Source organism: Haliotis rufescens, unplaced genomic scaffold (genome assembly GCF_023055435.1).
Source record: "Haliotis rufescens isolate VD_foot unplaced genomic scaffold, xgHalRufe1.0.p SCAF_16, whole genome shotgun sequence".
Lineage (NCBI taxonomy): Eukaryota > Metazoa > Mollusca > Gastropoda > Lepetellida > Haliotidae > Haliotis > Haliotis rufescens.
The window spans coordinates 19,908,716-19,980,804 of NW_025963846.1; the positions used below are offsets into that span (position 1 = coordinate 19,908,716).

A 72,089-nucleotide genomic window follows, 5' to 3' on the forward strand; every position below is an offset into this window, starting at 1 on the left:
CAGCGATCGTCCGATCCGTTAGTGAAGCAGTGGTCACCTAATCCATTAGTGGAGCAGTGGTCATGCGATCCATTAGTGAAGCAGTGATCACCCGATCCGTTAGTGAAGCAGTGATCACCCGATCCATTAGTGAAGCAGTGATCATGCGATCCGTTAGTGAAGCAGTGATCACCCGATCCGTTAGTGAAGCAGTGATCACCCGATCCATTAGTGAAGCAGTGATCACACGATCCATTACTGGAGCAGTGATCATGCGATCCGTTAGTGAAGCAGTGATCACCCGATCCATTAGTGAAGCAGTGATCACCCGATCAATTAGTGAAGCAGTGATCACCCGATCCATTAGTGAAGCAGCGATCACTAACGATTGACCTGTAATACCCACTGTTGGTGGGTGGGGTGGGGTGGGGGTGATGGGAAGGGGTGGGGTTTTGTGACGTGCTGTTCACTCCGGATATAGCAGATTCCAAGGAATTGGCAGAATCTGTTCGATAAACGGGGAATTCGGAAAACGTTAATATCTGCGTCTTGAGGAAAAGAATCGGTTTAGTAAAACCAACTGTTCGCTGTATCCGAATTCGTTATAACTGTATTCTACGCGCAGACACGTTCTTGACTTTATTCCGTCCGTTACTGTTACATGCATACCCAATTCGCCAATAACTAAATGTAGTTAACGGGAGTGAGAGATTAAGGAGTGATTCCTTTAATTTGATTTCAATTATAATCATTATTGGAATGGGGTGAAGTCCTGTTTTATCAAATATGTGCCATGTGTCTGTAAGAGACACTTCTAAGAGCCATATCCCGGTTCGCCCCTATTATGTTTCTAGGTTTGTCAGCACCATGTCCGTGCTCATGGGTTTCACCGAAGTGGTAAACGTCTGAGACCTGCATCACTTCGGGCTTTCCTCCCACATTAAGCTGACACGCCGCGATAAAACTGGAATACTGTTAAAAGCGGCGTTAAACTCAACTCACTCACTCACTCTGAGAGCCATATAATGGCATATAGGCACAATCTGGTGCATATTATGTCATTTTACCTTTCGGGTGGCGGGGTAACCTAGTGGTGAAGCAGATTCTCACACACAACCGTATGGTCTGTGCATGCATGTACACACACGCGCGCACGCACGCCCGCACCCCCGCACGCCCGCACACATATGAGTACAATGTGTGAAGCCCTGCTCCGGTGTTCCCCGCCGTGATATTGCAGGCATGCTGCTAAAAGCGGCGTAAAACCCAACTCACTAACTCATTCTACTTTTACGAATGGTTTGTTTGTTCGTTTGTTTATTTGTTGTTTAACGCCGCACTCATCAATATTCCAGCTATATGACGGCGGTTTGTAAATAATCGAGACTGGACCAGACAATCCCGTGATTAACATGGCCTGGTAGTTCAAGAGTATTCTACTTGAATTTAAACAAATATCAGCGCTCTATGTACAAGATTCCCCGATATGTCTTCACACAAAAATATGCAGTTTATTTATGGTTTTTCAATGGGCTATCGAGTTGTAAGAGTTTTTTTTATCGAGGGCGTTGAGAATGCGCGTTAGATTATTACAACGAAGGTGTGTTCATGAAATTATTTACTATCAATATCAATATTTTTTATGCTACTTTTGTATTTATGTAATAACTGAAACAACTTTATGTGTTGCTTTGGTGAACTGTAGAATTTCATCAATCAGCCTGTCTGATTTTTACGTCAAGAGTGAGCATGTGTTTTGTTGGATAATCGTGACCTGTTACTCCCTGGCCTTGACCTTTAATATGTTGTTTCATTTAATCCTTTGACAATTTCTAAGATTCAGAGATACACTTTGCTCTGCGTATCCCAGCTGAGTGCATGCACTTGTGTAACACTGAGTGATCTTTAAATTGTAATTGTTTGTGATATCGCCAGCTTAACCACTTTCCGCTGCATCAAATCTCGCTGACTAACGCCTGAGTTTATTTCATGATATGTCCGGAAGTATATCCCCTTCAATGTTCAGCAAGGCCGGGGTAGGTTGTATTGTCAGAGGAAACCTTGAGTATAAACCCAGCCACTTCACTTGGCGCCACTTGTACCAATCTGGAGGGGGGTAATCACGCGTTCGACGTTCAGGGGGAAACCTTGCCAATCACCCCCCGCGTCAAGTACTTGAACCACGTGCATAAAACGAGATGTGGTACTGCATGAGATTGGCACTTCTCGAGATTTCTCGGAGGACCTCGCCAGAGTGACACTTACCTCCTTCCTGTTACAATCTTCATTCACAACTGGCTCTCCGTGAGATTATGTAGTACTGGGTGGTTCAGCGTCTCACCCGCACTGTGCACGTGTACAATGGCAGTCACGCTTGCTGCCTAGCAACTAAATGAGTGAGTGAGGGAGTTGTGGAGTTATGTGTTGTGAGTTATGTCGTGATGTGTCAGGTTAATGTGGGAAAACAAGTTTATGTGATACAAGTGCTAATGGTTACTCTTTGGTGAAACCTTAGAGCACAGGTATATGCTCATAAACCAAAGACAAGGCGACTATGCTTGTCGTAAGAGGCGAGTATGCTTGCCGTAAGAGGCGACTAACGGGATCGAGTGGTCAGGCTCGCTGACTTGGTTCATGCATGTCATCGCATCCCAATTGCGTAGATCAATGCTCATGATGTCAATCACTGGATTTTCTGGTCCAGTCTCGATTATTTCCAGACCGCCGTCGTACAGCTGGAATATTGATGAGTGCAGCATTAAACAACAAACAAACAAACAAACATAAACCAAAGATGATACTCAGGATACACCTGGGATCTGAATCACCATCACCATCAGATCCCATGTATACCCCAGTGATTGTCTTTGTTTTCTGCCAGTACTTTAACCGATGGTTAACAAGTTATTTGGGGTTTTCCCCTACATGAAGCTGACACTCCGTATCAGAACTGAAAATTAATACTTTTAATCCCGTCTCATTAACCCAATCAGACTTGGGAGAGGAATGGAATATTGAATTTATAACATGAATTTAATCTAAGCCCTGAAAAAGTAGAATATTTATAATATATCATAGAACAAGAACCTATCTAGTTTTTTGTTTTTTGTTGTTGTCTTTTGCTGTGAAGATGTTTTATTGACCTTGCATTTAACATGCACAGTTTTAATCACACAGGATATATAGACGGACAATATTTCGGCAGCCATGTCTATTTAACAGACTTCTTGTGTTTCCAGGCAAAATTCAGGTTCTTCAAGAACTTGGGATCAACCCTTTCATTGATAGGTATCTGATCGATTTGGGTCGGTGGACACAAGTTCCTGTTCTGGTTGTGATTGGAGTGGTTCTTGGACTTTGTCACCATCTAGTTGACCATCTAGCCATCTAGTCTGCCACAGACAAATAGCAGGGACATTACCCTCCTGACACTGGACATTAGTTCCCACACCGACTTGTATTATCTGGATCATGTATCTGCTGTATTGGCAATGGTCAATACAGAATGGTCATATATCATTTCTATATCCTACCGGTACACTGTAACCATAAACACGCCCCGTGTCCCATAATATTTACATGTTTAGGTCTTAACATGTTTAGGTTTGTGTTTAACAAATAAATGTGTTTAGGGTCTAAATGTGTATAACATAAAATCTAAACATGTTTTAATGTCTTTAAATTCTTATCATGTTTAAATTAAGGGGATGATCTGTTTAGGTGGTGTTTGGGCTGTGAGACGATAGCTCATTGAGTGAGTGAGTGAGTATGGTTTTACGCCGCTTTTAGCAATATTCCAGCAATATCACGGCGGGGGACACCAGAAATGGGCTTCACACATTGTACCCATGTCGGGGATCGAACCCGGGTCTTCGGCGTGACGAGCGAACGCTTTAACCACTAGGCTACCCGACCGCCCCGATAGCTCATTGCATGCGTTTAGACCCAAACGCGTTTACATAGAACACACTAAATGTGTATTCCGTTTAGTATTTAAACACATTCCTAATCATGTTTAGATCTAGACATGCGTTGTCTCCGTTTACGTTCTAAACACATTTTACAGTTTAGGGCAAGACATGCTTACCCTTTCCGCGAACACCTAGCGTCATAACCTATTTTCGGGGCGGTCGGGTAGCCTAGTGGTTAAAGCGTTAGCTCGTCACGCCGAAGACCCGGGTTCGATTCCCGACATGGGTACAATGTGTGAAGCCCATATCCGGTGTCCCCCGCCGTGATATTGCTGGAATATTGCTAAGAGCGGCGTAAAACCTCACTCACTCACTCACTCATAACCTATTTTCAGTGATCCATTCACTCAATTTGTAACCGCTATTTTACCTTTTACGCGAATGGAACCTGTTCCGGCGGATAACCGCATCTGGTTATTCTCTGATGTCGTTTTATAGTAATATGTTATTCCGAACAGTTTCATTGTGAAATGTGTCGTTCAGTTTAGCGAGGTTCGCTCTGTACGACATTGAATGTATCTACGCAGCTATCTGACCAATCAACGCCTCCGTTGCCCCTTTGTCTACATCCAAGTGGAGGCCAGGATGTAATTGGCAACATTTCACCTCTGACGTAGGACCACAGGAAGAATTGCAAGGTCACTGTTTCCTGTAGCCGAGCGGGGTAGGGGACAGTTACTGTTGTCGATGTTGTTGAACGAGACATACAAATGCTATTATGGTGTAGTGTTTGTTTAGATGGTGTAGTGTTTGTTTAGATGGTGTAGTGTTTGTTTAGATGGTGTAGTGTTTGTTTAGAACTGAACTAACAGAAGGACAGATCACTCGCCAGCCGTAACATCTCATCAGTGTATGTGTAAAAAAGATGGAATAATAATCACGCATATGGTAATGATAGAATGTAACATTTTCCAACATGGTTAGAATATATTAAGGTTAAGATTTTAGTGAACCTTTAACAATACAAACGATGACTAAAACGCACTGTAATACCCCTTTTAAATTCCACACCAGACCTTACGGATTTTGACACACGCCCCGCCAATCCCCATGGATTTTGACACACTCCCCACCAATCTCCACGGATTTTGACACATTCGGGACCAATCTTCACAAGTTTTGATACACTCCCCACCAATCTTCACAAGTTTCGACACATTATCCCCCAATTTGCACGAACTCGGACGTTGAATTTGATGCATTCTCCACCATTTTAGGAATTAAATTCATTCCGCATCAATCCCGGCGGACTTTGATATATACTCCATCAGACGTCAAGCATTATGCCCTTCACTACCGCAACCTCCGGTCAATTTGGCTTTAAATACAATAATCACCGGTCAGTGTGTCCTTTAATACAGTACCCACTGCTAAATATGTCCGTACATACAACCACCACCGGTCATTGTGTCCTTCAATACAACAACCACCGGTCACTATGTCCTTTGGTGGCACGGTAGGCCCAGTCGTCTAAGGCGCCGCTATTCTCTGTGCAGAGTTGCGTCCATTGGGCGCGCCAGAAACCTATGATTGTGGGTTCGAATCCCCGTTCGCCCCGATTATGTTTCTAGGTTTGTCAGCACCATACCCGTGCTGTGGTAAACGTCTGAGACCTGAATCACTTCGGGCTTTTCTCCCACATTAAGCTGACACGTTGTGATATAACTGGAATACTGTTAAAAGCGGCGTTAAACTAAACTCACTCACTCACTATGTCCTTTAATACAAAACCAACCGGTCTTTGAGGCCTTTCACACACCAATCACCGGTTTCCACGGACAGATCTGCAGGGCAACAAACATTTTAAAAGGACAACCACTGACACATGAGCATGGCGTTGATAATAATTATCCTGATAATTCCTAAACGCGACAAACTACAAGGGAATTAACGGTTTGTATTATACATTTAATTTAGTCACTTTATATCAGTTGCGAAAGATATTTCAAAGTTTTAAAAAAAAAATATTGAACATCGGACTTTGATTTATTTTTATTAGATCATCCTTTCTAATCGTCGTTAAACTCACTACTCCAACGGGGGCACGTTTTTTTCGGGGTTTGTTTTCTTTATTTTATCTTTATTCTTTTCTTCATTTATTTATTTTATTTTATTTCTATTTATTTTTTTTTTTATATATTTGTGTGTGTATGCCGTATTTCGCTGTGCAGAATTGCGTCTCCTGGACACGCCAAACCCTATGATTGTGGGTTCGAATCCCGATTCGCCTCGGTTATGCTTTTATATGTATCAACACTACAACCATTCACCAACGTAGCAACTGCCTGAAACCTGCATCACTTCGGCCTTTCCTCCCACAGTAAGCTGACACGCCGTGATATTACTGGAATACTGTTAGAAGCGGCGTCAAACACAACCCACTCACTCCAGCGTTGTGGGTGAAACTATGCGCTTAGTTGACTCAAGGACGTTTTTTATATACATGTGGCATGCAGTTTGCCAGAAATACGGCACCTGACATGGTTCAACTTATGATTTTACGTTATTACATTACTATAAGAAAACGTCGCACTTCGAATAACGAGGAAAAGTGTGGCCCTCAACAATTAAAATATTTTATCAACAAAGAAACGTAGAAGTATTAAGTGTATATCACCGATGAGAGGGGGAGGGCAACTCATGTTCCTGCCTCTCAAGATCAACCTAGTGACACAGTTACTCTGCACTGGTGATCGACACGGAGCCGGTTGCACTGGTGGGCCGCACGTTACACTCAACCCGGTACTAGCTGCAGGCGCACACGGTCGCCCGTTTGGTAACTGTTTGATAGCTTAGATGTTATAGTACACAGGACAAAAACAGGACATAGCAAAAAAAGCCGGAGCACATGCATATGTTTGTAAGATCAAAAGGGTTAGACTTTAATGAAGTTTAGTCCTTATATTTACAATGCTCTAAAGTGTTTGTAGAAAGGTTAACAGCTTAATTAATTATTTCAGAAATACGTTTTCATATAATTCATAAAACATCAAAACCATGAGCCTGAACTGCGTTGTAAGGTTATTTATCTTGTTACGTAAAAGAAAGTTCGCTTTGAAAGTTAAAATAAAGGTGGGAAATGTGAATAATATTCTCAGATATTCTGATACTCATACATAAACAGCCGGGCCAAAGAAAGTACTATGCTCTTGAAAATTGGATTGGACCACCCAATAACAAACGTTATCAAAACCTTACTAGGCTGAAACATCCGAAAAAATTCAAATATAAGGTCCAAAACACAACTATGACACCCGTATCAAAGACATCACCACGAAAGAACAATTTCTTGTTTTTATCACTTTTTACCCACCATCGCATGTATACTTTCTTTTGCGCGGCGATTCATGTTTCCAATTGAAGCATATGGTTACACGACACAGCAAAGTGTCTTAGTTAGCACATTCGACAATTCCAAGAAGCAAAGGTTGGTCAAATGTAAGTCAAACGCGTAGAACTATATATATCATCGGAAGGTATACACTTAAGACCATATTGATTACATATTTCGCATATATAACTGATCAGGTGTGGCTCCGCTCCTGTGGTTGAACTTAAGACACTGTACCTATCAGATGTAAGGCTTTGTGACAAGGGATCTACATTGGTATTGTCTTTCTAGATGTTAGTAGTATAATGTAACATCAGAATGTCGCCGTGACGTAATGAGACATTTCGGAGGTGAAGTTAACGGATATTAATTTCAATATTCTGTCTTACATAAATTCACATTGCATTTGGTTACACAGACGCGTGTTTCTTGTGTCACGATGCACACCATCATGGGCATATACTCATAACCAAACGTTTAGCAATTGGCAGGTTTTCAATCATCACAAATATAATATAAATAATTATTAAACATTTGCATAATTATCACAAGTGCTACATGTGCAATCGCTGTTCATGATATTGAATGAAATACTGTTCCATCACCCCAGACGAAAATATGTCAGTTGGAAAGGGTATATTTGGTAGCGTTTCTAGATGCAGTAACGTATGGTTGTGCTAACGAATCTGATGTATTGTGGGGCTGATTCACAAGGACCATGAAGATGTTACAGAACTCATTAATGAAACACCATGTGTCCCCCAATTCATCCACAACCCCTAGTTTAGTTTAAACATATCCTATTCTCATGTAAGGGATTGGGCAGAAGTTATCACAACTGAGAACGCTCTCTCCTAGAGATTTACATGTATTCTTATTTACAGTTAATAAATTAAATGACAGAAAGGAAAGAAACGAAACAGAGAAACGTATGTACATTCACATTGCTCACTCAAACTTTTTTGTTTTCTCTCTCTCACTATATATATATATGCACATTCTTAAAATGTTTTTGTTCACATGATTAGGTAAAACTGCATTGCTAACTAGCATCAGGTAAATATTGACATCACAAGTCTCTTTCACAATTAACAATAGTGAGTGTATCAGTTCGTTTCTAGCTGATTTAAAGAATGGACATTCGATGAGAAAATATGAATTTTCACATGGGCTACCACATCGACATTTTGGATCCTCGTTTAAACCTTTTCTAAACAAGTCATTTTTTAATTCACTATCACCATGTCTTAATTTTGTATGTATTGTGTTAATGTTTCTTAGACCATATGTGAAATATGATGGACCTAATACGCCATGGCATGGTCCGGGCCAAACAGGTGATGGTGCAGCAACCGTTTCCATTCCATTATCAACACCTGTGCCAACACCTGTCTCAGACCGGCACCGCTGTTACCTGCATTTACACCTACATCATCACACACACCACGTGGGTAGTATACAGTGTGCAGTATAGGTCTGTCCACGGACCTATTATTATTTAGGTCTGTGATGTATCCCGTTATGGGAAGTGGAACCGAACCGTGACGTTTCTAATTCCGCACAAAGCGTCCGGATAAACGAGTTTCTAGTTTTGATTTACCACACGATCTTAATTTTGAAACTAAATGACGTGTCGACATTTGTTACATAGTCTATTATTTACTATATCTATTATTTATAATGCAGACACATACAAAAAAATGACGAGGACATCTCCTGTAAAAAATGATTTTTTTGTTCCTTTAGCTGTGCGGTCTCCAAGTTGCAGACAAAGGAGTTGGTGAGGTGGGTTTAATGTCGATATGAACAGTATTTCAGTTGTAAATAAAAGCGTCGAAAACATTCCATAATCTTATAAATTCCGAATATTGCATGAGCATGTGTTAATGAATCACTATCAAATTGTAATTCTACAGGATGTTCGCGAAAAGACCCACCAGAGGCACACGTCACAAACACATGCATGGGCAAGTCAATTGTTCCCCTGACGAAAACACGGGAACATATGGAATAAGTCAAAATAGGGACTTACATCGGACATCAAGTTGTCTTTTTTAAAGCATAACTGTGGCCTTCAATGTTGTAACCTTGATCAAACGAGTCTTATGATGATCTTTAAAATTTTCGTATGAAGATAATTTTTATATTATGATCAACCTATAACGGAATAATGATATGTTTAGAATTATCCGATCACTCCAAATTTCTGCCAAAGGACTGGAACATTTTACAGGGATTCCCTTGTTGAAATATTACTCATATCAATCCTTTTTTGAAAAACATCTTTTTGTATTACACGTGTCGGCGCAAGCTCTGCTCTCCGAAGGAGATATTTTTATTATTATCACAATATTATAAGGGAATAATAACATATTTTGTCTAATCGAGCACTTAAGCTTTTTTATTCCATGTGAATTTCATTGAAATGTTACCAACATCAGTCTATGTTTAATAGGTATCAAATTGTGAGTGAGTGAGTGAGTTAAACTTTAACGTCACATCGACATTATTTCAGCCATATCCTGACGAGTATCAAATGTTTATATTCATTCTTATTCATGATGTTGTAATATACACTCTGAAAATCTGCCACACTTAACTTAAACTCTTGATAGATAATCTTAATAATCGTATGGTCACCATTAATAAACGGTATACATTGTCTCTTATCTTATCTCTTATAATGATGATAATGATGATATTATCATCTTCATCATAACACTTACTACAATTGTCATCATTATTACCAGTAGTTAATATCGCAATAACCACCAAAACGGAAGATGCTTGTCGGTGCTTTAAACTCAAATCTTATTTGCAATATAGATACCCATGCAAAAGCATCCGATTATCTAGGCTTCTAATCTGTCCTGATTTTGTACGTGTACTTGTAAGATTGTCAGAGATAGGCGCCACGGGCCTTGTTGTTCACAAGATGTGCGTTCTAGGATCGGTGAACATGCAGATAGAGGGAGACTGAATGAACCCTGGTATATGGGACCAGAGCGCCATGGCCCCACACATCCCCGGGATCGCCCGCTTTTCTACCCTATCTCCTGATAGGACATTTGCTTCGCGGAATATACATTGTTTCTGATTAAGTATATCAATAGCAATCGCATATTTTAAGCCTTTTTTCTATAGCATGAGATAAATGAGTTTCTATGCTCGGGCTGTGATGTGCATACATGAATTTTAAGACCAGCGTTAGTCGTGACAATACAGTATGGCGTTATAACGAGTTGGGTATTATAACGATGTCGATAAATCGTGCCAATTTAAGGCCTAGGTGAAAACTAGGAATCTGTTTCACGACAACTGCAGTGCGAGGTGGAATAAGATATTTTTATACATATTTTTAATTATTTATTCCTTTTTCCATCATATTTTACATTTCAATATCATACATAGAGTGTGCATGGATTTATTGTGACATTATTGGCATGTTTGTAGCATGGACAGATCAGATATCATAGTTATACAGAGTTTCTAAATAATAATATAGAGAAGACCAGAAGGCATGGAAACTTGCATAATTACAATTTGAATTTGCAATACATTTTGTAATTTCATATCGGAATATAATATAGTATTATACGTATTTATCAAGGTTTATCTAGTATCATAAAAATGAGGACATAACTACATCGATTTCCTCTGAGAAACGTATGCTTTGATTTGAAGAGCGGTAAATATCTAGTTTGTGAAAGCGTTCGCTCTGTGAGGAAAGGTTCCAGGTTCCAATCCCGCATGGTACAATGTGTGAATCCCTTGCTTTATGTTTCCCGTCGTAATATTGCTTGGTCATTTTGCAAAAGCGAGTGGTCAACATTACTCAGAATTAACTAAAAATACAATTATATACCTATCATAATAAATGGGGGGGCACGGGTGGCCCAGTCGTCTACGGCACCGCGATTCGCTGTGCAGAGTTGCGTCCCTTGGGCACACCAGAAACCTATGATTCTCGGTTCGAATCCCGGTTCTCCCTGATTCTGTTTCTAGGTTTGTCAGCACCATACCCGTGCTCGTGGGTGTCCTCCCACATTAAGCTAACACGTCGTGATATAACTGGAATAATGTTAAAAGCGGCGTTAAACCCAACTCATTCACTCACTAATAAATGCATCCACAAAACGACAACTGAATATATTAGCTTAAGATTTGATATGTGGATTTTGATGTCGTGCGCAGAAAGGGTTCAAGTCTACTGACTTCCATTGTTACTCCTATTCAGTTGTATTTTGCAATACCCCATCTGTGTGTACGTGCGCCAGTTATCACTGAGATGGTGGCTGACCTCACGATCACAGTGCAGCAGCGTCCACGTCTAACCACCTCCGTGACAGGGACATCGGCAGCTATCGATACTTCTTCAATGATAACTGATAACTCCAAACTTACACATCACAGACCTATGAAGGAAGTTTACTGGCCTCGTTGGGACAGCCAAGCTTTGCTTCCAGGGCACTAGATTCGTGTTAGTAGAAATATGTGAACGATGTTTTTAATTGTTAAATCATAAAACCATGAAAAATAAGTAGGTGCTGAGGGGGAAGGGGGGAGGGGGGGGGGGGGGGGGAAGACTCTTGACCTCTTGTCTTTGGCGCATCGATTCGCAATTGCCTCGCTCAGGCGTTGCAGAAACGTATTATCGTGGGTTATCGAATCTAATATCAAAGTTTGCCTGCACCATATCTTTGCTCGTGTGTTTCATCAAAGCGGTAAATATCTAGGACCTACATCTTTTCGGGCTTTCCCTATTTCAAGCCGACGCGCCGTGATATATAAACATGAAATAATGTTCAAAGCGGCGTTAAACTCACTCACTCACTCTGCTGTAACCTATCGTTTGATGAACTTTCTAATTTGAGATTCTATTTATTCTATTTTGTATAACCTTTGTATAACCTTTGTATGTACAAGTATTATAAAATGGCAACCACCATCAGCAGTTTTATCAAGTTAAACAAATAAGAAGGTGAAAATAAATCCAATTTCTAAAATCATCGCCTTTGCAATGATAATTATGCTGTGTAGATCGAACTGGACATATGTTAATCAAACTAGAGCAATTTGAAGATTAAACAGGATCAAAGTGTAGATCAAAGTGGATCAAAACGTACATCAAAGTAGATCAAAATGAATCAAAATGTACATCAAACTGGATCAAAATGTGCTTCAAACTGGATCAAAATGAATCAAAATGTACATCAAACTAGATCAAAGTGTAGTGGAAGCGGTGTGTTTGTATAATGTGATGTAGGCACAATGAAAGGAAACGAAGTTGCTGAGTATCAATACAAACTGGGGCTGCATACCCCTGACAAGGAAAAACTAAAATCGGTTTGCATTTTTTCAAAAGCTCTGGCGTAGAATTGAACTGATGGGACCGACAATTATATATTCGGGGTGGGGGTTGAGTGAGGAGGCCGCGGGGATTTGTTTAAAAAAAATAAAACAACGACAACACGCACTTTCAGAGAGAAAGAGAGAGAGAGAGAGAGAGAGAGAGAGAGAGAGAGAGAGAGAGAGAGAGAGAAATTAAAACAACGACAACACGCACATTCAGGAGAGAGAGAGAGAGAGAGAGAGAGAGAGAGAGAGAGAGAGAGAGAGAGAGAGAGAGATTAAAACAACGACAACACGCACATTCAGGGAGAGAGAGAGAGAGAGAGAGAGAGAGAGAGAGAGAGAGAGAGAGAGAGAGAGAGAGAACCGCGCCCTGCCCCCTCGATAATATATGATGGTACCCCTATCATCGTAATACGATTTAAGAGTCGCTATATGGCTGAAAGAATGACGATTGGACGTTTAATTTTAACTCACTCACTTAAGAAGAAACATAAACTTAAACAGAAACTACCTTTTCTAGAATCGGAACTCTTATACCTCAAATATTCCAAAATATTTTATACACCACTGGGAATCAGTTGGACATGCAATATGCTACAGTTGAGATGAATGTTGTTTTAGGCCGCTGTCACAAATACTGGTACTCGTACTCACCCGACCCTCAATAGTCGACGAGACAAAAATGAAAATGTTATCAGTTTATCACATGTTGAAGTGACCCGTGAAGATCCGGGATAAGAACAGGTGTTCAGCAACCCATGCCGGCCGTAAAAGGTGACTCTGCTTGTCATAAGAGGCGACTAACGGGATAGGTTGGTCAGGCTCGCTGACTTGTTTGATACATGGCATCTAAGACATAAAACCAGCCATGACGTCAAAAGGAATGGTGTTATTTTTGGGGTATTTCATTACATTTGTTGATAAGGCTTGTGCTCCATTAATAATGATGCAACATTAGTCAAATTACACTTACACATTCAGGCGTATGTTGGAATCTAAGGACTAAGTTATAGGTTAGATAAGACCATCCATTTCTCTATTACCTCCTTTTTATGAAGTACGATTTCATAATTTCATATGGGTATATTTTATAACTAAACGTGTACAGTTTCAATATCGATATTTGTGTTGGAATAGTTTGGCTCCTCCTGAACAAAACACCACGAAAATACATTGTCCTTACCCACAGCTAATTCTCACCAAGTGACCCGAGTTACAACAAACTAGAGCTAGGCATAGCGGAGTTATTTCCCCTTACTTTGTACGTGTGTAACCTCTCTGTCACCTTTTGACGTCATGGAGAAAAAGCAGTTTTCGTCATTTACGGCATGCTACTTTTGGAATTGAATGTATGTCGTTATACATACGCATATAACTCCATTTGATATGTAGTTATGTCGTTCAGATATTAGGCAGTATTTTGTTCGCTCACAGTTTTCGTAAAGCTTCTTAATTAAAAAAATTGTCGCACAGTACTTTTATCGGTGTACGATAAAAAGCGGAGAAATTTACTGTTTCTCAACGCAGAATATATTGTCGGACAACACTTAGGAGTGTCTTTTTTTAAAACCGGTTTGATAATTACAGTTAAATTTACACCATCAAATAGGAAATTTAATATTCTCCACCTCTGCGTAATTTTATAGCCAGAGGTAGATCCAGTGCCGCGTGAGCGCAATTCTCGCACAACCTTCACTTTTGCGATCTGAGGGAAATGTGCGTCAGAAAAAAACCTCGGCATCCAGAGGGTTAAACAAGCAAACAAACATACTGAAGTTGAGTGAGGTTATTTTTCAGAATTCAAATTACTAGTGTGTAGTTATAGAGCGGAGAACGGAAGGTTGGTGGTTCGATCTCCTCGACTTTAAACGATAGTACTTGCTGTTACCCCGCTTGGCGCTGGGCACTGAGGGGCTGAAACAAGGACTGGTCAGCTCGGAGTCAGTATACTCTGTCTGTGTGGGGTATGCATGGTAAAGTGCGGCATGGCTTCTCACACGGCCAACACTATAAAAACTGCTAGCGAGCATACATGTGTTAATTACTGAATGCTTGTCATTAGGACCATTGTTATTGTCCATGATACCATCAAGCGTATCGACCGGTTTTCACTAATAGGTTTGATAAGGTTCCTGGTCATATTTCAAAACACCCATGCGTGTCCAGGTCACGTTACAGACAGATGAGGCGAACCGAGATAATCCACATTAACAAGCATGCTCAAGGACAGTAACAAAACACTTTGATTGTTCATAGTTTGTGTCCACTTCGGAAAGGAAAATTATTCAAGGGGGGGAGGGGGGATGTTGATCACTGATAAATCAGTCTGATTTTATTACAACAAAGGCTTTAAGTACACTGGCAGCATATGTCACTGATAGCGAACTCGGTTTTGTGTTATTTTTGTGAAAATTAAATGCGTTGTCAGGTCACCGAGTCGACAAAACACACAACATTAATCTCATAGGGTGGTTTTTGTAGACTTTTAGTAATTAGTTCGCGGATTCCACCGACCCGACCCCGGAAAAAAACATTATATATGTAAACCCACGTGTTCACCACATAATTCAAATTTGGGTACAGTCGGTTACACTGCAAGAAAATAGGATATTACTAGACAAGATATTATTCTGCAAGACAATAGGCTATACTGCAAGACAATAGGGTGTACTGCAAGACAATAGAGTGTACTGCAAGACCATAGGATGTACTGCAAGACATTAGGGTGCACGGTAATATAACAGGGTATACTGACAGACAATAGGGTATACTGAAAGATAGGAGAGTGTACTGCAAGACAATAGAATGTACTGCAAGACAATCATGTGTACTGCAAGACAATAGGATGTAGTGCAAGACCATATGATGTACTGCAAGACAATAGGATGTACTGCAAGACCATATGATGTACTGCAAGGCAAAAGGGTATACTGCAAGACTATAGGCTGTACTGCAAGACCGTATGATGTACTGCGAGACCATAGGGTGTACTGCAAGACAACTGGGTGTACTGCAAGACAATAGAGTGTACTGCAAGAGAATAGGGTACACTGCAAGACAATAGGGTGTACTGCAAGACAATAGGGTATACTGCAAGACAATAGGGTGTACTGCAAGGCAATAGGGTGTACTGTAAGACAATAGGATGTACTGCAAGACAATAGGGTGTACTGCACGACCACAGAATGTACTGCAAGTCCATTGGATGTACTGCAAGACAAAAGGGTGTACTGCAAGACAATATGATGTACTACAAGACATAGGGTGTATTGCATGACAATGGGGTATACTGCAAGACAATAGGGTATACTGAAAGATAGGAGAGTGTACTGCAAGACAATAGAATGTACTGCAAGACAATCATGTGTACTGCAAGACAATAGGGTATACTGCAAGACGATAGGTTGTACTGCAAGACGATAGGTTGTACTGCAAGACCATAGGATTACTGCAAGACAATAGGGTATACTGCAAGACAATAGGGTGTACTGCAAGGCAATAGGGTGTACTGCAAAACAATAGGATGCACTGCAAGACAATAGGGTATACTGCACGACCACAGAATGTACTGCAAGTCCATTGGATGTACTGCAAGACAATAGGGTGTACTGCAAGACAATATGATGTACTACAAGACATAGGGTGTATTGCATGACAATGGGGTATACTGCAAGACAATAGGGTGTACTGCAAGGCTAAAGGGGGTACTGCAAGACAATAGGGTGTACTGCAAGGCTATAGGGTATACTGCAAGACAATAGGGTATACTGCAAGACGATAGGTTGTACTGCAAGACGATAGGTTGTACTGCAAGACCATAGGATTACTGCAAGACAATAGGGTGTACTGCAAGGCAATAGGGTGTACTGCAAGACAATAGGGTACACTTCAAGACAATAGGGTATACTGCAAGACGATAGGGTGTACTGCAAGGCTATAGGATGTACTGCAAGACAATAGGGTGTACTGCAAGGCTATAGGATGTACTGCAAGACAATAGGGTGTACTGCAAGACAATAGGGTACACTTCAAGACAATAGGGTATACTGCAAGACGATAGGGTGTACTGCAAGGCTATAGGATGTACTGCAAGACAATAGGGTGTACTGCAAGGCAATATATTTACTGCAAGACAATACGAGGTTACAAAAGCTTAAACGACCGGATACGCTTAACTAACACTGCACACTAACGGGATAACGTACTGAAGTACAGCAACAAATATAATTTGAAATGTATTTTTCCCTTTTTTAACCTTCAAACCAGGATTTGTCAGAAGAAAAATTTAAAAAAAACAAGATCTTGACAAAGCTACATATTTACTGGCACGTGAAGATCCGGGGTAGAATAGGTCTTCAGCAACCCATGCTTGCCGTAAAAGGCGACTATGTTTGTCGTAAGAGGCGACTAACGGAGTCGGGTGGTCAGCCTCGCTGACTTGGCTGATTGCATGTCATCGATCCCAATTGCGTGGATCGATGCTCATGATATTAGTCACTGGGTTGTCTGGTCCATACTCGATTATTTACAAACTGCCGTCATACAGCTGGAATATTGCGGAGTGCGGCGTTAAACAACAAACAAACAAACAAAACATATCTTCTCGCTAAACGTTCACAATGTTTACGTCCCCTACGAAAACAAAATTTCCTAACGCTGAACAGAGTACAGGAATTATTGCACGATTATTTATGTTAGTGTCAGCTTGAAGGGGACTACGTGGCTCAGGCCAACTGTCATTTCCAGAGGGTTTCATAGTCTGTCTCACAGTCCCTGGACCATATTATTTTCCCTTCTGCCCAGCCCTTACTGTAATGCTATAACCCTAATAAAGCAAGTCTAGATGCGCCACGTTCTGAAGTTCCCATCTCACAGGGGCTCCTATTCACTTTACATGAAGTTGCTTGTTTCTATCAAAATGATATATTTTCAGAGACTATAAGCGTCAGTCTGGAAGGTTTGTTTCAAGTCGTTTTAAAACCTTCATTAGTCTCCTAGCGCAGGGTTCATTATATTGATCAGCATCACCTGACCGTGATGATAGCATCAGTTTCACACATGGCACTGATTACCGCGTGCTCCTTGACCAAGACACTACAATGGCACCGGACCGTGGATCACCGCCCTCTATAAATACCATTAAGATAATAAAAACATTACCATTAAAAAACATCGTTCACTTTCGCTACAAATAATATGGAAAGCTCTTAAACCGTTCGATTGGTATTCTTGAAGTTGGTGAATGAGTGACATACAACTTCGATAACAACTAGTAATAAATCAGAAGTTGTTATCCATAAAGTTCACGTTTTCTTATTCTTATATAAATATTGAAAACTTTTTTTATTCAAATCCTATGAATTATTCTTAAATTCACATTGAAATAGTAATATCCCAAATGTGAGGAAGAGATTATATGGATGAGGAAGAGAATATATGGATGAGGATGAGAATATATGGATGTCAACTTCTTTATTACGAGGAACACAACGTTTCGGAGTACATACTTACTCCTTCATCAGGTGAATGAATCTATGAGGCAGAGTGAGTGAGTGAGTATGGTTTTACGCCGCTTTTAGCAATATTCCAGCAATATCACGGCGGGGGACACCAGAAATGGGCTTCACACATTGTACCCATGTCGGGAATAGAACCCGGGTCTTCGGCGTGACGAGCGAACGCTTTAACCACTAGGCTACCCGACCGCCCCTATGAGGCAGAGAACATGTATATGTACACGTAAGAACAAAAAAGTAATAAGATAACAAAAGGTGGAAACTTAGCTAGGGAAGCAAACAGATATCCCAAATGTGGGTTTTAAACTTCTTCGACGAATTATTCATCCAAAGGTGTGCCGTCCTACTTACGTGTATCATTGGTCACTAATGGCTAAATATATCTTAAGTACTCAGCATTACCTACTCTGTGAATGCATCTTATGTTTAATAGTAAACACCGGTGTCATATAGCTGAACCCATTGTCATATCTGATTACAACAATAACAACAGTCGTTCACAGCTGGCCCGCGTGTAGGCAGAATATGGCCTTGTGACGTCACAGTCATATGCTCTTACGGTATTCAACGATCTGAACTTAGCCTCTTGTTGGTAATATATCTTGTGAAAGGCTGGCACTGGTCCATACAGCCTCACTGCTTGAACTGCAAGCTCGACAAAACATGTTTGGACATGTGTAGTACTCGTGAGGCAAACTGTCGGAGTCGAAAGCATCTCGGTGATGGGACTGGGATAGACAATCGCTTGACAATCAGGCCAGACCGATAACAGCTGGACTAGTTGGCACTGGGCCACATCAACGTTGTTGTGGGCACAATTAAACTCTGAATGGATCGTGACTGTCGGGTGGTCTAGTGGTTACGCGTTCGCTCATCTAGCCGAAAATCCGTGTTTGATTTCTCATGTAGGTATTAAGTATGCACGCAGCTATTGGCCCCAGCCGTCGAATATTTTTGTGAGGTGTGGTGTGGTGTGGTGTGGATTTACGTCGCGTTCAAGATTGTTAAAATAGCGACGTGTGCGTGGCTGCGTGTACTTGTTTAGACTTTAACATGAATACCCCACCCAGATACAGTAAACTGACTCCGAGTCGACCAGTCCTTGTTTCAGCCCCTTAATACCAAACGTCAGGCAGGGTAACAATAAGTACCAACTTTAACTAAATTTTGTATGACGCGGCTAGGTGGTCAAACCACCGACCTTCCGCTTTCCGAGCAGACCACGGATGGAGGCGGTCGCCTCGACTATGGGAAAATTCGGCGTGAAATTATTCACTCATGAATGAATCTGATCGCATCTGTCAACTATGACGAAGGCAGCTATAACAAACAGTCGGGTATAACTAACGTTGTTTATCGTGCAATAAAACAAATACTGCAGGGAGAATAAACCACTCGAGGCTGCGCCCTTCACGGTATATTCTCCCTGCAGCGTTTTATTGTGCGATAAACACCTCCCACATATATGCATCAGCCACAACATTTCAAGTCAGTCATATATATAACTGAGTTCTCGTTTAGGACTTTGATTAACAAAACAATGACTGATAAGAATTTTGAGCGGAAATAATCAGTTTATCACTATCGATGACTTTATCTTAGCCATACATTATGTTGATGTATGTGCTTCATGTATTCTCCTGTCTGCATGTCTTTGTCTTCAACAAACCGTTTTTATTTACTGCCTCAATAAAATACAATATATATTATGTAAAAAATAAATGCGGAGTGGGAGTTGTCTATCATACAATAATACACTGCAGGAAGAATATTGAATATTCTCACTGCAGTGTCTTATATAGTCCTGCACCATGACCGTGGAATATATTTATTTTATGAAAAAATAATAATCTAGAAATGCAAAAAAAAAAATCTAGCCAGCTCAAGCTAGTCCTGCACCATGACCGTGGAATATATTTATTTTATGAAAAAATAATAATCTAGAAATGCATACAAAAGCAAGTCTAGCCAGCTCAAGCTAGCTCTATTCCACAGCATAGGGATTTTTTTTAATTTTTAGAGTCAAGAAGGATATTGTGTAATATAAGATTTCAGAGACTAAATGTTAGTCTATGTCTTATAGTGCGATAAACGACGACCACGAGTCGTTTATTTTCTTTTTGAGATATCAACATTATGTACAGCCTCTTTAAGGATGCTAGTAAAACGTACACGCTTTAAAAATATTTACCCATATTTAAATAATGATGAAAAGAATCCGACCATGGCATTGTCGGACTAGTCGATGTTATGCACAGGTGGTATTTCCCGTATATTCTCACAATCCCTACGTCGATAACCTGTACCTTTTCGCCCAATACCGACTGCCATATCTCTCCCATTTTGGATGGGATCGTTCGGCCACTGCGTTTATCTGCGTTGCCCAGCTACATCTATGGGGAACAACTCACGAGGCATTCCCCTCTCAAAAATAACTTCGTCCATTATACGACGTCATCAAGTTGCCAGCGCATGTTCGAATGGATATTTGGCAAAAATAGCGAGAGGACAAATGTTTGGGTGTTTTTAAAAGCTTAGTACAGGTATTACCACGTTAATTGTTGCATGTCATTATGTTCGTTTCAATTATTTAATGAAATATATGTTCAAAATGATGAAAACGCGTGTATAACAAGATAGACCTAACCTTTTGATAATTATGTGACAATCAGAAGTTTGAGTTGAATAACGAGATTGATTGAAGTTTGAAGTCTTTGTTCGCTATCATCAGCGCTGCCTTATCACACGACTGTGCAGTGTCTGGACACTCGCTGGGCGCTATCGGCTCCATTGATTGATGTACATATCCCACTTACATGACGTTGTTTTTTTGTACATGATGTTTGAACTGTAAAAGATACGTGCGAGGATCAGTGCATGCATCCGCTGGTCGCGGGTTCGAATATCAGATTCAGCTCGATTATGGTTTGTTGGTGCCAGATACCTTGGTGATTTTTACAAATGCATTTTACATCCTCGACCTTTGTGATTTGGCGTTTCTTGAGATATTAAAAGGGCACACCCTGATATAACTGAAATCATGTTTAAAGTGCCTTAAGTCCACTCGACCGCCTCCGTGGTCTAGTGGTAGAGCGTCCGCCCGGAGAGCGGAAGGTCCGGGGTTCGACCCCCGACCGCGTCATACCAAAAGACGTTAAAAGATGGTACTTATTGTTACCCTGTCTGGCGCTCGGCATTAAGGGGCTAAAACAAGGACTGGTCGCCTCGGAGCCAGTTTAGTGTGTCTGAGTGGGGTATTCATGTTAAACTGCGACATGGTATCTCAGTGAGCTTGCACTATAAATCGGCATCAGTCCGGACTAGTACAAGCAGCCACACACACACACAGACACACGTGCATGCACGTCGCTATATAAGTGCAATAATCTTGGACGCGACGTTAATCCCCATTTCACCTCACCTCAAGTCCACTCCTTCATGTAACCCCCTTGATGCTGGGCGTTCATATATCAGTTTTCGTCCATCTTTCCGAGGCAAGGGAGTCAGCTGACTAAAAGTCCAGTTGGTTTTTATAGTCAGGCAACTCCCTTGCCTCAGGAAGATGGTTTTCCTCAAATTGCAAGTTAATTTTCGTATCGAATGCGTAACGTTATACATAGGCATACATATTATTTAATATTTATATAGTATAATAATGTTGTTACGATATTAGTCAGCCGTTTGTTCGCTCATAGTTGACTTAAAGTTGTCAAATACAGTTTCAAGGTACAGTACATGTTTTCGGTGTACGATTGACAGCATTTGATATAAAGCTACACGGGCACTGCATGTTTTTCAAACCAGTCTTATATCTGCAATACATTTGACACCCCAAGATAGAAAAATATAATTTTCTACATCTAACGGTTATTTATAGTGACAGGTATAGCGACCCTGCCGCTGACAATTCATGCACAGAGGTAATTTTTCAGTGAAAAGTAACTCTACATCCAGGAGTGAGTGAGTAGGGTTTTACGCTGCTTTTAGCAATATTCCAGCAATATCACGACGGGGGGCACGAGAAATGGGCTTCACACATTGTACCCATGTCGGGAATCGAACCCGGGTCTTCGGAGTGAAGAGCGAACGCTTTAACCACTAGGCTACCCAACCGCCCCATACATCCAGGAGACCAGGGAGACGTCTTGAACTGATAATGACCTTTTTAGCTCACCTTAATTTACATTTTTGCAAACAATTAAATGTGTGTTGGTCTACACAGCAATCAGCAACGTTACAGCCATGACACTGACAAGCAAGCAATCTGGACACCTATCTGGAGCAATTCCGGCATATCAGTGACTGCTGTCCTACACCTATATTTCCATTCACCAGCTATATTCATACATACTCAGCGTCATTATTGAGGGTCACCTCGGTATGTGAGTGAGTGAGTTGGGTTTAACGCCGCTTTTAACAGTATTCCAGTTATATCGCGGCGTGTCAGCTTAATGTGGGAGGAAAGCCCGAAATGATGCAGGTCTCAGACGTTTACCACTTCGGTGAAACCCACGAGCACGGGTATGGTGCTGACAAACCTAGAAACATAAGCGGGGCGAACCGGGATTCGAACCCACAATCATAGGTTTCTGGCGTGTCCAAGGGACGCAACTCTGCACCTCGGTATGTAGGGTGTCAGACATGAATATATGCCAACAAGGTCCAAGTGTGTCGACACTGTGATTTACAGTTGTTGAACTTGTTGTTTAAAGCGATGTCACTCTGATTGGATGCTTTTTTTGTGAAACTGGAAAAATGGACGTCGACCATAAAAAATCAATGAAAAGTGCAATATTAAAGGTGATGGTAAGAGCTACCCAAAACGAGCCTGAGCCAACCAATGGCTTTGTTCATGCACGTGCAATATACATGACAAGTGAAGTCAATGTGGGTATAAAAAAGGTTCTCCCAAGATTCACCTAAACTGCACTCTAAATACGACGTTTAATCTCTTATTATTTGCGTGACCCCTCAAATATGATGAGTAATATACATATGCATCTTGTCACTGCCTCACTCCAAGGGACGTAACTCTGAATACTCTCGTCGTACCCGTTTATTGGCTTCGTTATGGGACATTTGGCCGGGAGCGGCTAATTATCATGTTATCACCTCATCCAGAGAGGATGGGGAGTGTTTTCTGTGATTCAGCAGCAATAAGAATGAACATGATTGGACTATTTAGGGACTGGTAATTTACTATTTTTATAAATTTGAACATTATATTACGGAAGCTTTTCAGGCCATTTTTTTCCTTGAAATTTAAAGACACTAATTTGAAATTTCAAGTTATAATCTTAAAATTTCAACTTATTATCTTGAAATTTCAAGATCATTATTTTGAAATTTCAAGTTAGTGTGAAATTTCAAGATAAAACAACAACATAAACATATGGCCCTAAATGGTTTCCGTATTATATAGGGACTGGTCATTTATTTAAAAGGGGGTAATAAATAAGTGTTACATGTATTGGGGGCATGCTAAAATGTTACAAATGACCAGTCCCACCCGACCCACCCACACAGCCCAGTATGCCAAAAATGACTAGTGCCTCAATACATATTAAATCAAACAAAGATGATATGCAAATCAAAGTGAAATCAAAATGTGTCTCCCGGTAACGTCATCGCTTATTCCTCAGCAAAGTTTCCTATTGACCCATCCTCTCTTTTCTTCTTTGGGTTTGGCTCCGTTATCTTCTGTGGAGGACATATACCGACTACGTAATGCATTGTTCCGACGGACGTCACGAAGCCACGCCCACTATGGATACCGTTGCCAGTCCCCCAAGCTTTGCGATGCTGATCTGTCAAAGATGGCTGAATATCATCCGCGACGGTCTAAATGGTATTACTGATAATATCTCTTTAACTTTTCATCCCGAACAGCAAGATTTCCAAACGCGCACAGGAATCTCTCGAGCATTAAACAGACAAAAAGATTAGTAATGTATCAATACGTTTTGTTCGATTCCCCACATGAGTACAATGTGTGAAGTCCATATCTGAGAATATTCGTGTGTTCCCCGCAATGATTTTGCTGGAATATTGCCAAAACGCGACTTAAAACCATAATCATTTACTCAGTCTGCATATCTATAGCAACAGGTGCGGCCCTGATGTAATCTAAGTCTTGTTCTAAGTGGCCTTACCCCACCCACTTTTGAAAATGCTGGACTCGCCCCTGGGTATCACGACGGCCGAGGTCTAGAACCCGGTGTCGCCGGCCTTGACTAACATCTTGTCCCTGAAATGAACATATTTTACAGAAAAATGCAGTTGTTAAATTATAGTTATAAAATATAATAAAAGGGAGATCAGAGACTTTCTTCATTTTCAGCCTGATACTGCAGTAATCTAGACTTGCCAAATATTATAGACATTCATGTGCTGTATTGGATATATTTGTTTGAGGGTCTGTATGACCGACTACCCTGGGGCTGAAATGCTTAGATACAGTCCATTGAAGGAAACACCGGGGGTCCGAGTGCTCGAAACTGTTTAAACTATTGATATTATTCATGGAATCAAAGTGTCTAAAGTGCTTGTTCTGTATTCACATTGAAATTATCTTCCAATAACTATGCGCTAAACTGAAAACTTTGTGAGTCGTGATACCATCTTCCTTTAGCTTTTCGCACGTGACCGGCAACCATGCATTCCTCTACACCGGACAGCAGCTTCAGGCTCGCCCGTCATCCGGGACAAAAGGAAGATATATATTACGAGCGCTTCTTACTAATCTGGTAGGCACCTATATGATCGTGGGTTCGAATCCCGATTCGTTCCGATTCTGTTTCATGGTTTGTCAGCACCATCCAAAGTTTGAAAGGTCTAAGACCTGCATCACTTTGGGCTTTCCCCCCACTGTAAGCGGAGACGCCGTGATATATCTGGAATAGTGTTCAAGGCAAACGTTAAAACTCACTCATCCATTCGCTCACTTAATTCTTGACAAGTAAATAAAACCCAAAGAAAACTACTTCTGTCTTGGTTTAGCTCTCGGTTTGCTGTATCCGGACTTTAAGTATACATCAAGGGACGTATTGTATGGGAATGGACTGGTATGCTGACTTCGATACATTCCTTCCCTTATAATAATGTGGCTGGACACTAAATATTAATGCGACTCGCACTGACTTTCGAATAGAGTCGCTTCCTATGTCACATTAATTACGCCTTCGTTCTGAAAAAAATATTTTAACAGGTTCTCGGATTAGAAAGTGACCTTTACGCGACAGCTTAATTATTCTCTGCTGGAGTGAGTGAGTTTGGTTTGGTGAGTGAATTTGGTTTTACGCCGCTTTTAGCAATATTCCAGCAATATCACGGCGGGGGACACCAGAAATGGGCTTCACACATTGTACACATGTCGGGAATCGAACCCGGGTCTTCGGTGTGACGAGCGAACACTTTAACCACTAGGATACCCGACCGCCCATTTCTCTGTTGGAAAATGTCAGTTTGTTTTTGTTTGTTTAACATTGCAACAGACATATTAGGTACTGCACTCAACTCACATGACACAAAACAGGATTTTTTCCACCATGCGATCTAAAAAAAGAACGAAATTCGCCTCTCCTAAGATGGTTAAAACAAGATCTATTAATTAACCAAAAATTATTTAAGGGATCGTTCAAAGGGCAAATCCATTCGTTGAATATATACGACCTGATTTTTTCATATGACTACAGTTAAACTGTCGTTAAAATATGTAAACCTTTTCGATTATTATTTTGCATATAAATCGGCGAAAGATCTTTTTGCAAGTGACATTAAAAATAAAAATGTCTTCAGAGAGCCCATAACATTGCGTCTTGAAATGCCACTTTGATTTGTCTTGAATAGCGCTTACTTCTATTTTAAGAATCATATAAATGATATGAGGACATGCGCTTCTCGGGAAAGAGGCTGGTACTACTTTTCTAGTTGAAACAGGGATGCATATATTATCCTCTTCGTTTAAGTGATTTCAATCGATGAGAAAACAGTTACGAATACGTTCTCAAACTGAAAACACATCACTACATTTAAACTTTGACAAAATTACCAAAATATTTTAAAATTAAACCAGAACTCTTTGAGGTCTGTATTTATACTGTGTGCACATGGGGATCGTGAACCCCGCACGCACGCACGCACGCACGCACGCACACACGCACACACACACACACACACACACACACACACACACACACACACACACCACCTCTAAAAAACAGCAGGCTCTGTCGCTTGCATAGAACACAATGCTCTTTAGTCAACAAGGACATAAAACATGCTTCTTCCCTTTTTTCTGATTTTTTTCCAATCCAAAGATTATCAGTTACTTCAGTGTGAACATCGTTATAGGTAGGCAGTACAGTGTAACACAACAATATACATAATAGTTTCAAGGATTACACAAATATTTGAAAGGATTTAGTGGTCGCGGTAGCCGCTGTCGGCTATAACAGGACGTGAGTTGAAGACCTACTGGCGACATGTTTAAAGACAAAATTTGAAATCAGTCAAAATATTGCCTTAAAGGGACAGTACGTCGATGGTTCTGTGTGTGTTCTCAAATGAATATAGCTTCAGGGTAATGTAGGCATGAATAACTGACAACCAACTGTCCTTGTGTCAAAAATAGTGGATAGTTTAACAATTTTATAGGATGATGTCAAATTTGTTTGTTTGTTGTTTAACGCCGCACTTAGCAGTATTCCAGCTATATGACGGCGGTCTGTAAATAATCAAGTCTGGACCAGACAATCCAGTGATTGATATCATGAGCATCGATCCACGCAAGTGGGATCGATGACATGCATCAACCAAATCAGCGAACCTGACCACGCGATCCCGTTAGTCGCCTGTTACGGTAAGCATGGGTTGCTGAAGACCAATTCTTCCCCGGATCTTCACGGGTCGGGTGATGTCAAACATAGTGTTAACAATATATATTTAAAATGAGGTTTATGGAATGTTTTTGCGGGGTAAAACTAAACTCAACATGTTCAAAGTAAAGCCATTGGATGTGGAGTGTATACTATGTGAAACTTTTTGAAGCAGTGCCATAAAAATAATGTTTGTTATGCGGGTTACAGGGAAGGTAAGAAATGGGAATTACTTCCCTTTGACATGTTTCCGGTGTAAACAAGCATGGCGCAGTTTGTCCAACATGACCCGTCGGCGTTGAGAATTATTCACGTTTTGAAAGAAAGTTGTTGTCAGTTTTCCGCTAGCAAGGCTCTAGAATGGAAAAAGATTAGCATTTGCAAAAGGTCACGAGATCTGAAAGAAGGAGAATTTGTGATCCCTAAAGGAAGCACATCCAAAGCTATCGAAGAGGTGTGTTTACTGACGCATTATAGAGCCAAGAAAGCAGACATATTATATTAACTGACCGATAACGAGTTCCTGTGGCCCAGAGGGAAAAAATCCATGCCTTTGCTAATTTTGTCTTTTGGACATTTAAATAACAATCATTCAGTGTCCTAGAATATGACCTGACATTAATTTTGTCTGAAAGACTATATTTTAACATCTAAATTGATTGATAAACGTGGCTGCAAAGTGAATTTGATTAACATTTTCCTGAGCCATTATTGCAGAAAATCACTGAAACAATATATGCACATGCGCATGACACATGATTAGGCTCAGTTTCCATAAGTCAGTGTCACTCTAGGTGATGTGGAAATCTATACATTGCACATCTTGTAGCCTAAAGTAGCATCTAGTTGTAATAGGGAATGGAATCATCCCACAGATGAGATCCTTACCCTTGCATGCAGGTTCACCCCCTTGAACAAGGCGACCCGACCTCAGGTCAGAGGGTCAGTGGATAGAATCCCATCACGGAACTCTAATATTACATAACCACTACACTAAGATGTGCACAATATAACTGGTATACCACGATTGAAATGCCGGCAAATATGTGTCACAATGCGTAAACTTAAGTCACATTGAAATTATGAAATTCAGACTTTAGCATGTTTAGCATCTGATTCCAGCGATCGAAAAACCATATACTGTTCACTATCACTAGTATCAGCTTACTGTATAATGTGTCTATTATGTATGTGTTATTACCATAGCATCATCCAACATAACAAATGACAGATGAAGAACGGATGCAATATATTGTAGAGAATGTCACAATACATGAATCATTATTACAATAAATTGCAATTCAAAAGTCCTTACAGTATCCATCACAAGCTGCACTAGGGTAAAGTCGGGTAGCTAACTAGCAATAGCATTCGCTCATCACGCCGTAGACCATGCAGGGTTCGATTCATGGCATGGGTACAACGTGTGAAGCCCATTTCTGGTGTCCCCCATTTTGATATTGCTGGAATATTGCTAAAAGCGTCGTAAAACCAAACTCACTCCACCACTCACTCACTCACTCACTCACAAGCTGCACTATCACCATGTTCTCGCTTCTGTATGCTTTGCCTTTTCTTCCAGACTCCCTCCATTCTGCTGGAGTATCTTCAGTCTCTGGTACCCCAACTCAGCACTGTGGATCTACCTGTTATGCCTTTTCTTCCAGACTCCCTCCATTCTGCTGGAGTATCTTCAGTCTCTGGTACCCCGACTCAGCACTGTGGATCTACCTGTTATGCCCTTTTTTCCAGACTCCCTCCATTCTGCTGGAGTATCTTCAGTCTCTGGTACCCCGACTCAGCACTGTGGATCTACCTGTTATGCCTTTTCTTCCAGACTCCCTCCATTCTGCTGGAGTATCTTCAGTCTCTGGTACCCCGACTCAGCACTGTGGATCTACCTGTTATGCCTTTTCTTCCAGACTCCCTCCATTCTGCTGGAGTATCTTCAGTCTCAGCTACCCCGACTCAGCACTGTGGATCTACCTGTTATGCCTTTTCTTCCAGACTCCCTCCATTCTGCTGGAGTATCTTCAGTCTCTGGTACCCCGACTCAGCACTGTGGATCTACCTGTAATGCCTTTTCTTCCAGACTCCCTCCATTCTGCTGGAGTATCTTCAGTCTCTGGTACCCCGACTCAGCACTGTGGATCTACCTGTTATGCCTTTTCTTCCAGACTCCCTCCATTCTGCTGGAGTATCTTCAGTCTCAGCTACCCCGACTCAGCACTGTGGATCTACCTGTTATGCCTTTTCTTCCAGACTCCCTCCATTCTGCTGGAGTATCTTCAGTCTCAGCTACCCCGACTCAGCACTGTGGATCTACCTGTTATGCCTTTTCTTCCAGACTCCCTCCATTCTGCTGGAGTATCTTCAGTCTCAGCTACCCCGACTCAGCACTGTGGATCTACCTGTTACGTGTGTTGACGCGGACAAATACAATCATGCAAGGTTACATGTTGATAGACCAAAGAGTTTTTCAAATATCATCAGGCTGGTTGAACAAAGGGGAGACAACTATGGCAACTGTCAGCATAGATCTTCACATCCTGTGGTGCTGAACCCAGCAGACTTTCTTTGTATCAATGATGATGACTTCATAGCCACACCAGCTCATATCCGATATCTCATAGTGCTCCAGCATGTGAAACACTTACTATCTGCAAATGGGTAAGAAGCTTAAGAGAATTATGTCAGATGTGTGACAATTACGATGATAACAGAGCTCCAGATAAACTGCGTATCTGCGTAAAATATGCATCAGAAATGCAGAAATACGCAGTAAAATAAAATCCAAGTGTATCAAATACGCAACGAACATTACAGATACGCTACAAAAATAAAACTTGTGCGTATCATCAAAATATTGTGAAGTAACCCTGCGTATTCGATTAGCAAATCAGCAACTTATTTGCCTTGCCAAACTCCACGATGACAGTTACATCATGATCATTTGCCCTCACACTTTCTTGTGGAAGTATCGTGATATTTTGGAGTCCTATAAAGCTCTCGAACCCACACGACACCAGTTTGCAGGGACTAGATGAATAGTGTTTTCAAATATTTAACTCCAATATTCACATGTGTAAAAACTAGTGGGTAACAGAAATTTGAATACCCAGATAGAATTACTGATACCAAATGATTTTAAAATGCATGCGTAAAATACCCAAAACACCAAAAGCTTATCTGGAGCTCTTTGATAATATATGTATTTCATTCGGTATATATTATCTGAACTTTTAAGCCTTTAATTATGATAATCATGTTGTATGCATAAGGTTGTTACAAAGGTCTGTCATAGAAAACACAAGGTAAAAGTTCAAAATGCAAGATGGTTAAAACACCAAAGAGTGGCCTGGGCAAAGTGCGAAATTCAATATAAACAATTTATGAACAACACTGATGTAGAATAGTCCACTTAAGGATGAAGGATTGACAGTGTGGTTTTTTTTCCTGTTCATTGAGGTATGAACTGCACAGGGTATAACTAAAATGTCACCTCAGAAAAACGTCAACGAGCAAAAACGTCACTGATTGGCAAAAACGTCACCTCGCCTAAAGCAAATACTGCTCCTATTGCCTGGCGAAAACAGCACCTTACTCTTTTTTTACCTTGGTACCGAAATACATGAAATAAAACTCACAAACTTGCAAACACAAATAATTGTGAAATGTTAATCGCCTTAAAACAAGTTTACATTAGAAATTAGCCTCTATTCCAATTGATTGGAAGGCGCAACTAAAGTTATTGTGAAAACATGACATGCTTTGATTACCTCTACTCACATTAAGTCATTGTCAAGCTGAAACTGAGTCTGGCAGAAATGTTAAGAAATTAGACTACAGGTATACTATGTACAATGTATTTGATATTTATTTTAGTAAGTAGGAAAAAAATAGTAATTTTAATGATATTTCATATATATCTCCCCTTTCTGTCTGCAGCCGACATCACAAGAATGTTTCTACAGATAATAGATCATGTCCCCACCCAAGGAAAACACATATACTACAACATAACATTATAAAGCATGTAAATAAAGCATCCTACTACCGGTACATAAATCATTCTTATTGTTACTAAAAATAGAGGTGCCGTTTTCGCCCGACAATAAGTAGCCCTTTTCGCTGAAAACTCGGTGACATTTTGCTAAGGTGCCATTTTAGCCTGCACCCAATTGCACAACTGATTTGCAAACTGTATGAATCCGCATCGCATTAAAATCAGGCCTGATGACTTCGTGATGATACAGGTGAGCATAAAAGGAATTCCCTCGACTATAATTGGGATTCTCCGACATTTCGGTAGTGATGAATGTAGTCCCCTTCAGCGGCATGGCTTAATTTTTTGGATTCAATGGGAAATGAATGCAAGAAAACATGATCATTTCAGCTAATCTGAATACAGGAATTACACAATGAAAATTTATTATTTGAGGTTGTGTAAATGGCAGTGGCATGACTGATTACAGTGTATTACATTTACAATGGTCCTGGAAGCTCAATATAATCATATGTTTTACACTAATACGATATCTCTCTGTATTAAGATCTGAGGACACGTCCACATGTGATCGCGTCCGTGAGCACAGTGTGCCCTGATCGACCTCAGACCACCCAGCCTAAATGTATAATATGTGGGTTCTTGAGCCAATCTTGTGTCAGCATTCTAATACAATTCGGAAATATTGATTTTAACAAACGTAAACCAACGCAGGACTCAAATATGCCTTTTTGGTGTAGATGTAATGGAGCTCAGAAATTAAGGTTTGTATAAAATGTCCACAGATATATAATGTTTTGGCCTGCATTATCGGGAAAGGTTTCAAGATTCAGACAGCAGATATACTGGTCTTAATGCTTCGCTCACTCGTACAGATTATTGGCTACTCAGAAAGTTTACCTCCTATGGAAATGCCCTTAGATGTTCACAGAGGTATTGTATCAGAGGGAAAGTTTGGATATTAATGAGATTGAATGGTGCTTGTGAAATATCAGACGAACTATATTATACCAGTCAAAAACCAGTATAAATTTACATATTTGCCACTACATAGATACCCTGTTTGAATAATCAGTATTGTTTGGCATGATTCTGTCCACAACCTATGTGTTCACAGGTATCACATAGAGCAGGTTCCAGTTGCGAGGTCAGCCAAACTAGGTGACATTTCAGCTTCTCTTGGACTTGATTCCTGTGTATCAGCAACAGAAGATGAGAATCGTTGCCATGACGTCATGGCCAGATTGAGAGACTCTCGGTACAGGGAGCAGCTGGGTTCTTTGAATAAACAGAAAGATGATATTGAAGATGTTGATGAAGCTGGTGACAGACAACACGCTGTGTTTATTAACTTGAGACATTTCATGGAGGAAAACCATATAGATGCTGGAAAGACAGGGTTTGATAAGAATTTGTCTCTCGTGGATGGTGAGTCAAGTACCATGGTTACATTTCACCGTGTTTACCATATTTACAGTAACAGCTGATCTTAGCTCAGGGACGGTTGGGTAGCCTAGTGGTTAAAGCATTCGCTTGTCACGTCAAAGACCCGGGTTCGATTCTCAACAGGGGTACAATGTGTGAAGCCCATTTCTGGGGTCTCCCATCGTGATATTGCTGGAATATTGCTAAAAGCGGCCTAAAACCATACTCACTCATATATATTAGCAGTATTCTTTTAATGTTCTTTCGTTCTTATGCAATACCATGATATATTGCCTGTCCTTTGTACATGTTGTAGGTATTTTGTGACACTGTGGTTGCAATAGTGAGTTGTCTCCCTTTACTGACAGAGTTACACTCTCGGTAACATTACCAAGGCCGTAGTTAACTTTTTTTGACAGGGGGGGGTGGCAAATAAGATTATTAATTTCTTATTCACAAGGAAAAATGTTTTCTATGATCACCCCCCCCCCCCCCCCAAGAATCTTGAAAATTGTCCTCTAACCCCAAATGGAGTAATATTATAGTTTTGTTAATGTCTTTTGGAATACCAACATAGTGAATTTTGAAAAGGTTCACAACTGACCAAATTTCCCAGATGAATTTAACTTTTTGTTTGATCAGATTGGTTTGAGGTTGCAGACGACCGGAAAATCGCCCAACTTCCTGATTGATCAGATGAAAGGTCGTTCTGACGTGACCTGTAATGGGATGTCCCCAGATCTTTGTATAGTGGTTCCAGACCTGTGAAGATCCCATGCTTGCCGTAAAAGGTGACTATGCTTGTCGTAAGCAGCGACTAACGGGATCGGGTGGTCAGGCTCGCTGACTTGGTTGATGCATGTCATCGTGTCCCAATTGCATGGATCGCTGCTCATGATATCAATCACTGGATTGTCTGGTCCAGACTCGATTATTTACAGACCTCTGTCTTATATCTTGAATATTGCTGAGTGTAGCGTTAAACAACAAACTAAACAAAGTATAGTGGTTCCAAGCACTGTGTCTGTTAATGAGATTGCAGTTTCTTTCCCAGTGTTTCCATTTAGTACCGGTAAAAGCTGACTGTTACTCATGTATACTCATGTTACAGCATTAGCCAATCATCATGACGCAATCACATGATCATCCAACCTGCTCACTCACTTGTGCCATCCATCACTCCACATGCTCTCTGTCTATTCCTTCTTCATCCAGTTCTGTGACTTTAGTCACTAGTCCGAAGCCTGAGTCTGACCCGTGAAGATCTGGGTTAGAATAGGTCTTCAGAAACCCATGCTCGCCATAAAAGGTGACTATGCATGCCCCAAGAGGCAACTAACTGGATCGGGTGGTCAGGCTTGCTGAATTGGTTGATGCATGTCTTCGTATTCCAATCAATCAATGCTCATGATGTTAATCACTGGATTGTCTGGTGCAGACTCGATTATTTACAGACCGTCGTCATATAGCTGGAATATGGCTGAGTGCAGCGTTAAACCACAAACAAACAAACAAAAACTTATAAACTTTCTCCTGGTTCAGAAACATCAACTTACGTCACTCCATGAAGTAAACTAAGACTAAATCACACTTGTTTTGAAAATTATGCCAAAATACATGTTGTGATTTGTTATCATGGTAAACTCCCAAGTCTGTGGTACAGGCTGTTCACCATCTGTTGTTAAACCTCATCACCTGCAATACAGTCAGTTTGGCCGAGCCAGCCCATATCTGTCTCAGCAGTCAGCAGTCAGCATCCTCCGATATTATTCTCAATATGGTGGCTGAATGTTCATTTCTTTTCCGTAAGGTTATTGGAACTGTGAAGATTCTGGGGTAGAATAGGTCTTCAGCAACCCATGCTTGCCGTAAAAGGCGACTAACGGGATCGAGTGGTCAGGCTCGCTGACTTGCTTAATGCACGTCATCGATCCCAATTGCGTGGATCGATGCTCATGATATCAATCACTGGATTGTCTGGTCCATACTCGATTATTTACAGACCGCCGTCATATAGCTGGAATATTGCTGAGTGCGGCATTAAACAACAAACCAACCAACCAACCAACCTTAAGGTAATTGAAGTATTTCTCTATCATTAATTCATACTGTTATTACAAATGTTGTATGGCTGTTTTATGTCGAACATATGACTATAGCTGTGATGAACTGTTCCCAGCCAGTGAATGCATGATCAGTTTTTCCCTCTTCTTCTCCTTCAGTTTGTCATGAAGATGGTCCGACTGACAACGTCCTGCACATCTCAAGGTTAAAAGAATGTTTATCACAAACGGTAAAAAATGATGACAATTTTATGTCATTCCATGTTTAAAGCATCGAGCACTCTGCTAAAGGAGAGAAGCATGTTTTAAAAGTACAAGATGTATTATTTAGATAACACATAGAAAATTTGATTCCAGTCTGTAATGTTTATTACCGTATTCGACGTAATAAGCGCCCAGGGCGCTCTCAAAATTAGAAATAGGGGGCTCTTATTAGAATAAAATTTTGGTGAAATAAAAACAGTTGAAAGATTGTAAACTTCGTGGTTTATGCTAACAGCCTGAAATGATCTGTGTGTATTATACACGACAGATATATTTTTCCAGAATTTAATTGCCCGTAATTAAGGGTGCATATAACACACGAGTGCATATTATACACGAATAAATAAGTCTTGTGTACATTAATCAATCGGAAGGGGTGCTAATCGGGATTGTTCACTTGCCAATATATTAGCAAATATCGCTGTGGGCGCTTATTAGAGCGGGGCACTTATTACGTCGAATACGGTATTTAGATAGAGTCATGAAGTATCCAGAAGCTTGTCCAAGCTGGCCCAGTCACATTTTGTTTTGCAGAGTTGCATCCCTTGGGCATTACCAAAAACGTATGATCATAGATTCGAATCCCTGTATGCCCCGAATATGTTTCTAGGCTTTGTCGGCACCATACCCGTGCTCATGTTTTTCACCAAGATGGTAAACGTCTGAGACATGCATCACTCCAGACTAACCTCCAACATCCAACCAACATGCGGGGATATAACAGGAATACCGTTCATAGCAGCATTAAACTCATCTCGGCTCATTTCTTATGATACCAATCACTGGATTGCTTGGTCTAGACGTGATTATTTACAGGCCGCTATCAGGTCACAGGAATGTTGCTTTGTGCAGCATTAAAACAAAACAAACACACAAAAATTCCAAGACTCCCAAGGGGTGCCGATGTACTCGTAACATGAATGATGCTGACTGATGCTGTCTGCTGCAGATGGAGTCTACAGCACATGTGATACACGTGGTCTCCGAGAGTCGAGCCTTCACCCAGCAACAGACTGACCTATTGTTGAGGATTGCAGGGGTGGAGGGGTTGGTGGGACAGACCCATTTTGTCCTGGGGTCGGTTACAGGAAGGTCAGGCCAACCATGCAGCAAAACAGCTCAGGAGTTTATTCAGTGAGTATAATGTGGAGACTGGTAGTTTGGAATAAAAGATCTTGTTTAAGGAAGTGACTTTTTTTACCATTACACATGTTAAAGCCTTGTTGAGCTGGGCAGTCTTGTTGTTGGTTTAGAAGTGGATGCTGGATGCCTCTTGGGGGTCATATACCCGGTACTTTGTGCATGTTATGTCATGTTGGTTTGTCTGTTTCCTCAGTTTAGTGTAAGGTTGTCAGGTATTACCGGTATATCTGTAAATTGAGGTTCATTCTTTCCATGGTACGTATCACAGAGCTCCAGATAAGCTGCGCATCTGCGTAAAATACGCATCAGAAATGCAGAAATACGCAGTGAAATAAAATCCAAGCATATAAAATACGCAACGAACATTACAGATACGCTACAAAAATAAAACTTGTGCGTATCATCAAAATATTGTGAAGTAACCCTGCGTATTCGATTAGCAAATTAGCAACTTATTTTGAAATTATATACAGACATTCCGTCAACCTTGCCAAACTCCATGATGACAGTTACATCATGATCATTTGCCATCACACTTTCTTGTGGAAGTATCACAGTATTTTTGAGTCCTATAAAGCTCTCGAACCCACACGACACCAGTTTGCAGGGACTAGATGAATAGTGTTTTTAAATATTTAACTTAAATACCCACATGTGTAAAAACTAGTGGGTAACAGAAATTTGAATACCCAGATAGAATTACTGATACCAAATGATTGTAAATGCATGGGTAAAGTACCCACAACACCAAAAGCTTATCTGGAGCTCTGGTATCACAATGTCATTCTTTCATGCTCGATATATTGGGTGATTTCAAATTGGTTTTTTTATCATGTGTTTAATGTTATATACTTGCTAAATGCCTTTGATGCCCAGGAGCAGCATCCAGGGCCCCAAGATGGCTGTGTATTTATTGAATGAGTAAACATTATGTTGTACCAGCATCTTGTTTTGTTCCATTTATGAACTTCAATTCATACCTAAATGTATCAGATTGCTTCTGAATTAAAAATTTAGAATGATACAATATATCGTGATACGTATCGCAATATGGCCTTGTGCATTGCAAAATATTGTGATACACTTTAAACCTCAAATAACCATCCCTCATTGAGGGGTAATGAAAACAACAACAAAATCATTTGGAAGGATCTTACCTTGTTTTAAAGAAGGACTATTTTTTACAATCCACCATTCCAGTCGGGATGTGAGATATTGTAATTTGTGTCACATGTATTCATCATGGGGTGTTGTACAAAAGGAATTGTGACATGTGTGATGGACTTCAAACCTACAAGGGCTGCCAATTTGTCTTAGCACCTCTCTCACATATGACTCACATCTTCTCCTGTTTCTCTGAGGTATGTTTGAGAACAGGTTTTAAGCAGGAACTTGGTACATTTGTAGATTGAGGCTGGACCAGATGAGAGAGGCGTCCATCATGAAATATGGGGATGAAGTTCAAGGTAAGGCTTGTCACCATGGTAATTGCCATCAACTCATTTGTTTTCATTGAAATTCATGTCAATGCCATTCAAATGTTCGAACATTGTGATTGATTTACAATATTAAATGCAGAACATTATCTTCAAATATAAATATTTGATTTAGCACTTCCATTTGTTGCACATGTTCAAGAATAAGAGTTACTGCTGCTTTCAGTGAGATGTGGGGTTATTTGTGAACCCTTGTTGCTGCTTTTGCTCTGGATTTTCATGTCACAATGTGAAAGCAAATATATCCTGAACTCATATTACACTATTACAATTATATCTCATGGCCTGTCTCATGTCTGAAGTATCTCAACCTGAAACAAAGTACTCCTGTGAGATCAACCCCAAATCATTGTCGTTTAGTTCATGATGTGTGCTTCATATTCCCTTGATGTCCTTCATATGTCCATGAAACATCCTTGATGATGTCCTTCATATGTCCATGAAACATCCTTGATGTGTCCTTCATTTGTCCATGAAACATCCTTGATGATGTCCTTCATATGTCCATGAAACATCCTTGATGTGTCCTTCATTTGTCCATGAAACATCCTTGATGTGTCCTTCATATGTCCATGAAACATCCTTGATGATGTCCTTCATATGTCCATGAAACATCCTTGATGTGTCCTTCATTTGTCCATGAAACATCCTTGATGATGTCCTTCATATGTCCATGAAACATCCTTGATGTGTCCTTCATTTGTCCATGAAACATCCTTGATGATGTCCTTCATATGTCCATGAAACATCCTTGATGTCCTTCATTTGTCCATGAAACATCCTTGATGTGTCCTTCATATGTCCATGAAACATCCTTGATGATGTCCTTCATATGTCCATGAAACATCCTTGATGTGTCCTTCATATGTTCTTCATATGCCAGTCATGTCCTTCATATGCCACTAATGTTGATGATGTCCTTCATATGTCCATGAAATGTCCTTGATGTGTCCTTCATATGTTCTTCATATGCCAATCATGTCCTTCATATGTCCATGAAATATCCTTAATGTGTCCTTCATATGCCACTAATGTTGATGATGTCTTTCATATGTCCATGAAATGTCCTTGATGTGTCCTTCATATGTTCTTCATATGCCAATCATGTCCTTCATATGTCCATGAAATATCCTTAATGTGTCCTTCATATGCCACTAATGTTGATGATGTCTTTCATATGTCCATGAAATGTCCTTGATGTTTCCTTCATATGTTCTTCATATGCCAATCATGTCCTTCATATGTCCATGAAATATCCTTGATGTGTCCTTCATATGCCACTAATGTTGATGGTGTCCTTCATATGTCCATGAAATATCCTTGATGTGTCCTTCATATGCCACTAATGTTGATGATGTCTTTCATATGTCCATGAAATGTCCTTGATGTGTCCATGATATGTCCTTGAGTTCTGTGCACAGTGAGATATCTGCCATAATCTTCTTTGAACGTATGACAGTACCATGTTTCTTTGGGCAGGACAGGGATGGGAGACAACTCTGTCAGGGATGTCCTCAGCCAGCATTGCTTTCGAGATGTTGACTACATCCAGTAGAAACAGTGTAAGTACCTGGTGATGTTTGTTTGTTCACCACCCAGGATTGCTAGCCCTGTTTGTAATACAGTAAACTACAGTTGTGACGAACTCAAAGGGACCACTAACTCTAGTTCGTTATAACAATAGTTCATTATAATCATTATACAGCACATATACAGCAAATGACCAGGACCCAAAAAGCAGTTTGTTATCTCTGTCAGTTCGTTATAAACATGGATTACTGAGCAAAGGTACATGTATCAATATCACAATGAGGTCTTCTTATTATCATGGATGATAAAGATGCAGTCAGCAGTCTTCCAGCTATATCATGGTAGCCTGGAAGTATCAAGTCTGAACCAGGCCAACCAGTGGCTGATAGCATGAGCAACGCCCCACATGTATAGAATCCTTATGTGGCATTCAGAAGCTTTAGTATCAGTGAGGACAGGGATGGCTCAAGGATTTCAACTTTCTTTCAATGCAATGTTTCAGTTTATTTGTTTTTAGTTTGTTTGTTTGTTGTCTAACGCCCCCTCGGCATTATTCCAAATATAAGACGGCGGTCTGTAAATAATTGAGTCTGGACCAGACAATCCAGTGATTGACATCATGAGCATCGATCCACGTAATTTGGATACCATAACATGTATCTACTAAGTATGTGAGCCTGACACCCGATCCCATTAGTTGCCTCTTACGACAAACATAGTCGCCTTTTACAGCAAGCATGGGTTGCTGAAGACCTATTCTACCCCGGATCTTCACGGGGCTTTTGGTACAAGTGCTGGTACTTTATCAAGCATGTGATTGTTTCATACAGGTACCAGCACCTGTTCTAAAACATTACATTGAATTTCATTGATTGAAAGATTAAGGAAGTTAAAATCCATATGCCGTCCCCGCTTCATCTTTATGATATAATATAAGATAGCTACGCAATAAATCACAAATATCAATGAAGAACGAAGATTGGTTTAATTCACGATAAACCATTGTTCTATCATGACATCATTTCTGGAGATTCAAACATGCGTTCACAAGTAGATGGCATCGTACTGTGGGCGACGTTATTTTTTAGAGGGAAGTGTCCAGTGATTTGTTCCTCATGGATGTAGTTAGGCAACGTAGATAAATGCAATCGCTTCCAAAAGTGGAGAGATATTACCATCAGTAGTGGGAGAAAAGGTACCAATGAAAGGAACAGGGAACTGTTAATTGATGTGAAAATTGTGAGAATATGTGTGAAAGACCAAATTTAACCCCCCTGTTCATAAAATGGACTTGTCTCACATTGCCGTGATTGGAGAGTTATCATTATTTAAATATGGGTAAATATTTTTTGGAGCGTGTACTTTTTACTAACATCCTTAAAGAGGCTGTACGTAATGTTGATATCTCATATATGAAATAAATGATTCATGGTCGTGGTTTATCGTACAATAAAACACTGCAGGGAGAATAAACCACTCGGGGCTGCACCCGTCATGGCTTATTCTCCCTGCAGTGTTTTATTGTACGATAAAAACTCCCACTCATTGTTTATTTCTTTATAAGTAAAAATCAGCCACATCAAACAGCCAGAGACACGAACCCAGTTTTAGCCAGGATGCCAAGCAGCATGACCTACTGAGCCCTATGCTTTACACGGAGTTTGTCCTTGTGTAGGTACATGTATTATATATTTTGCTATTTGTATACTCTCAGATTTGAAAAGGGGCAGTCGGGTAGCCTAGTGGTTAAAGTGTTTGCTCGTCACACCACAGACCCAGGTTTGATTCCCGACATGGGTACAATATGGGAAGCCCATTTCTGGTGTCCCCCGCCGTGATATTGCTGGAATATTGCTAAAAACGGCATAAAACCATACTCACTCACTCACTCACTCAGATTTGACCATTTTCTGTTACATTATTTGATAGAGTCTCATGTTGCTATTTTTGTATTATTTGAACAGGTGAAGTTGGACGTGTCTGATGAGGACCGTATGGGTGCGGAGAACCGAGCGGGGGCATTTGTCATGTACAACTGTGCCAGATTGTCTACCCTCTTTACTCATTTTGAGGAGGCTGTTGAGAAAGGTTCAGATATATTAAAACAGATTCAGTCTTAAACAAACCTTATTTCTCTTGTAACATTCTCAAAATATAATTTAGGTCTCCTGTTTTTTAAGATAATTTACGTGACTCACCGACAAATTTTTTGTTGTTGGTCTGTCTCGTAAACCATCTAAAGTTAGAAATTTGTTTTTGAATGTTTACAGTTATTTTTAGGCCAACTTCCAATTAGATTTTGCAATTAGGTGCAATTAAAAAAACACAAAAGACTGTTGTTCGCAAGAAATGATGAATAATATAGACAGACAGACAGACAGATTTATTTGTATAAGGCCATTTGACCCATTGTACAAAATAATATGTATAATATATATAAAAATAGTTATTCTAGCAAAAAAACGAAAACATCCTTTATCTTTTTGTATGGTTTCACATTCCTACTTCCGCGATAGTGTGACCTTGGAGTTTGTTTTTCAATTATTAGTAGAAGAGTTCATCTGGAAGTTGAAAATTGTTTTAATAATATTTCCGAACACTTACAATAATTTTTAGGTAAATTTTTTTTGAAAGCAACTAATAAAAGAAAAAAGGCCTTTAAATAGCGAGTGCAAGTTCATCAAGGGAAGTGCAAATGTTGGTGAGCTGTTATATTATGTCATGAGATACAATCATTATATTCATCACATTTACCAGACCGCCTCCGTGATCTAGTGGTAGAGCGTCTGCCCGGAGAGCGGAAGGTCCGGGGTTTGATACCTGGCTGCGTCATACCAAAAGACGTTAAAAGATGGTACTTGTTGTTACCCTGTCTGGCGCTTGGCATTAAGGGGCTAAAACAAGGACTGGTCGGCTCGGAGTCAGTATACTGTGTCTGAGTGGGATATTCATGTTAAACTGCAGCATAGTATCTCAGTGAGCTAGCACTATAAATCGGCATCAGTCCGGACTAGTACAAGCAGTCACACAAACACACGTACGTACATGCATGTCGCTATATAAGTGCAATAATCTTGTATGCGATGTTAAACCCCATTTCACCTCACCTCACTTCACATTTACCAACACATACATTTAAACCATGAAATAAACTGACATGAAAGATATGTTGAGTTCCACTGTTAGACTAATGACTGATATAGGTTATATCATTGATGCTCCTTGTTCTTTACTTAATATCTAGAGAGCACTAAACGAGTGGACAGTCGTCTAATAGTTGCATCCCTTAGACGTGCCAGAAACCTATGATCATGGGTTTTAGTCATCATAAATAATGGTTCATCCTGATAATGTTTCTAATTTGTCAGCACCACACTCGTACTTGTGGGTTTCACCAAAGTGGTAAAGGTTTTAGACCTGCATGACTTCAGGCTTTCCTCCCACATCAAGTAGACGCACTGTCATACAACTGTAATACTGTACAAAGCGGCGTAAAATCCATCGCACTCACTCACTCTCTTCTTATTTTTCTGTCTCTTGACATTTTTACAAGAAGCAGCTTTTATGCCGCTTGATAATGTCATATATATCTCAGTGAATGAACCAAGAAATTAAGAGCTTCAGGACCATTGAAATATTACTTGTAATCTGTTACAAAGTCACCTGTTGTTTGCTTAGCTTATGATGAAAACCCTATTTCCCCAGGAATCTACCCACCACTCCCACCTGTTGCAGACGTCAAGTTTGAGCATCTTAGACAAGAGGTGAGTTGATTCAAACGTTATTTTTGATGCAGTGTTTGAAAGAAAAAACAATTGCCAGGCTTGCCAACAGGACCCACATACTATAGAAGCTGCCCTGACTAAACTTTTCAGGCCCTGACGACCCTAAGGACCCATACAAATTTGAAACTACGGGTCCGACAAAAGATCTACCTGCCACGGGCCTACGGGCAGGCACTTGTTTCAAACACTGCTTGGGTGTCGCCCTCCCAATGTGGTGAGTTAATTCAAACAATATTCTTGGGCGAAATTCCACATCTCAGATATCCTACTTACACATGTGCGCAATTAGTGAATGGAGTCCAGTTGCTGAGGACACTTTGTCACCAGAGGCCATTCCAGAGAGTGATTTGGGGTTACGTATTCAGCTTACTATGAACAGTTCATTGTGAACCTTTGTATTATAACCTAAACAGCTTTTCACCCCATTATGGGTCACGTCAGACCGACCTTGTGTGAACTTTGACCGACCAATGGAATGACTGACGAGAAGTCGACATTAGCCAATCAGAAGGCAGCTTTCTCGTGCTTTACGCCACTAATTTCAAATTGATGACTACGCTTCGAAACATATTTTGACAAATTCTCGATTAAAAATTTGAAACCTGAACAAAAGAACATTCTGGAATGGCTATTTGATAGTCTAGATTGTATGGATTCAGTCGTTAAGCCCGTAACTATCATTCGGAATACCCCATGTTAAAGTTTTCGAGGTTGCATGATTAGAAATCACATTCCGACTGTCACTTTCATGATCTGGTAAGCGACGCTCTGATTGGTTGGATGTAAGGTCGTTTTGACGTGATCCCTAATGGGATGTCCTCAGATCTTTGTGTAGCGGTAGCGAGAACTAAGGTCTGATTTTAATGAGATTGGACCCGCTCCTTCTTTTGGGTATTCAGATGTAAAAAATGGTTCCATTGCTTGTATATTGTGTTCTCTCAGCTCAACTGGTAACGTTTAGATTTTGGTTTCCAAGTACATGTAATTATTTTTACCCAAGTATTGTTTCCAGTGTCGTCTTATGTGCCTAACATAGGTGACAACACCATTTTAAAAGAAGTCCTGAATGAATTGTCATTGCACTTAGGGAAATTGTACAAAGTTAAGCAAAGAATACTTCTGTCTGCTTGGGATTCCTTTTTGAATTACTTTTTAACTTATTTGTCGTAGTATTATTGCTGTCATTGGCGTGCATGTTTTGGGAGCTGAACACAAGTTTGTCTTGTACGCTACACCTGTGGTAAAATACTGTTAATGTGTGGTAACTGTTGTTAACCTGTTCTAACCTATTGTCTTGCAGTTTAACCTGTCATGACCTATTGTATACACATTTGTATTGTTGTGAACATGTCTGTGTCCATGTGATGGAGTACAAAATTGTGCTTTTCCATTTTTCATTCTTGTATGCTCTATGCAGCAGACCTAATTCAAAATTTACATATACCGGTAGTTTTAGTTTCAGTAAATGTGCCATCGTGTCAATTTTCTGTCTAGTCCATCACTTGCTTGTCTGGTTTGGTAACATGCTGCCATTGCATGTCCGGAGTACTACGCGTCAGATCCCAAATACTATCTTTTTATGCAAATTGTGTGAGTGACAGGTACTACCAGTAGGGCAGGACATGCTTACCATTTTTACGAACACCTGGTGTTCAGTGATCCTTCTATTAAATTTCCATGGCCATTTTGCCTTTTAGTCCCACTTGAATGCTTACCATTTTTACGAACACCTGGTGTTCAGTGACTCTTCTATTAAATTTCCAAGGCTATTTTGCCTTTTAGTCCCACTTGAATGCTTACCATTTTTACGAACACCTGGTGTTCAGTGACCCTTCTATTAAATTTCCAAGGCCATTTTGCCTTTTAGTCCCACTTGAATGCTTACCATTTTTACGAACACCTGGCGTTCAGTGATCCTTCTATTAAATTTCCAAGGCTATTTTGCCTTTTAGTCCCACTTGAATGCTTACCATTTTTACGAACACCTGGTGTTCAGTGACCCTTCTATTAAATTTCCAAGGCCATTTTGCCTTTTAGTCCCACTTGAATGCTTACCATTTTTACGAACACCTGGTGTTCAGTGATCCTTCTGTTAAATTTCCAAGGCCATTTTGCCTTTTAGTCCCACTTGAATGCTTATCATTTTTACGAACACCTGGTGTTCAGTGACTCTTCTATTAAATTTCCAAGGCTATTTTGCCTTTTAGTCCCACTTGAATCTGTATTGCCGGATAATCGAGAGTAGATGTTCTCTAGCGTTATGTTTTTATTTAACATGTTATATGTCAGGAAGAGAATATTTGGAGAATAAGTGAGTGACCTTTTCCCCTGATGAAGGAGTAAGCATATACTCCGAAACATTGTGTTCCTCATAATAAAGAAGTTGACATTCATATATTCTCTTCCTTATGTCTATCACTTCTAAATGCCTTTCAAAGACCTGATGTTAAATGTCCGCGGAATCCATAAATCAATTCTTCTGTTTTCCCTTTTATTACCAGCAAGGTTTTTTTCGTTCAAATTTACAGTGCTTTATACATGACCTTGTGTTCCCCAGGAGGAATGGGAGCTTATGTTTAACTACATCTACCCATACCCTGACCTCGTGGAACAGTGCGTGGAGAAAGTGGCGCCCTCTGCTGGAGACATACAGGCTCGCATACACACACACAAGGTACCTGACTGTACAAGGCTTCTTTGTACAACAACCTAAGACAATTTAAAATGAAACCTTTTACTAAATGACTGTACAAGCTGTACAACAACCTATGCCTGACAATATAGAATGAAACCTTTTACTAAATGACTGTACAAGCTGTACAACAACCTATGCCTGACAATATAGAATGAAACCTTTTACTAAATGACTGTACAAGCTGTACAACAACCTATGCCTGACAATATAGAATGAAACCTTTTACTAAATGACTGTACAAGCTGTACAACAACCTATGCCTGACAATATAGAATGAAACCTTTTACTAAATGACTGTACAAGCTGTACAACAACCTATGCCTGACAATATAGAATGAAACCTTTTACTAAATGACTGTACAAGCTGTACATCAACCTATGCCTGACAATATAGAATGAAACCTTTAACTAAATGACTGTACAAGCTGTACAACAACCTATGCCTGACAATATAGAATGAAACCTTTTACTAAATGACTGTACAAGCTGTACAACAACCTATGCCTGACAATATAGGATGCAATCTTAACTACATACAGAACTACCTGTATGGTAGAACTGGAGAACCAGTGACTTGGGTAGGGATATGGAAATAGGCTCCATCCATCTGCCTGCCCTTAAGAAGGTTTTACTTCCCGGAATAACCATGCAATATTTCAGTGTGAGTGAGTATGGTTTTTCGCCGCTATTATCAATAGTCCAGCAATATCACGGCAGGGGACACCAGAATGGGCTTCACACATTGTACCTATGTCGGGAATCGAACCCATGCCTTCAGCGTGACAAGCGAACTCTTTAACCACTATACTACCCTGTCGCCCCATTTCATTGTGAAGGTTCATATTATGCTTGAGTTGTGCTAAGCTGGTGCCTCTTGTTTTTAACATATTTGATGTTCTTTTAATAATTTTTTAACTTTAAGACGTATTTACCTTAAAGGTAGGGCTTGTTTGGAAAACTCATACACCTTTTATCATTACTCTTTGAAATTTTGCATATTTTAAGGCTACGTTTTCACTACGATTTCAGATTATTTATCCACAACTGTCCTCAGGTTGGAGTCTTTACATTTCATCATTGAAGAACAAGTGGTGTGCACTATGTTTGTGAGGAGATAAATTCTGAGACAATGGTGTCAAGTTGTACTCTCCAAATTTCATTAAGTCACTCGGCTTCAGTTGACAGGATCTCAGTAGAGTTCAAAACCTGACTGAAAGAAACTTGGAGATATGTTTACTCACAGAATCATGTTTCAGCTGTGACTGTTTCAGATCAGTAACTTCCTCATCAACTTGAGTCGGTGCCTGAGCTCCTACTACAGCAGAGTGCACATCCTCGGGGTGAGTCGACATCACCAGAAGCCCTATACACTTACCAAGAGCCTTCCGAAGAACCTTCCCCAGAACCTGCATCAAAAACTTCCCTGTATCCTTCCTCAGAACCCCAATCAGAAGTTCATTATTACCTTCCCCAGAACCTCCATCGCAACTTCCATATATCCCTCCCCAGAACTACTATCGGAACTTCCCTATAACCTTACTCAGAACCTGCATCGCAACTTCCATATATCCCTCCCCAGAACCTCCATCGGAACTTCCCTATAACCTTACTCAGAACTACTATCGGAACTTCCCTATAACCTTACTTAGAACCTGCATCGCAACTTCCGTATATCCTTCCCCAGAACTTCTATCGGAACTTCCCTATAACGTTACTCAGAACCTCCATCGCAACTTCCATATATCCCTCCCCAGAACTACTATCGGAACTTCCCTATAACCTTACTCAGAACCTCCATCGGAACTTCCGTATATCCTTCCCCAGAACCTCAATCGGAACTTCCCTATAACCTTACTCAGAACCTGCATCGCAACTTCCGTATATCCTTCCCCAGAATCTCCATCGGAACTTCCCTATAACCTTACTCAGAACCTCCATCGGAACTTCCCTATAACCTTACTCAGAACCTGCATCGCAACTTCCGTATATCCTTCCCCAGAATCTCCATCGGAACTTCCCTATAACCTTACTCAGAACTACTATCGGAACTTCCCTATAACCTTACTCAGAACCTGCATCGGAACTTCCGTATATCCTTCCCCAGAACCTCCATCGGAACTTCCCTATAACCTTACTCAGAACCTGCATCGCAACTTCCGTATATCCTTCCCCAGAATCTCCATCGGAACTTCCCTATAACCTTACTCAGAACTACTATCGGAACTTCCCTATAACCTTACTCAGAACCTGCATCGCAACTTCCGTATATCCTTCCCCAGAACCTCCATCGGAACTTCCCTATAACCTTACTCAGAACCTGCATCAAAACTTCCCTGTATCCTTCCCCAGAACTACTATCGGAACTTCCCTATAACCATACTCAGAACCTGCATCAAAACTTCCCTGTATCCTTCCTCAGAACCCCAATCAGAAGTACATTATTACCTTACTCAGAACCTGCATCGCAACTTCCATATATCCTTCCCCAGAACCTCCATCGGAACTTCCCTATCTACTTCCTCAGAACCTCCATCAGAACTTCCCTATCTACTTCCCCAGAACCTCAATTGGAACTTCCCTATAACCTTATTCAGAACCTGCATCGCAACTTCCGTATATCCTTCCCCAGAATCTCCATCGGAACTTCCCTATAACCTTACTCATAACTACTATCGGAACTTCCCTATAACCTTACTCAGAACCTGCATCGGAACTTCCGTATATCCTTCCCCAGAACCTCCATCGGAACTTCCCTATTACCTTACTCAGAACCTGCATCAAAACTTCCCTGTATCCTTCCCCAGAACTACTATCGGAACTTCCCTATAACCTTACTCAGAACCTGCATCAAAACTTCCCTGTATCCTTCCTCAGAACCCCAATCAGAAGTACATTATTACCTTACTCAGAACCTGCATCGCAACTTCCATATATCCTTCCCCAGAACCTCCATCGGAACTTCCCTATCTACTTCCTCAGAACCTCCATCGGAACTTCCCTATCTACTTCCCCAGAACCTCCATTGGAAATTCCCTTTATCCTTCCCCAGAACCTCCATTGGAAATTCCCTATCTACATCCCCAGAACCTCCATCGGAACTTCCCTATCTACTTCCCCAGAACCTCCATTGGAAATTCCCTTTATCCTTCCCCAGAACCTCCATTGGAAATTCCCTATCTACTTCCCCAGAACCTCCATTGGAAATTCCCTATCTACTTCCCCAGAACCTCCATCGGAACTTCCCTTTATCCTTCCCCAGAACCTCCATCGGAACTTCCCTATCTACTTCCCCAGAACCTCCATTGGAAATTCCCTTTATCCTTCCCCAGAACCTCCATTGGAAATTCCCTATCTACTTCCCCAGAACCTCCATTGGAAATTCCCTATCTACTTCCCCAGAACCTCCATCGGAACTTCCCTTTATCCTTCCCCAGAACCTCCATCGGAACTTCCCTATATCCTCCCTCAGAACCCCTATCAGAAGTTCATTAAATCCTTCCCCAGAAAAAGTCCAGTTTCAACCCTTGCTGAACTAGGCTGGAATATTATGGAGTTATATTTTGGCTGGTGCATATTTTTGACTATATGCATAGTCCAATCAAAATTGCGAAATGAAATCGACATCTGGATCTAAACCACTGTGCAGATTAGTAGATTACGGTTGATTGCAGAATTTTCAAAGCATCTGTACCATCAACTTAGCGTCAACAGATATTTTCTCTAAATCTTTTCATGTTTTTAATCAAGGTGCTCATGTGATTTGATGCGTTTTGCAAAGCCAGACCTGTTTTATTATGTCTCCCCCAGAATGGAGGGAGACTTATTGTTTTTGGCACGGTTCCCGTCGGCGTCGGCGTCGGCGTTCCCACCGTTTCCGGACCATAACTCAGAAACCGTTTAATATTTTTTCGCGAAACTTTGTATACACATTAACCCAGAACTGAAGTGGTGCCTTTTGCTATTTAGAGATTTTTGACATTTTTATTTCTTCTCGTTTCCATGGAGATAACTTGAACATAGACTCTGAATGGGGGTAAGCTTGGTTTCCGGACCATAACTCGGAAAGCGTTTAATATTTTTTCGCGAAACTTTGTATACACATTAACCCAGCACTGAAGTGGTGCCTTTTGCTATTTAGAGATTTTTGACATTTTTATTTCTTCTTGTTTCCATGGAGATAACTTGAACATAGACTCTGAATTGGGGTAAGCTTGGTTTCCGGACCATAACTCGGAAACCGTTTAATATTTTTTCGCGAAACTTTGTATACACATTAACCCAGCACTGAAGTGGTGCCTTTTGCTATTTAGAGATTTTTGACATTTTTATTTTTTCTCGTTTCCATGGAGATAACTTGAACATAGACTCTGAATGGGGGTAAGCTTGGTTTCCGGACCATAACTCAGAAACCGTTTAATATTTTTTTGCGAAACTTTGTATACACATTAACCTAGCACTGAAGTGGTGCCTTTTGCTATTTAGAGATTTTTGACATTTTTATTTTTTCTCGTTTCAATGGAGATAACTTGAACATAGACTCTGAATGGGGGTAAGCTTGGTTTCCGGACCATAACTCAGAAACCGTTTAATATTTTTTCGCGAAACTTTGTATACACATTAACCCAGCATTGAAGTGGTGCCTTTTGCTATTTAGAGATTTTTGACATTTTTATTTTTTCTCGTTTTCATGGAGATAAGTTAAACATAGACTCTGAATGGGGGTAAGCTTGGTTTCCGGACCATAACTCGGAAACCGTTTAATATTTTTTCGCGAAACTTTGTATACACATTAACCCAGCACTGAAGTGGTGCCTTTTGCTATTTAGAGATTTTTGACATTTTTATTTTTTCTCGCTTCCATGGAGATAACTTGAACATAGGCTCTGAATGGGGGTAAGCTTTGTTTCCAGACGATAACTCAGAAACTGTTTAATATTTTTTCGCGAAACTTTGTATACACATTAACCCAGCACTGAAGTGGTGCCTTTTGCTATTTAGAGATTTTTGACATTTTTATTTTTTCTCGTTGCCATGGAGATAAGTTGAACATAGACTCTGAATGGGGGTAAGCTTGGTTTCCGGACCATAACTCAGAAACCGTTTAATATTTTTTCGCGAAACTTTGTATACACATTAACCCAGCACTGAAGTGGTGCCTTTTGCTATTTAGAGATTTTTGACATTTTTATTTTTTCTCGTTTTCATGGAGATAAGTTAAACATAGACTCTGAATGGGGGTAAGCTTGGTTTCCGGACCATAACTCGGAAACCGTTTAATATTTTTTCGCGAAACTTTGTATACACATTAACCCAGCACTGAAGTGGTGCCTTTTGCTATTTAGAGATTTTTGACATTTTTATTTTTTCTCGCTTCCATGGAGATAACTTGAACATAGGCTCTGAATGGGGGTAAGCTTTGTTTCCAGACGATAACTCAGAAACTGTTTAATATTTTTTCGCGAAACTTTGTATACACATTAACCCAGCACTGAAGTGGTGCCTTTTGCTATTTAGAGATTTTTGACATTTTTATTTTTTCTCGTTGCCATGGAGATAAGTTGAACATAGACTCTGAATGGGGGTAAGCTTGGTTTCCTGACCATAACTCAGAAACCGTTTAATATTTTTTCGCGAAACTTTGTATACACATTAACCCAGAACTGAAGTGGTGCCTTTTGCTATTTAGAGATTTTTGACATTTTTATTTCTTCTCATTTCCATGGAGATAACTTGAACATAGACTCTGAATGGGGGTAAGCTTGGTTTCCGGACCATAACTCGGAAACCGTTTAATATTTTTTCGCGAAACTTTGTATACACATTAACCCAGCACTGAAGTGGTGCCCATTAGTTGTTTGAAATTTCTAGGAGTTCTATTTTTGTCGCTGTTATCTAGTAATGGAGGGTGGGAATGAAGAGATGGGGTTTAACGTGAAGTAAACGAATGAATGGGGGTTAGGGGAGTGGGGGGAGACATATGTTTTTACGAGTAAAAACACTTTCTAGTTACAATATAGATTGATTATCAATCAGATCGTCTTTACTTGCCGCCGTCAATTAAGTTTGAAGCAAATGCAAGTGATATGAGATGTGGATCTAAGAGGTCAAAAGGAGGGGCATAGAAGGGACATAACTTGCAATAGCCACTGGTGGCGCTACTAGTTCGGCAAGGATGGAAATTGGACTTTTAAAGTCTGTTTACTCCCTTGCTTCGGGAAGATGAGAAGTTTCCTGGTAATTGACAACTAAATGGGAATCAAGTTGTCACTATAGCTGTAGGGTAACACTTATACAAGAATGACTCACTTCTGAAATGAAAGCACTAACTGCTGTTATCTTGCTGGTTGTCAATCATATTTATCTGCCACCAGTCTCATTAAAGTCAGATCTGTAGATCCAATATGATATCTCTCTGCATGAATATCTCAGGACACCGACATTTGGTGGTCACGTCAGGTGAACTTTTTAATCAGCCAATCAGCTCAAGGCTTCTAATTCTAAATGCTCAGTGAGTGAAGCATTCAGAGATGAATATCTGATTAATGTATCTCAAAAACAAATGTAACTGGGGAGTTCCAAATGAAAAAAATAAAAGTCACGCTATTATGTTGTTGTGGATATTCCATACCATGGGCGGATACAGAGGGGGCAACAATCTATATTTCTGTATAAATTACCACCAAAGACAATAAATAGATCTTAATTGTGCACCCCCCCTTTTCAAAAAAGCTGTATCTGCCCATGCATACATCGATCCTGTATCAAGGGTACATTTGCTCTGTAGCAGTTTCATTTGGTGGGATCAAAATCTCCAAATCAAGGTGTTAAAGGAACGAGGTCGAATCTTCTGATGGGCTCATGAGCCTTATTCAGACAAGGCGGTCAAAGTTTGCTCAGGGTTGTCTTGACCTTTTGAGGGGACGTGAAATGTTTACACAGTGCAGTATTGTATCAGAGAACAAGATTTGATTCAATGAAAATGAGCTGCCACTTCACTCATTGACCCGTGAAGATCCGGGGAAGAATCGGTCTTCAGCAACCTATGCTTGCCATAAATGGCGACTATGCTTGTCGTAAAAGGCGACTAACGAGATTGGGTGGTCAGGCTCACTGACTTGGTTGATGCATGTTATCGTATCCCAATTGCGTGGATAGATGCTCATGATGTAAATAACTGGATTGTCTGGTCCAGACTCAATTATTTACAGACCGCCGTCATATAGCTGGAATATTGCTGAGTGCAGCGTTAAACAAACAAACAAACACGACACATCACTCATTACTCAAATGGTCTGTTTCAAGATAACTGGTCCAAATCTATGCTTGATGTTGATTAACATTAACAACCCTGCTGATCTTGTCCCCAGGACGGCAGGCCCCATCTTCTGCCGCTGATGTACGCACGGCTTCACCTGATGAGAGCTGCCCACCGCGTCATCAAGAATGGTCTTAACCTGATGGGGATACAGCCCTTCTCGCAGCTGTAACAGTCGCGCCATATCACTCTGACAGTTGGTGTGGGGCTGGCACAGTGACAGTTCCAGAAACACTTATGGACTAGAGATTGACAAGACATTAAAGCAGAGATGAAGACGATAATTTGTTAATTCAACAATACAGCTTACACACATATGTAATATATAAAAGAAAATTACGTATTTTTTCCAATCTCCATAGACAGTCTCCATGGTGTAGACTATCTGCCTGGACAGCGGAAGATCGGTAGTTCGATCCCCAGCCACATCGTACTAAAAGGTGTTAAATGATAATACTTGTTGTTACCCTGCCTGGCGCTTGGCATTAAGAGAATAAAACAAAGTCTGGTCTTCTCCAGATTCACATGGGGTGTTGATGTTTAACTGCAGCATGGTAGCACTATGAAACCAGCGTTAATTCGGAAAAAAGTACAAGACTAACGAGATCTGGTGGTCAGGCTCGCTGACTTGGTTGATGCATGTTATCGTATCCCAATTGCGTGGATCGATGCTCATGATGTCAATCACTGGATTGTGTGGTCCAGACTCGATTATTTACAGACCGCCATCATATAGCTGGAACATTGCTGAGTGCCGCGTTAAACAACAAACCAACGAACAAAGTGATTACCGTATTTTCTTGAGTATAGTGCGCACTTTTTTTCCAAAAAACACAGCTGTGTGGAAGGGGGTGCGCATTATACACGAATTAAGAGTTTGGATGTTTTTTTCCCCCATGGAAAGACATTACCGTGAGCACGAAACACCGGAAATACCATGTCAACAAATCCATACTGAAGTACGCAAAATAATCATGTAATTACACTGTCTGGCTATAAAAAGTGTTATTTGTATATCTGGACTTATGTTTGTAACTTATTTCATTAATTTTATTCAAAATTCCTTTTAATATTGTTTTTATTAATTTCGGCGAAATCGTGTGTGAAGCGATCGGAAGATCGCACAACTCACCGTTATTAACAGCAACCACGGTACGATATGAAGTGGACCATAATCACACTCGGAGACAATCTGCTGCAAGCCATTGTACAAATGGCGTTGCTATAGGGTTTGGGTTAAATGCTTCATTATTATTGCTCAAGCCCAGTTGCTTTTCAGTTGAAATGCATTTTAACATATGTGGGGTACTTCTTAACGAGGTTGGGGGGAGTGTAGTCTATTATTACTGCATGGTTATGGGTGCTGTAGAAACACGTGGTATTGTTTACATTACAGCAGTGCCCGCCTTCTGTGTGTAAACTACGTCATACGTGACGTCATCAGTGTTTTGGGATCACGTCATCGCCAGTAATGATTGATTGAATCGCCCATACACGTCTTTGTTGTCGTTTGCTATTTGTTATGGGATGTTTTCTTGATTAATATGTCGGTTTCCAAACATCAGCCGGTACATTTGTATTGCAGATGCCATCCAGTTTATCCTATCGGGTTGCGCCTGTTCTTGAAAGTGTAGCTTATATCAATGACAACATGACAATTATATATATAATTTTTATAATTTATTTCGTTGAATTATGTGCCATGTTGTTTTATATACTACATACACAAGGACACTAGTAAACTTTCCAAACCAAGTCGGTGTCTGTGATTCTGCTGAAACCCGTCACAGTAATTAGTACCTCTAATTCTACCTGTAGCTAGTGCCAGGTATACTCCGCAAGTGCCAGGTATACTCTAGTGTCATAGTGTTAAACGTAAAAAGGTGATGGAGTATACAATTATAAAAGATCGACAGTATTGAATGTCTTTTAAAACTTAAGTATATTAAATCTGTACCCACAGCATATTTCAAAATGAAATCTTAAATATATATTATGATCAAACAATTGTGTACATCATTGCCATATCCTCCATACCTCTTATATTAACAACATGGCCACAATTATCTCTCAGTTACACATATTTCACACAATAAAAATAAAATTTATCATATCTTGACCTAAGCTCAGTTCTCTGACACATATATGTTCGATGATACAATAACTTAAAATTATTTTAAATGTTACTTTAAGTCAAAAGATATTTCAAATCATAAAATAATATCCAATAAATTCAATATGATTACAGTTTACCAACATCGTGGTTTAATGTTTCAAACAGACCTAAAAATAAAAACAACAACCTTACAATTCCCACTTGTCAACAAATGGAACCATTTGCAATGAAAACTCGTGCTAGTGTGTAGCCCCGCCCAGGTGGTTGTTGCGCGACCTGTAGCCGTGCGGCAGCGTGTAGACGGAGAAGGTGAAGGCTGGGGTGAAGGACAGTGCCGAGATACTGCGGTCCACGTGGGGGCGCTTAAGCTTCCGATTGTGCCGAAAACTCCCTTTAACAAAGTTGCTGGCGAAGAAGTCGGTCAGTTGCTGTATGGGGGGAGACTTCTTTCGGTGCTGAGGAAACATCAGAAAATAAGCTTCTTAGGATTATGGGATATTTCGAAACAATATGATACCATGTAAATATTGTTGAGACAGATGTTTGTTTGTTTGTTGTTTAACGCCGCACTGGGCAATATTCCAACTGGATGACGGCGCCCGTAAATAATCGAGTCTAGACCAGACAATATAGTGATTAATATCATGAGCATCAATCCACGCAATTGGGATACGATGACATCACAATTGTTGCCATACCTCTATGACGTCATGCAATCCAACAAAATTGACTTACCTTCGTATGTGGTATGCGAAATATATAATACAAATAATCCCAATTATTTAGAACGTTTATTTCGATCCACGCATGACCTTTGACCTTCACAATTTCGACATCTCCACGACAGCCATCTTGGAATGCTATTTGCATCAATTGCTCGGACAATTTGATGTACAGTCATTGTGTCAGTTGACTTAAAAACACATATAATGTTTCCGGTGTATTGTTGGTCGTTATGGCCCCCTTTCGCTACGACCACGAATATCCCGAATCACCCTGAATCGGAAACTTTCGAAATTCGTAACCCATTCAACCCGATTAGACACGAAAGTTTGCATTATTGGCCGAATCATCACGAAACATGCACGGATCACGCACGAAATGTAAGAATCATTTACGACTAAGTCGTAACTATGCCGAAAGTCGTAACTATGCCGAAAGTCGTTCTTACTTAATTCTTACATGATTCGTTGTTGACCTGGGGGGGGGGGGGTGTTCCGGGTAGTGCTGGTCGTAAGAGGCGAATTGATCGGGTGGTCAGACTCGGTGACTTTGTTAATTGCATGTCATCGGATCTCAGCGGCGTGGTTCAAATGTTCATGGTTTCAATTGTCTGGTCCAGACTCGATTATTTAGAGACCGCCGTCAAAGAGTGCGTCACACACAATCAGATTACTGGGCAACCATGAAAACCAAAAGATGAAACTGGTTGGACACAACGCCTGTAGATGTCTTTTCCTCCACGGACACATAGGAGCGGTCAGGTAGCCTAGTGGTTAGAGCGTTCGCTCGTCACGCAGATAACCGGGTTCGATTCCCGACGTGAGTACAATGTGTAAAGTCCATTTCTGGTGTCCCTGGCCGTGATATTGCTGGAATATTGCTAAAAGCGGCGTAAAACTATACTCTCTCACTCACTCACGGGCACATAACCAAGCCAATAGATTCAGTACACTTACTCCCTTGGTGGTAGATTCATAGTTGGGGAGTGTGGAGAGAAGGTCCTTGAGGGTGAATGGTGGCTCCTCCTCAGCGTCGCTCTCCCTAGCTGTCACGTACTCTCTCCGCACCCCGTAAACCGAAGACCCTGAAACAGCAACCACGTACATCATAAGCGGATTCGGGTACACTCTGGTCCCCCTCGTGATATTTTGATAAGTTGGTTTACTCACTGGTGGTCGAAATGTGTTTTAAAAACAACACGTGACCCCTTACTATAAAAAAAATCGTTTGGAGGAATGACGATTCTCAGGGCATCCTCGACCAGCCAGTATATTATTTCTCCATTCAATCATTTTACGTGTGTAATCGGATTAAGTGAATTGGGTTTAACGCCGCTTGGAACAGTATTCCAGTTATACCACAGCGTGACGGCTTTATGTAGGAGGAAAGCCCGAAGTGAAGCAGGTCTTAGATGTTTACCACTTTGGTGAAACCCACGAATTGGATTAAATTGTAATGCACTACAAACATCCATTTACACACGTTCGTGCACGTCGCAATATGAGTAAATAATTCATCATCTATGCCGAGCTCGTTAAAACAGATATTTTACCTGATCCGATACTTCTCCTTGTGAAGATCTGAGGTCGTGTTAAGAGGTAAAAATGCATTCCAAAACCCTCAGAAAATGCATACAAAATAAAGATCCAAAACGGTGATAGCTTATCGATCATCGAAGCTTATCGGGAAGGTATCCGCCATTTTGGACCTTCAGCTTGTATGAATTGTCTAAGGTTTTTGGACTGCATGTTAACCTAGCATCAGGTTAATGATTTAATGGGCGTCGAGGCTCCCAAAGTTCTCGGTTGGAGTGAATCATTCAGACAAGCACATCTGATTTTTGTATCTCAAAAACGAATTTAAAACGTACAGTACGAACCGGCCATTATATCGTTATGGAAACATCGAAACATCCTGTCGTTTCTAAACGCCATGATGTCTACACTCACATGGTAGTTCATTGTAAGAAATATCAGCGTCATTATAGGGCATGGCAGGAATGTTTCGATTACCGTATCCCCCGTTACTCGTTTAATATCAGGTTGTTGTTTTTCTGTATGTCACAACCGGGGCAACGGATCGTCCCGTCAGGATGGTTTGCCAATGTACTTTGTAGCACTTCTACATCTCAGATTGGCTACAAATCATAAAATATTTTTAAAATATACATATCAGTCTCTTACTTAATGACTACGTATAACATGTGATAGTTTTGTGAGCTATGGATCGTCCCGAACGAAAGGTCTGCCATTCTTGAGGATTCCAGGTCGAAAATATAAACCGCTACGGGTTTTGGAAAAAAGAAATGGCGATTTTCGTTTTCGATCTGGAATCAATATTCAAAGTTGGAGACATTTCTAACGGGACAGGGAGCCCAGTTGACTGAGGCGCCGCAATTCGCTGTGCAGAGTTGCGTCCCTTGGGCATGCCAGAAACCTATGATTGTGGGTTCGAATCCCAGTTGGCCCCGATTATGTTTCTAGGTTTGTCAGCACCATAATTGTGCTCGTGGGTTTCACCGAAGTGGTAATCGTCTAAGACCTGCATCACTTCGGGCTTTCCTCCCACATTAAGCTCACATGCCGCGATATAACTGGAATACTGTTAAAGTGAGTGAGTTTATACTTTACATCACATCAGCAATATTTCAGCCATATCGTGACGAGTATAAAAGCGGCATCAAAACTCGACTCACTCACTTACAGATGACCCAGGCGTCTGTGGCGCTGCAATTTGCTGTGCAGAGTTGTGTCCCTTGGGCACCCCAGAAACATATGATTGTGGTTCGAATCCTGGTTCGCCCCGATTATGTTTCTAGGCCTGAATCACTTCGAGCTTTCCTCCAAATTGAGCTGACACACTGTGACATAGCTAGAATAAAAGGTGGCACTAATTCAACTCACTCACTCATAACATCTGGCCTTGATCGATTCTTACTGACAAGTGCTCTTGGGTTTCACCGAAGTGGTAAACGTCTAAGACCTGCAGCACTTCAGGCTTTCCTCCCACTTAAAGCTGACACGCCGCGATATAAATGGAACACTGTTGAAAGCGGCATTAAACACAACTCACTCACTCACTTTAACGGGACAATCTGTACTCCCCAGTAGAGACTATAGAAACAGTGATATTAAACGATGAACAAATGAAGAGACTGGGTAACTGTAGCTAGAATACTACAGTAAACTACGGTCATAACAAACTCAAAGGGACTACTAATTTTAGTTCGTTATAACCGTAGTTCGTTATATGTACATATACAGCATGACTACAGCAAGTAGACGGGACCAAAAAGTAAGTTCTTTATATCCGTCAGTTCGTTATAAGCGTGTTCGTTATAACCGTAGTTTACTGTACAGTGCACGCTCTCACACATACGTCTATTTGCATGCTTCTTCTCAGTAGAACCATGCTTCTTGTGACCACGGACTACCGTACAGAAACTCTCCTCACGCGAAGCTTTGGTATGCCTGGGGATGGCCGACTTGTGCTTGCTGCTTGCCCTGGAGACCCGGGGAAGGGGGATCGGACTCTGTGGGGGTGAGGATATGACGCACTTCTCGGCTGACAGCTTCAGGTCCGCGTTACTGGAAACAATCGAAAAATGTAAAGAGACATGTGTTTGATGTTGTTGCATGTGGCAGGAACCCCATGGTGATTCCGGCGCAGAATGGGTCACTAATAGCTTCTTTTTTCTTTTCTTTTTGTAAGAGTCGATTTATAGAGAACGGGTGTTTTGGAACCGAGTTTGGCTGATTAGGAGTCATGCCCCGGCCGTTATTTTGCGTTCAGTGGTTGCCAACGTGTTATTGCAGTAATATTGCTGATTGTGGCGTTAAACAACATTCACTCACACTTTCATTCTCTTGGGTATTATGGGTACAAAGTGTGAAGCCCATTTCTGGTGTTTTCCCGCCGTGATATTGCAGGAATATTGCTATAAAAGCGGCCTAAAATCATACTCACTCTTGAGTGAGTGAGTGAGTGAGAATGGTTTTACGCCGCTTTTAGCAATATTCCAGCCATATCACGGCGGGGGACACCTGAAATGGGCTTTACACATTGTACCCATGTCGGGGATCGAACCCGGATCTTCTGCGTGACGAGCGAACGCGTTTAACCACTAGGCTACCCGACCGCCCCTACTCACTCTTGTGTATGACAGGGTTGCGGAGATTTAATTTCTTAGTGGTTTTACATGGTTTTAGTCCATCTCATTCATCAGGCCCTTGTTAAACAACTACTGTTTGCTTGTTTGTTTGTTATTAACACCCCACTTCACAACTATATAACCGCGGCCTGTAAATAATCGAGTCTGGATCAGACAATCCAGTGATCGATATTGTGAACAACCACCCGATCAATCAAGTTGCCCATCCTGACCACCCAATCCACGCTGTTGCCTCTTACGACCAGCGTCGGTTGATGGGGAGCTATTCTAACCCGAAAACTCCATGAGGGTGATAGTCGCAGTGATAAGATCGCTTTGTCCCACATAACAATCTTATCGCTAATGCTGTCCCTTTTATCAATTGTGTTCGGGGGGCACGGGTGGCCCAGACGTCTAAGGCGCCGCGATTCGCTGTGCAGAGTTGCGTCGCTTGGGCAGATTGTGGGTTCGAATCCCCGTTCGCCCCGATTATGTTTCTAGGTTTGTCAGCACCATACCCGTGCTCGTGGGTTTCACCGAAGTGGTAAACGTCTGAGACCTGCATCACTTCGGGCTTTCCTCCCACATTAAGCTGACACGCCGCGATATAACTGGAATACTGTTAAAAGTGGCGTTAAACCCAACTCACTCACTCACTCAATTGTGTTCACACAGAACTGCTCTAGTCTTTGCTTTATGGCTGTTTTTTTCCGAACGGGGACCTGGAAGAGTGTTATCTTCAGGTTGTTACATATAATGGTACATGTGACTCAGTCGACTCACTTTACAGATCAAAGTCTTGGCGTAAGCGCACACCTTGGGAGACGGGTACTGTGCTGCAGGGTTGCGCTATCAACCAGGGGTTCACTTTCGAGGACTCGATTATTTACAGATCACCGTGATAAAGCGGACTGCAACCGTATGAGTGTGAGATTGGTTTAACACAATTTCATTAAAACCAGTTCTTAGTTCTCGCTACCGCTAAACAAAGATCTGAGGACATCCCATTACGGGTCACGTCAGACCGACCTTGCGCGAACTTTGACCGACCAATGGAATGACCAATCAGAAGACAGCTTTCTCGTGCTTTACGGCACTAATTGCAAATTGGCGACTACGCTTCGTAAATGTTTTGACAAATTCTCGATTTAAAATTTGAAACCTGAACAAAAGAACATTGTGGAATTGCTAATAGATAGTCCAGATGGATTCAGTCCAGTATGGATTCAGTCGTTAAACCCGTAACTGTCGTTCGGAATACCCCGTGTTAAATATTTCGAGGTTGCATGATTAGAAATCACATTCCGACTGTCACTTTCATGATCTGGTAAGCGACGGTCTGATTGGTTGGATGAAAGGTCGTTCTTACGTGACCCCCAATGGCATGTCCTCAGATCTTTGTTTAGCGGTAGCGAGAACTAAGGTATGATTTTAATGAGATTGGGTTTAGCACCGCTTTCAACAGTATTTCACGGCGTGTCAGCTTTATGAGGGAGGAAAGCCCGAAGTGATCCTGGTTTCTGACATTTATCAAGTGCACTTAATCAAGGAACACCCTTTATCTGATCACCTTCTACAGCAAGAGTGTGATGAAACCCAATCTCATTAAAATCAGATCTAAGTTCTCGCTGCCGCTAAACAAAGATCTGAGGACATCCCATTACGGGTCACGTCAAACGACCTTTCGTGAACTTTGACCGACCACTGAAATGACTAACAAGATGTCGACATCAGCCAATTGGAAAGCAGCTTTCTCGAGCTTTACGACACTCGTTTCCGTCTGGCGACTTCCATTTGAGATATGCTTGAAACATATGTTCTCGATTAAAAATGTTTAAAACTGAACAAACGAACATTCCGGAATGTCTAATATATGGTTGAGATTATATGGCAGTGCTTCCCACGTATTGTGCAATGCCTCTCCCGTTCAAATGTTTCTCCCATGGAAGCGAGAGATAGAGGATGGTTTTGACGGAATCAGTCGTACGGGCCGTAACTGTCGTTCGGAATACCCCGTATTAACGTTTACGAGGATGCATGATTAGAAAACACATTTGGACTGTCACTTTCATGATCTGGTAAGCGACGCTTTGATTGGTCGGATAAAACGTCGTTCTGACGTGACCCGTAATGGGATGTCCTCAGATCTCTGTTTAGCGACAGCGAGAACTAAGATCTGGGATTTTAATGAGATTGGATGAAACCGGAAGTACCTGTTCTGCTGTAGAATGCCCCTCTTTATCCAGCCAAGCCGCTGCTGCATCTTGTTGAGACAGGAAGTGTTGCTAGTGATACGTGAGATGTTGCCCGAGCTGCGCGCCAACCGTTCCCTCTGGGTTTTCAGGAGGGGGAGTCGAGCGCCTGTACGCGGCAGAGCCTGCATGGGATCGATCGTACTCATCTCTGAAAAAAAAGCAGCGTGTTAGTCACCTCGGGCCTATAATGTATGTTTTTCACAGATGAGAACGAGGCTGTTGCCAAATCAAAGAAACCATTTTTCCACTACTGAGCGATTTTAATTAATTTATAATATTTTAATTAAATGGGTCGAAATGTCTGGTTTAGCCCAGTGGTTAAAGCGTTGCGCCAAAATATCCGGGTTCTGCTCCATACTCCTATTGGGTACGATATGCGAAGTCTCATCGTGGTGTCCGTGTCGTGTTACAGCTGCAATAGATTTAGCATCGGTGTGAAAACACACTCATTCTTTTGTGGGAATCTAAATTTATCTTACTCGGCTTAGTTTTTTCTTAACCACTTTCAATTTTCATAGGGAATATCAGGAACAACGGCATCGGGTTATCACCACGCTATCAACCATGTAAATCGCCCCGAGTCTGACCACCGGTCCAACCAAGTGCCTTCAGCAAAGGTTGCTGGGAACCAAATGTCTAATCCGGAATCGGGTGAAATGCAACTAATGGGACTATAACAGGTGCAAATGAGCCATTTATAGACTTACATGAATAGAGATAGATACAGTAAAGGGAAATTCAAATCATTCCCTATATATCCAGGGCTCGCATTCCTGGACCTATTCCCGTGATTCCTTCGATCGCAAAGTACCCGAACATTTTACCGACCAATCAAACGTCGACATAAGGGTCGGGGAACAAGCTCCTCACAGCGATAGCCCGTTCGCGGAGTTCTCTATACTATAGGCTACCGAGAGTGTAACGAAGGTGTCACGCGCTGGGAAGGAGCTTGGTCGGGAAAAGTGTAAGGGAGGTAACTCGTATTATATAGGAACCAAGGCAATTGACAGTTTTTAGGGACATCCTTTCTATCAAAGAGATTTTTTAGGGGTTTCTTTTTCGTGTCACACGGTTATTCAATGTTGAATTTCTCGCAAATTCGATCATAATCAATGAGACTGGCAAACCCAACATTGAGGCTGGTGTGTAACTCGCATTCTGATTGGAACGTTAGACCTTGTAGCGTAGCCAATCAAATTGGCAAACAGAAATCAAGGGCGGGTAATTTTAGTTTGCGAGAACCACGGGGATGTATCCAGAGGCTGGTGTAGGTTTACCGGAATGCAAGCCCTGGAGATATAGAAGATGAATTCAAATGTGTTCCAATGCCATTCTCAAACCTTGTTCAAAAGTCGGTCCCCTGAGACTCAGGGACAGTAGACTCTTCTGTGTGCGAGGGTAGTTTTTGGACGGGATGGAAGCTACCCTACTGCGTGCCCTATCCTGCTCGATGATCGGCTCTTGACGTCTGTGTTCCAATTCTGGACTGCTAGGCTCCTTGGTGGGAGACGGACACAGGTCGTCTATGTTCACAAAGGTCACAGGTGAGGGGATGATGAAACTGTCCTTGGAACGAGGTTCGGGTCCACAGGATCCACTGGACCGAGAGGTCAGGCTGCTCTTGCTGGAATCCGTACACGCTTCCGTACTTTCCGGAAGTTGGGTCTCCTCGGCTGAGGTCAAGTCGGACCGGTCAACAACAGGGTGAAACCGAAGCTGGGCGCTTGCGTCCAATGCCTCCTGAGGATTGGTGTCATCTGTGGACTGCTGCATGTTATTTCTCCCTCGGGACCTAGCCCCGTCCCGCCTGTAGTGCTTTCCTTTCTTTAACTCTCTACCATTGATCTCTTCCTCTGCCACTGCTGTGCTCTCGTTTGACGTGCTTGTAGATGTCTTACCGTCGTAGGTGTGTACCTTGACGGCAACTCTTTTACGTTTCTTTGGCTTCCGTCTCTTCCATCTGTTGTAACGCTTGTCCACAATGGGCGCATAGCAGAAATATTTACCCAAAGGCTGCCGGAGTTCTGAAACATAAGACAGTTTTGAAATTCATTTTCACATTGTTACCTAGATACAGACGAAACAGATTTTAACGGCATTTTATATGCATATAGGTCTCGAACCGCGGACTATATATATTGGATGTTTCTTCAGATCTACTTTTTGTGTTTTTTTAACGGTTAATATATCAAAATATATTCATGGGTTTGAAAAACCGGCATTGTTAATTGTCATTAAGCAATAAAAAAAATAACTAAAAAATTACCAAGATGAATTGTCAAGGGTGGCCCAGTCGTCTAAGGCGCCGCGATTAGCTGTGCAGAGTTGCGTCCCTTAGGCACACCAGAAACCTATGATTGTGGGTTCGAATCCCGGTTCGCCCCGATTATGTTTCAAGGTTTGTCAGCACCATACCCGTGCTCGTGGGTTTCACCGAAGTGGTAAACGTCTTAGACCTGCATCACTTGGGGCTTTCCTCCCACATTAAGTTTACACGCCGTGATATGACTGGAATACTGTTAATAGCGGCGTAAATTAACCCCAACTCACACACGCACTCACAAATCGCCTTGATGTAGCTGTAATAGCACGGAGTAAAACATCGACACATTCAATTGTTTGTACATACCAGGATATGGCTGTTCGGTGTGTTTGCTGTTCATTTCTTGACGCATTTTGAGGAGAAACTGGGAATGAGGATTTTGCAACATATTATCAGGATCCTCGTCCTCCGCCTCCCCATCCTCCTCCTCGTCTTCTTCCTCCTCATCTTCAATGTCCAGCTGTTGCTCCTGTTGATGATCTGATACCCCCAACGTCCGGTTGTCATCCAGACTTGCACCATCTCCTGTCGACTCACCACCAGAGTTGTCGTGCACCCCGGGGACACTATGCTGCCAATGGTGATGCGGAAGGAACCCGTCTTCGTCGTAACTATGCTGGAGGTACTGAAAGTTGATAGGACTGACGGCCTCTTTCCGTTGTCCTTGTGACGACTTCTTTCCTCTTCCCTGTAAAGTCGAGTATCTATCTACAGCAGACGTGTTGCAGTCGATCTGGCTGAATGACCCTTGCTTTGTGGACCCTCCATAATTGTCACTACCAAGTGAGTCATAGCATTCGCTAGCAGACACATCATAGAAGTCGCTTGGGAATGCCCTTTGATAGCCCTCACTGACAACAGAGGACCTGCTTAAGCACCAGGAAGGCGTGCTGGCCAAACTTAAGCATCTTTGATCCTGGTCCTCGGGATAATCCTCAAGCTTCTCCTCCTGACCACACTCATCTTCCTCGCCCAAGATGTGATTCCAATGACTCCTCTTCTGGGTGGGTGTTAATGAATAATCCATATGGACTACGTTCATCCCATCGGTTTCCTCATAACATTTCCTCCCATCAACATTAGTCTCACTGTGCAGTTCATAGTAGGCATCCTCTGGGGTGTTATTGTGTAGCCTCATCGTGATCCCAAAGGCTGATGATCTTCCTCTGGCATGTCCTTCTCTTGAGTATACAGACAACCTGGAAATCTTGTCACTTTGGGATGTCACAGATGTGGTTTCACGGGCTCCGTTCTCAGAAAGCTGACTGTTCACTCGTGCGATCTCGTTCTTCATATCAGCACTGTGGCCCCACAGGTCCCCATACGTCATGAAGTTCACTCCCAATTGTGTATCTGTTGACATGCAGGAAGTAAAATAAATAAATCAATAAATCAATAAATCAATAAATAAATCAATCAATCAATCTCTGGCTATTGGACATATATATTTTTTAAACTGAAGAAAAAAATTAGAAGTTGTCTAATTATAACGGTTTATCGATTCATAAATTGTTTTCATTTCCCTTTACCGGATTTATATGCCCTGCAAGGAGTGAGTTGTTCCTTCTCCATCTTAGAATTACACGACCCCTTTCCATGGCAGCCACGAAAACCCTCCAGGTCCTCCCTGGTCAGCTGACCGTTGATGATTGAGATGGACCGACTGTTGTCCCCTCGCCATGGCCCGGAGATGGTGTCGGGTGTCTGTGTAATGGGGCGGGTGTCTGGTGTCTTCACCTGGATCTCTGGCTCGGGACTGAGATACTGGTTGCTCCAATACCGCGGGAACAACGCCCAGGAAATGTCGCCTGGTGGAAGAGAAGACAATGTCATGGTCTCTCTATCCATTGTAGGATGAAGTTGTTGTAAGCATACAATGAAGGCAAATGAACCTGAAATGAAGCCACTCAGCATATTCCCGACAGAATGTCGGCATTGACTATGGCATGCATTTTGTAGCTTTTAAGTTCATGGGGCTATGTTTTACTCGTAATAAAAGTACTATCTAGGAATGTATAGAAACATGGATAACCTTTGAAGGGAAATAATGTACCATGACAAATACATCAAACCGTTCATGACGAAAAAAGCTCATATCAAATGGCATCTTGTCTTTGCTTATCTTGCAAGTTTTTGAATAGATCAAGCACAACAAAAAACTGATAATAATTAACGAATATTCCTTTATCTCCAAACAGCAGGATATCAGTTTCAAACTGAGTTATGAACAATTAAAATAAGGGGGGATTTACAATGCATCCTTGCCTTACACCACTGAAATAGTTGCAATAATTCAAAATATTCTACTTTGATAATTTCTGAAGCTTAAGTTTGGAATAAGTATTTTTCATAACAGCAAATATTTGCACATCAACTGCAAATGAATGTAGAACAAACCAAAGAAGATCTTTATTAACAAAATCGATAGCTTTGGGGAGGTCGACAAACATACAGTTAAAACGTTTGTGAAAACACATCTGAAACTATAACTTTCTAAAAGAGGCACTCGGGGCTCTATTGGTGTGCTGGTGTTGTGGAATAGAAAGGTCCTTATAATACCTTGTCCTTTGTCCTTAATGTTACCTTTGGAGTAGCTCGGTAGCTTCGTTGTCCTTCGTAGTCGGGATGAGACGAGTATTGACTTCAGCCACTGGTGGTTGTCGTGTGCCGACATCCGGTGCTCGCAGCGGAAACAGTCGAAAGACGTGTTCACTACTCGCCCAGGCTTGTAATCCTGTATAAAAGTTCCACATATTAGATTTCAACGCTGACCAGGAGACCAGTGAGTGAGTGAGTTGGATTTAACGCCGCTTTTATCAGTATTCCAGTCATATCACGGCGTGTCAGCTTAATGTGGGAGGAAACCCCGAAGTGATGCAGGTCTCAGACGTTTACCACTTCGGTGAAACCCACAAGCATGGGTATAGTGCTGACAAACCTAGAAACATAATCGGGGCGAACGGGGATTCGAACCCACAATCATAGGTTACTGGTATGCCTGAGGGACGCAACTCTGCACAGCTAATCGCGGCGCCTTAGACCACTTGGCCACCCGTGGGCCCCTCCATGAGATTGAAACTGTCACATATATACTGTATGTTTCCATTCAATTTTGAAACAATAATGCAAAGAGAATATTTAAATGTCTTGATTGGCATACGAAAGGTGAAGCAAACACAAATAGTTGCATATTAGGCAAGGAGTTCTTCAAAGTTTGGCATCAAGGACTGAAAACCGACGGAAGTACATACGTGTGTACTAAAAGTCATGCTGTATATTCGTTGCCCATCAAAGCAATCAACAATCGTACCTTGCCACTAGCACAGGGAGGTTCGGTGGGGAAGGGAAGGCGAAGTCCACCCACATTCAGGGTCTTTGTGGGCAGGAGTGTGAGATTGTAGCGGTGGGGCATGTTCCTATTGCGACTCTGCTGCACGGCGGACCTTGTCTTTGAGGGCAGGTGCACATCGGGAAGACGGACCTGGTACAGAAGGCGGCATGAAGGCGGGTATAGAACTCAACACCAAACTGGCTGGCCGGAACAGTGACTTTTTCACAGTTAGCCTTGTAGCAACCAATTAAAGTAAGCTACACTGATGACAACTACCAGACAGACGAGATACAAGACTACACATCCGGCTATTTACTGAATGCGACCAGGTAACTATTTTGAAACACGAAGCAGCACGAAAAATATAACCAGTCGAAAATGAAATAATTAATACGTAATTTAATAGCCAGATGAAATATAAGCTGGAATTTTTATATTTAATTGTCGTACCAATTAAAGTTATTTTCAAACCTTGTCGGTCATTTAGCCATGTAGGGATTCCAACCCGTCGTCCGTGGCAACTAACACAGTCTGAATCCCCCCCCCCCCCCCCCCCCCCCCTCTCTCTCCCATTTTATACAACACTCTTTCGCTTTGCCATTTGTTCATGACACCCCTCAATCTCAGAGCTTTGAAACCAATGTTCATCACGTAACGATAAGTGTGTAACACCACAGTAACTCACATCATGATAGTCGACGACGTTGCTCTCGCTGGCGGCGGGGTTCCTGCCGGTGACGCTGAGGGGGTGCATACTGTCATCCCCCTCCCACTCACTTTCTGCACTTGACCCCCAGTCATAGCACTCCGAATTATCACGGAACATAGTGATCGGGATCTGAAGTGTTTTCAATCACACTATCGCCAATATATAGTATTCAGTCGTTTCAGTAGTTTGTCAAAGAAGAGCACGAGGGCCCATGAGACATCGCCACTCTATCGAATTCACCGAGCTGATCCAATCTTAACTTCACATTTTCCAATGTTCAAAATATGCATTCAAAAAGGGTTGAAGTTTGAAAGGCTCTATTGAAAAATATGTCGGTAAGTATGCATGAGTTTGAAAAGTCCCAATGATGTTATAATTGTTAATAAAAGCATGCATTCACACATGTAATAACACTGAACACATGGTTATGACATATAAATTGTGCGACCTATCCGTTAATCACTTGTAGCGTGATACTTAGATAAAACACCCTTTTATCACGAAGGCTACACAACGCGTTATTTTCTATTAAAGTTCGGACCAATTTGTGGGCTGTCGCACCGCCCCTATTCAGGATCATGGGATAGAGTAATCTCCCTTTGAATGTGTAGACGTTTTCCCTTGTAACCGCCCAGAAGGTCTTGTATACCAACAGTGAGTCTGCCAACCCCGTGTTGGTACGCGGGGGTCTATTAAGAGGGTGTTCGGAACTCGCTAGTGTGGTACGGGGGACGCAAATGAAATTGTAATTGGTGCTCAGATTAGGCATTTTAAAGAAGTAATTGATGATGTACGTTAAAGTTTTCTTTATAATATCATATTAAAAAATATTTTTTTAAGTAGTTTAATTTCAAATCGCACCCTTTCCTCATTGCTTTTGAGATTTGTGTTAAGTTGTAATTGTGGTTCAGGGGCAAGACTCAGATTGAAAATTAGATGGTATTCGGGATTCACGGGAGGGTGGGGTTGGCACCCTTAATAGTTGGAAAGAATTGCCTGTTGAAGTAGAATTGATTAATATCAATATTGGCTAAAGCTGCGACTTACCTCCTCTGGCCGTGCTGTAGGCGAGGGGGTCCTGGGGGTAGCTGGCGGGTTGAGGCCCCTATCGTGCGGGCGCGGCTTTCTCTGGAGGATGCATGTCCCTTGAAGGTTGCTGGGAGGGGACAAGGGCTTTTCCCGAACCCAAGGGTCACGTAGGCTCGGCTTTCGACATAGGCTCGGCTTTCGACACGCGAATCCCTTTCAGAAAAGGTTTAGATGTGAATTGCTTCACACATTTATTTTAATATACGTCGCTTTTAGCTATTCACTTTAAGTAGTAGTAGTAGTAGTAGTAGTAGTGATCTATAATCATGATGAATGAAGGCCTCCGGCCCGTGTTCATACAGGTGGCCAGTCAGCATATAATATATGTAAAAATATATATTAGCAGTCAACATGCATCTTTCTGAAGCAATTTTCATGATAAATATACATAATACTTAAGTAGTAGTAGTAGTAGTAAGTAGTAGAAGTAGTAGTAGTAGTAACGAGTTAGCTTTAAGTCCGCTTTTAGTCCGCTTTTAATTTTATATGATATCATAAGGGGTACTGTCAATCTATCATGATCTATACACATGAATTTGTAACTCTACACAGAGATGATAAAATAAAAGGATGGCGCTAAGGCTTGTACTGCGCAGCCTGGCCGGAAGCTGGCGGAAATGAGTTCACTGCACTTACCATTGGCACCTTTTTTTCCTTGCAAAGGACATATTACAAAATATATATTTACACTCATGTATTTCTAAACATTGAGTGAGTGAGTGTGGTTTTACGCCGCTTTTAGCTATATTCCTGAAATATCACTGCGTTGGACACCAGAAATGGGCTTCACTCATAGTTGATTGTTTTTTAACGCCGCACTCAGCAATATTCCTGCTATATGACGGCGGTCTGTAAAAAATCGAGTCTGGACCAGACAATCCAGTGATTGTCATCATGAGCATCGCAATTGGAATCATCCACGCAATTGGGATACGATGACATGCATCAACCAGGTCAGCGTGCCTGACCACCCGATCCCGTTAGTCGCCTCTTACGACAAGCATAGTCGCCCTTTACGGCAAGCATGGGTTGCTGAAGACCTATTCTATCCCAGATCTTTACGGGTCTTCACTCATATTATCTATGTAGTAGTAATAATAGTAGTAGTAGTAGTAGTAGTAGTAGTAGTAGTAGTAGTAGTAGTAGTAGTAGTAGTAGAAGTCAGACTCGATGACTTGGTTGATGCATGTCATCGTATCCCAATTGCGGAGGTCGATGTTCATGATATCAGTCACTGGATTGTCTGGTCCAGACTCGATTATGTACAGACCGCCGTCACATAGCTGGAATATTGCTGAGTGCGGCGTTAAATATCAAACAAACAAACAAAACATATCTTCTTGCTAAATCTACAATGTTTACGTCCCCTACGAAAACAAAATTTCCTAACGCTGAACAGATAACAGGAATTATTGCATGATTGTTTATGTTAGTGTCAACTTGAAGGGGACTACGTGGCTCAGACCAACTGTCATTTCCAGACTCAATTATTTACAGACCGCCGTCATATAGCTATTAAACAGCAAACAAACAAAACGTATCAGAAATGAGATTGATGCATGTACAAACGCCAGGACTGGTGACAAACGTCATGACGCATGGCGATATACCACCGGAAAATCAAACATGACTTGGTGTTAATGAATTTGCAATGATTGCACATGAGCCGAATGAAGAATTATATAGATAATTCAAGAGTCGAAATGAGGTTTTGTTAAAACAAAATCTTATCCCGAAATAAAAAGCATTTCATAGAAATAGGTCCAGTTACTGGCAATTAATTATTTAGTTGAATTGACAACGAGATTCTGTCAATTCAGTTCACCTTTTACATCCCTCTATATCTATTTCGTGGTATCTGTTTTGTTTCGGCTTTGTATAAACATTACAAAAATAATGACAGCAGCTATGTCATGGATTCAGAATAAATAGGAATTCACGTCTTCGATGCATCTCATTTTCGACTTCAGGAGTATAAGTAAAGAAAGCTTATTCTTGATGTACAGTAAACTACGGTTATAACGAACTCAAAGGGACTACTAATTTTAGTTCGTTATAAGCAGATATACAGCATAACTACAGCATATAGTCGGGACTAAAAAGTTTGTTCGTTATATCCGTTAGTTCGTTATAAACGTGTTCGTTATAACCGTAGTTTACTGTATATTGAAATTTAACCACCAAGGTTAATAATTTCATGCAGCCCAGTTCGCTTAACAGAATAATTTCAATGTTAAATCCTCTTTTTTTTCATTACTTTGTACCTTAGATACCCTGGTCCTGACATACAGTGGGTTCTGGTAGCTCCCCACACTCCGGGGGGAGGGGGCCTCCTCCATCACGGAGACTGGAGTGGGGCACGCTGCCCTCATGATCTCGGTGTATGACTGTCAGTCAGTGGGGGGCACATTGTCCAGGCCCTGCGAGTTTTCCTGGTAGGCAAAGCCATAACCTGCTTCACCCATGTAGGGTAAAGGCTTTGGGAGCTGATTGTGACGTCACTCGACATTGTGACGTATTTCCCTTATGTAATGATGTCAGAGGTGATTGTGGACATCAATGTAATCAGGTGCCGTTGTACTGAGCGATCTTACCACTAAAGTGATCGTAATTCCCATACCTTACACAGACCTCCGACAGACG

General features: G+C 41.2%; 2 protein-coding genes across 2 annotated transcripts; one reads left to right on the forward strand and one right to left on the reverse strand.

Moving 5' to 3' along the window:
- Nucleotides 1-27,282: 27,282 nt before the first annotated feature.
- Nucleotides 27,283-53,274, forward strand: LOC124121860 (DALR anticodon-binding domain-containing protein 3-like). The gene is made up of 12 exons (XM_048396969.1): nucleotides 27,283-27,482; nucleotides 29,376-29,698; nucleotides 32,152-32,462; nucleotides 34,682-34,752; nucleotides 35,736-35,920; nucleotides 37,337-37,395; nucleotides 38,905-38,987; nucleotides 40,920-41,043; nucleotides 42,661-42,719; nucleotides 45,298-45,414; nucleotides 46,707-46,775; nucleotides 52,803-53,274. The coding sequence occupies exons 1-12, from the start codon at nucleotides 27,294-27,296 to the stop codon at nucleotides 52,920-52,922; spliced, it is 1,710 nt and encodes a 569-aa protein (XP_048252926.1). The 5' UTR covers nucleotides 27,283-27,293; the 3' UTR covers nucleotides 52,923-53,274.
- A 1,143-nt stretch (nucleotides 53,275-54,417) lies between these two features.
- On the reverse strand, nucleotides 54,418-71,921 carry LOC124121811. Its single transcript, XM_046484888.2, has 12 exons — nucleotides 71,711-71,921; nucleotides 69,405-69,599; nucleotides 68,334-68,486; nucleotides 67,628-67,798; nucleotides 66,901-67,051; nucleotides 65,847-66,125; nucleotides 64,624-65,670; nucleotides 63,335-64,018; nucleotides 61,953-62,142; nucleotides 58,968-59,176; nucleotides 56,546-56,673; nucleotides 54,418-55,321 (listed from the first exon to the last, which is right to left on the reverse strand). Exons 1-12 carry the CDS (start codon nucleotides 71,816-71,818, stop codon nucleotides 55,106-55,108), a joined length of 3,531 nt encoding a protein of 1,176 aa, XP_046340844.2. The 5' UTR covers nucleotides 71,819-71,921; the 3' UTR covers nucleotides 54,418-55,105.
- Nucleotides 71,922-72,089: the final 168 nt, after the last annotated feature.

Excerpts from the sequence above, each read along its gene's own strand:
- LOC124121860 (XM_048396969.1), top strand. The coding sequence starts at position 27,294 with ATGGCGCAGTTTGTCCAACATGACCCGTCGGCGTTGAGAATTATTCAC. Across the intron at positions 27,483-29,375 it reads CATCCAAAGCTATCGAAGAG|ACTCCCTCCATTCTGCTGGA; the intron begins GTGTGTTTACTG and ends CTTTTCTTCCAG. Across the intron at positions 42,720-45,297 it reads TTGAGCATCTTAGACAAGAG|GAGGAATGGGAGCTTATGTT; the intron begins GTGAGTTGATTC and ends TGTGTTCCCCAG.
- LOC124121811 (XM_046484888.2), bottom strand. The coding sequence starts at position 71,818 with ATGAGGGCAGCGTGCCCCACTCCAGTCTCCGTGATGGAGGAGGCCCCC. Across the intron at positions 65,671-65,846 it reads TTGCAGGGCATATAAATCCG|ATACACAATTGGGAGTGAAC; the intron begins GTAAAGGGAAAT and ends GCATGTCAACAG. Across the intron at positions 55,322-56,545 it reads ATGAATCTACCACCAAGGGA|CACCGAAAGAAGTCTCCCCC; the intron begins GTAAGTGTACTG and ends ATGTTTCCTCAG.